This window comes from Rhipicephalus microplus, chromosome 3 (assembly GCF_043290135.1).
Source record: "Rhipicephalus microplus isolate Deutch F79 chromosome 3, USDA_Rmic, whole genome shotgun sequence".
Classification (NCBI taxonomy): Eukaryota; Metazoa; Arthropoda; class Arachnida; order Ixodida; family Ixodidae; genus Rhipicephalus; species Rhipicephalus microplus.
The window spans coordinates 165,885,324-165,957,412 of record NC_134702.1 but is presented as its reverse complement, the minus strand read 5'-3'; positions in this window follow the sequence as shown (position 1 = coordinate 165,957,412).

Genomic DNA, 72,089 nt, shown 5'->3' with positions numbered 1-72,089 from the left:
CAGAGATTCACAGCAAAAAAATCGCACGTTTTAAGTACAGACTCCCTATTCTCGGACCACGTTCTTGCTGCGTCTTCCAGATAAAAGTAGACGCAATGGAGCTTCTCTTCCGCATCTCACTGGCTGAGGGCGTCCACTCTGTCGTAGGTCTCTAGCAGGTCTCCAGGATTTTAAACGGGGACCTATGAAAAATCTGTGGTTCCCATAGCTGCTGCATTACGATCATGGGCTGTAGCGCAACAGTAGTCACTGTTGCCGCAGTCGAGGTCATGGCCTTGGTCTTCCGAGCATTGTATTGTAGGCACCCGTACTCCGGAGTTAAACCCTGCTGCCTGTGGCTCGTTCGGTGCCCATGGCTGGCATTGGTGTCTCCTTTGAAACGTGGGCTGGGTTCATGGCTTGATGGCAGTGTCCGGTACATGAACGAAGCAGCACCTTCACCAGAAGTCACGAGGCCTTGATGTGAACGAAGGTAGGTGACTCTGTGTCGAAGAAGAAACTATTTATTTGAGTCGAACTTGTGGCCACACAAGAAAGTAAGACACTGGTACTGATAGCGGTGAACAGGGCGTCACCTATCGATCGAGTGACAAGCAGAGAAGCGTGTGGTATATATACACTTGTCATCAAGCATTCAAGCATTATCGCTAGCGGTGACGTAGGTTCAAGAATAATCTGAAAGGTTCACGAAGTGGGGGCAACCGTAACAAAACGGTCTACTACAGCCTCGAAGCTTCTCTAACACCTTAGGCGCTGGTTACCGTGAACTTAGTGTAACAGGGCGATACCAAAACTTGAGAAAAGGAACGTGATCACATCATGACTGTCATGTTTAAACGTGTCAATTACTGTCCTCACCAGTTCACGTCACGTAATTTAAAAATTTGTTTCATGTGAAAAAATAGCGAAACGGCCACGAGTTTATCATGAGCGTGGCACGTAGTCATGTTGTTACGTGGCACGGAACTGACGATTATCATGTTTGCACCAGTCGTGCACCTTCGTCATTTAATAACATCCCATAATGCCAAATTGAGTATACGTGAAGCTTCACAAATGACCGTGAGCACACTGTGAGCCTGCTGTGTAGTCACAACTAGTCACAACATGAAAATCATGGCATGCATGTCAAGATTTTTCAGTTAGGGGTTGTCACTTATGTTCACTACGCAGTCGTGTCATACAATACAAGTTTTGAAAACTGTAATGCAAATGAAACCACCACAACAACAGCAAGACCATAAAATGTAAATCATGACATTCGAGACATGTATGTAATAGTTTTGATGTAATTATACTAGCCAATTATGTAGTCATACAGTCATGTTATGACCTTGGTATCGATAACATTATTGAGACGTCCAGGAAAGCTAAATGTCATAGGCAGATAGATAGATAGATAGATAGATAGATAGATAGATAGATAGATAGATAGATTCGCTTAAAGTGACCTATGCTCGCTAAGAAATGCTTCGCATTTGAAACCAGCTAAGCAACTTTGCCAAGATCGACTTAACGAAGAAGCGTTGCAGAATGGTCGAGTGCCAGCAAATAGCGAGCGCGTGCACGAGAAGCACGTGGCTTGAGGTAGCTAGTACAAGAGGACGAAGACGTTGACACAGAAACTCATGCGCTCTTCCGCTTGTGTGGCGTTTGTAGCCAGTGTGGCTTGTGCGTTTCTTGAGAGTAAAGTACCCCACTTTCACAAGGTTCTGTGTACTTTAAGAACGCCTACTAAGACAACAAGACATAGTTTAAAGGTCTGATTATAGCCTAAGTTCTAGTGATGCCAGTGACTAGAAAAAGAGGTACGTAGCTGCACATAGTGAACCTTTGTCAGAATCTATGTATATATTGTATGCTTAAATTGTACAAGGTTATGTGAAGCTCTTGTATTCAACACTAGGTCAATATATATTCTCGCACAGAGTTCGCCGATGTTAAGAACTGTTTTACTTTTTCTGCAGGACATGACGTAAAGTAAATAAAATTTTTTTGGGAACTAGTGAAGCTCCCCAGTACACTTCCCTTCATTCTTCACACGAAGATATAAAAATCGGTGGAACTGAACGTGGTTATCCAGTTCTTTACGCTAATGGACACTCACAATGATACAGAAACGTTGACTGCGGCATTTCTTCGCAGCGCTCGCAGGTATCTTGTTTTAGGGGCGAAGCTCCTTATAGCGGCACCCGTTCGTTCCTCGTAGTCATTGCAGTATGTAAAAATGATATACTTTTTACCTCCAAGGTTGTGACAGTGAGAGATTTCTTCTGTGCGTTGTTGAACAACAAGAAATAGTGCTCAATGTACATGCCAGTGGCTGCTAAAGGGGAATGAGAGACAGGAGTATTCGGCTTTTAGTTAACACGCAGCCAATGGCTGCGTGTTTTAGTTAACACGCAGCTATTGGCATGTACATTGAGCACTATCTGACAGGAAAAGGTTGCTACGTTATACTCGCTGGGCGTAAGCTCCTTGGTTTTAGAAAAGTTTAGCGAGCGTTGAGCCGCAGTGTGATGAATACAACGAACTAGTATATACCATGAACTCGAGGTGGTTAAAGGTGGGAAGTAAACGCGAAACGCAAGCCATAAGAAAGTGTTCGTGTGCCACCTCTCGTTTAGTCTTTGGAATGCCCGCTGGATGGCGGTGCTTCTATATGGGAAATATATGATGAAAAAATGCGAGATGGTGGTACATGGAAAGTTGAATAGATGGACGAACGGACACACGGACAGGTGCATGGATGGACGCATGAACGGACGCAGGGGCGGATGCATGGACGAACGTAGGGACGGACGCACGAACAGACGCACGCACGGACAGGCGGATGGACGCATGAATGGACGGGAGCAAGAACGAATGCATGGACGAATGCTTCGCCCCACTCTCCATCATTCACTCCGTGGATATGCTGCCAATTTTTTACGCTGTTGTTGTTGTCACTATTCTCCCAGGCAGTGATTTAAGCAGCACCTCATAGCCGTTCGACGGGATGCCCGACTGGTGAATAATTTAACAGCTCTTTTTTGACTGTTCAACTGGCGATATACAACTGACAGGTGGCTAAATGATTCCTTCGCTGTCGCTAGTCACCTGGTTACTGAGCAAATTTTGCAAACCAGTCGCACTTATCACTTCTCAACTCCCTTCCTCTCGATTTCACAGGTTGTGCTACAAGTGTTGCCGAATTGCAGAGACGAAAGTAGATAAGGAAAGCTGAATGCTGATAGTTGAAATGGACACTGCAAGTGAATACACGCAGAAAGATCGACGGCAAACTACCAACTAGTTTGTTGAATCACTGCGCGTCACTTGCGCACGAGCTCTAAGAGTGTTTTCTTTCGTGGTGCCAATTTAAAGTTTTACACATTTAGTTTCCTTTCTTTCCTTTTCACACGTTACGCCGGGCACAGCGTAATGCAAATTAGTGAGTATAAATACAGCCGGGCCCAAGTGCGGAATTGAGACCGTCCTGACTCTATGCGAGCTGCGCAACCTTTTGGTGGTGATAAGCTCGCATCTTATTAAGATAATTATAGATATAATGTATTGTAATCATCATCACATCAACAACAATAATCATATTCATCATCAGCCTCACTGCGACCAATGCAGCACAAACGCTTCTTCAATGTTCAACCAGTTCACTGACATAACTCCGTCCGCAGACATAACTTTATTTCTGTCTCTCACTGGCTTGCCTTCTCTGGGAATCCAGTCAGTTACCCTCAAAGACCAGCGGTTATCCCTCCTACGTGGCAAGCGCCCTCTCCATTACTTCTTTAACATTTCTTGTTCATAATTGCAACTAAAATATCCTTCACCCTGATTTTCTCCCTGACCCACTCTGCTATCTTCTTGTCTCTTAAGATTAGCCTTATTAGTTTTCTTACCTCAACTCGCAGCATCTTCTAGGTATTAAGCAGAAGCCTCTTTGTGCTCCACCCAATTTTTATTGTTCTTGTTATTTCAATGTCGTAGATTTGTTCCACGTTTACTACGTGTCCTATATAGACACTTTTAAAACTTCAAGTGCACTACTACCTATCTCTAAGATCCGCTCTCTTCTGAGGTTGTTGTAAGTTATTTTCATTTTTTGTAGATTACTTGTATGGCCTACCTTTCCGCTCTCCTTGTCTAGTTTCAAAATCATGAGTTGCAATTCGTCCCCTGAGTTACTAGGTTTCTCGATGTCATCGTAACCTGTGCTTCTCGATGCCATCGAGAGAGAAAACCTTATTAACCTGTGCTTCTCGATGTCATCGAGAAGCAGAGGTTACTAAGGTACTCTCCGCGAACTGTTATCGCTAACTCTTCCCGTTCTAGGCCCATAAAGCCTCCTATAAGCACGCGGTAATTACCATTAGAGAGATTGTATACCTTTATCTTACAAACTTTATTGTTATAATCTGTTGCTTTCTTTAAGAATTACTATGGTAGCAGTTGATCCACTGAAGATTTTTTCCAGGATATTCGTGTATGCTTTGTCAACGCCTCAAGAGCCACTCTTTGCATGACTGATGACATTTCTTCGAAATGAAATACCTTCTCGTATTCAATTGTGGTTGGGTGTACTCTGAGGATTCATTGCCTGATGAATAGTATCAATTTGATGAATTGTTGAGAAGCCTGTTCAAAATTCTGCCTAATGCTTTGGCTAATTGAATCCTTTTGTTGTATCAATTCAGTTAGCAATTACCTTCGTATATAGTTTGTGCATTACAGAGAGCCTGCTGATGGGCCTCTATTTCTTAAAACCTTGTCATCCATATTTCAGAGATTTGAGGTGATTTTTGCAAGGTAGTGGTATCATGCCCGTCCAAACAAGCTTTGCCAACAAGGAGGCTACTTTTTAAATGCGAAGCATTTCTTGAGAAATTTTGGTGACTTTGAGCGTATCTATCTATCTATCTATCTATCTATCTATCTATCTATCTATCTATCTATCTATCTATCTATCTATCTATCTATCTATCTATCTATCTATCTATCTATCTATCTATCTATCTATCTATCTATCTATCTATCTTTCTAGTCGCCTACGATATTTACATCTCTCAATAGTGGTATCGATACCAAACTCGGTATGACATAACATGATAGCAGGAAGGACATATTTGACTAGTCGAAACATGAAAATCAAGACATGTATATTATGAATGTCATAATTTACAATTTAGGGTCCTACACCTCTTGCGGTAGTTTCGTCCTCATGGCATGTTGCAAAACTGGTATGGTATGGCAAGATTGCATGGCAAACAAAGCGACAGACCCTAACATAAATATCATCACATGCGTGTAATGTAACAACATGACTACATGCCACGCTCATGATGTGCTCTCGCCCGTTTCGCTAGCTTCGCACAAAGCCACGTTGGTACTACAGTTAATGAATGGATGACAAAAGTATGTGACTGGTTCAAACATGCTAATCATGAAATACGTGTCATACAACAACATGATATGCCACACTGATGATGCGCTCGCGGCTGTTTCGCTAGATTCACATATGCCAAATGTGGTGTTACGTGACGCCAATGAATTACGAAGCTGTATGACTGGTGCAACCATGATAACCATGAGATGCGTGTCATGTGAGAAGATCACAACTTGCCATAGTCAGGGCGCCAATACATTTCGACGTGACGCGTTGCGCGTGCTCGCTGGTGTTCATTTCGTCGCGTCATGCCAGCGTTCCCGCGCTGGGCGCTGGTCCTGTCATATACTCGCAGGCGCGCACCCCACTGCTTTGCTTTGAGGCATGCGCGTTTCAGCGTGTCCGGCTTTCCTCATTCATGAAAAGAGGAAGACGCAGTGATGTCTAAGTAACGCATCTTGCGAAATGCAGCATGTCGCATTTCGCGCTGGTTGCCGTCAGGCCGCGCCGACGAACGCTGGTCACATCTGGAGTCAAGCTATTGAGCGCTCGCGTTTTGCTAACGTAACGTCGCTATGCTCAGTGTGCGCGCGCGTCAACGCTACGTTGGAGTATATTAGGCCCTTCTTGATGCGCTCGCGGCAGTTTTGCTAGCTCCATATAATACAAATTTGGTGTTGCGTGATCTCAATGAACGACGAATTATATGACTGGTGCAAACATGATAATCCTGGAACGCGTGTCACGTAAGAGCATGACAACATACCACGCTCATAGCGTGTTCGCGGCCGTTTCACTAGCTCCACATATAATAAATTTGGTATCACCTGACGTGAATAGATGACGAAAGTAGACTACACATCGAAAGATGATAATCATAAAACGGAAGTATGTGTGGCATCGTTTACTTCCACCTCGTAACATTGTGCTGTTTTAAAGTGACATATGAACAATTCTCATTCGTGCTTCGCATATAATCAATTCCCACTCCACGTGGGATCTGCCAATTTTTCTAACACAATCTGTTTTCTGTCTTTCAGCAGATTTGATGTTACCTAATCCCTACCAGCAGTTTTGCATCTTTGCAAATCCTCTAATACTTTGGTGGCTTCTTTTGTCATGACTGGTGGAATGTGATATGGGTTACAGCCAGTGATTACAATATGTTCGTGGTTGTCCCGCATATGGTATAGATCTCTGTAAAAATCCGCCGCTATTCTAAATCCCTCAGCCGCATAGGTAATTACTGCGCTTTCTGTAAGTGGTTAAAAAAAGGAAAACAGAAATTAAGGACTCTTAATCTTGGCGTGTAAAAGTTGAACACGCAAGCGAAATCTGGCTCCTGGTGCACTCTTCAAACGCTAAGTGCATACTTTTTATTATGTTTTGTTACATACAAACACATGCACACAAACACGCACACAGTAAATTGGACCAGCGCGCCATACTATCACCGAATGGGCCAGTTTTCGTCGTGACATTTGTCCAATCGAATGCGTTAAAGGGGCCCTGAAAAAAGTTTTCAACTTACAATGGAAAGAATGCACCAGCAAAGTTTATTGCGTCACGACTTCAACGCCGCGCAAATTTTAAGAATCCGTCCAGTGCGAGTGGAGTTACATAGGCTTGTCGCATGCTGTAATATCATTATCTCTTCTCTCGTCCCGAAAAAAAGCGCTGGAAGCTAAGCAGGGAGGGGTGGCAGGGCAAACAAACTACCACACCTCGTGACCTTGTGTGCTTTTTTTTTCTTAGAATGCGCCGCTTTTTCTGTGTGATCACGCACGCACGCATGGACAAGTAGTGGTCTTCCGCGGCTTTTTCAGTAACTAGATTTTTCTGTCACAGGCGCACAGACGATTTTTCGCTCACAGCCAACGGAGTCGACGCCGGTGGTGGGTTTTCTGGGACACGAGCTCTCTAACGCGATCGGTTTAAAGTGCCGTAACTAACTGTCTATCTTGAGGATGACACCTCAACAGCTCGGCACCGGGAGGGGCTAATGGGAATTAAAGAGATAGTGAAGAGAAAATTGATGACAGGATTGTAAACAAATATTGGCGGACCCTTAAGCTTCACATTTAACAGTTAAATGTGGTAGCGAAATTCGGCCGCAGTGCTCCCTTCAACCACGAAATTCATGCTGAATAATATGTTTTGTAACACACACACACACACATACGCACACACACACACACACACACGCACGCACGCACACACACACACGCAAGCACACACACACAGAGAGAGAGAGAGAGAGAGGGAACAGCTTTAATCTTTTAGGAAAGGTCGAAGTCAGAGAACGTTCGCTTTCACTTCCGCTCATCGTCTAAAACCCGGAAGTGAGCGAACGTGAGTGCATGTGCGCGCAAAGCACTCCCTAAGATTTATCCCATTTTACAAATTCGAAAAGTGTGGTTGCAGCTTAGTGGACACTTAATTTGTTTTCTTTCTCACAAAACCAAAAGTGCTTCAAGTTCTGGCAATCTAGAAAACAAGCGTTATTTTTTTCTAGCCAAATTAAAGGGGGTTGACAAATAGGCACCATCGTTTTTATCTGAACACAGCTTCTTCAGAACATATGATAATGACAGTGATAATGATTATGACGGAAGTCTTTACTTCATCGACAAATGGTTGAAATATGGTGGATCACTGATTGCTTTTGGTGGCTTTGGCTTTCGGACACCTCTGTGACGCATGCTGCATCCCGCAGCCGTACTTTCCCATCAATATTATGAAAGTCAGTCTTAGAAACGTTTCAGATCAATTTCGAGTCTCCTCTAAAAAATGCGTAAACCCAAAATAAGCACCAGATTAATATTCAGGTTTCGCATTTATGAGGAGCTGGTAGTTCTTTCATTGCAATACATACTTACGTTGAAAGCTTCAAAAAACTGATTTTTTATTACCCAAACACGTTTTCAGAAAACAATAGGAACAAGAAAATAGATAGAATAGGTGCATACACTCATACCTCATTGCACTAACTATGTTTACGTTGCTCTACCGCTTGTAACTTGGAAATGAAGGATTGAAGGATAATAAACGCTTATTCAGCCATAAGTTGCGGAATACTGTGTGGATAATGAATGCGTGTAATGCTGCACTGTTTATAGAGATGGCTGACTCTTGGCTTCTGATAGCCTGTTCGATGGGTTGCGCAAACCACATTCGGTTTGACAGTGTGTCCTGCTAACACTCAATTCGCCCAAACAGTATGCGTGGGGCTGTGGCACGCATATGCGTGTCGGTTTTGGTTTCCTTGTGCAGAAGTAGCATTAGAATACATTTTTCATGGCATCTGTCCTGGTGACCTCAAGCTTGGGCATGTGTTTCCCAGTGGTTAGAGCCAGCTCTTACATGACTGCCTTTGGTAAAATCAGGATTGTGGTGACTGTTCGGTAGGAAGGGCTACGCAACATGTTTGCCATCATAAAACGAAATATTGAGAAGCTGAAAGGCAGTAGGCGCAAAAGCATCTGTTTCGTAAATTCCGTCATTAACGACATTGACGCCCTTAGGAATGTGGAACATAGCTACTTCTCAGCTGCGGTGCCTTCTACAAGTTGTAGACAGGCCACCTTGTTACTGAAACCCTTACTCAACAGGGGACGACGACAACGTGTGTATTTCATAGAACGCTTGTACCCTTGTCTCAAATTTTCTATTTGTTTTACTGCAAATTCTAGGAGCTGCCTCTCCTTCCTTGCGAGAATGTATGAAGAAGCCTCCCAAGATTTTTGAGGTGGACAACCGCTACGTCTGGCAGCGGCTAGGAAACGTGGGACCACCTCAAGTGGCACAGACAGCGAGGCAACGGAGCTCTATTTCGACGGTTTCGAGTCATCGAATGACGACTACACAGTCGCACATGAGCCGCAATGCAAAAAGAAGACTGCTACAAACATCGTCGACGGCGAGTATATCCACCGTGCAGGCTACCGCGCAGCGTTGGCCACACAGCATACTCTTCATGGCTGTGGACCCTTCACCCAACCTACGGTGGCTTAACAGGCAAGTCCTCCCTGCATACCTCGAAGGACTCGTTCCAAATGAGAATAAAGACGTCAGGATCAACTCACGGAAGAATGTTCTGGCAGTTGATGTTCTACACCGTAGTGCGCTGCAAAGCCTTCAGAACATCTCGGAAATCGAGAGAGTCACAGTTAAATCAGTTATACCCACTGACTGTAAGGACAGAGTGGGCGTCATTTATGACGTGGACATTTCCATTCCCGCTGACAATTTCCCAATCTTGATAAATCCAACTACAGACGACATCCTCATCAAGCACATCGCCAGGCTTGGTCAGTCACGATGCCTGAAGATTGTTTTTGAGGGAGACAATCTTCCCCCACACGTCAAAGTTGGCCACGTTTGCCACTGCAGGTCCGTCCATACATACCGAAGCCCCAGCAATGCTTCAGATGTTTCAAGATGGGACATATAAAAGGAGTATGTACCAGCAATGTCGTGTGCCTGCGGTGTGCCGAACCTCATTCAGAAGACACCTGCCACGCAACTGCGTTCGAATGCTCCAATTGCCACGGCACTCATAAAGCGTCGTCTAAAGATTGTCCACAACGCGCAATGCTGAAACGTATGGTGCGCGACACTTCAACGCACAAGGAAGCCGCTGCTACTGTCAGGCGACGTCGGCTCCACCGCAGAAGATCATCGCGCAACGTGACATCTGCCGATAGAGACACGTCATCTCAAGCAAGAAGAACTGGTCCCCCATCGTCAAGCTCTGCGAAGACGGATACACCGAAAACAGAATCAGGGTCAAGACTCCCACCTCATGAAGAGCGGCCGTCACTTCCACGAACACAGCCTGTTTCAGAGGTGCATCGAATCCCGCCAACTTCAATGCCATCACGAACCACTGATGAAAAGACAACTTAGGATCGCCAGGTCATCAACATGTTGCACACCCTTATGAGCGCAATGCGCATGCTCCTAAGCAACACGAACACCCCATCAGCGCAGAGTTCACTCCAAGTGCTGGACACTTTGAGTCCGGTGCTTGCAGCTCTAAGGTAAAACGATGGCCCGCAACATGTTATCCTTCGAGAGGAGGTCAAGAACGCATCTGTTCTTCAGTGGAATGCCAGAGGACTTAGGGCGCGTATGTCCGAGTTCCGGCAATATGTATTCACGAACCAATTCTCCATAATTGTGAATTGTGAACCGAACCTGTCAGCTCAGGTGAGACTGTCTGGATATGAGTACTTTATGTCTTCTACCCACGGAGAGTGCAGCAAGGTCGTTGTGTTCATATGGCGCATCTTAACTTATGTTCATCACCCTGTACTCCCTGGTGAAGAAAATCAGTACGCTTGCCTAACAGTAAAAAAAACAAAAACACCACATTCACAATCATCGGAGCCTACTTTCCTTCCTCAAGTCCTCTAGACCGTGAGCGCTTGTGCGGAATTTTGAATTCAACTCTCCAGCCATGGGTGATGACTGGCGACTTCAATGCCCACCACTACTTATGAGGAAGCTCCAGGGTCAGTACTAGAGGTAGACAGTTAGTGTCTTTCGCTTCTGAATGTGAACTTATCCTCGTGAATGACGGCAGCAATACTTATCTGCGCGGATCGGCCTATAGCAGTTGCCTGGACCTCACTTCCGTCTCACCTCGTTCGCCAGCAGAGTGCACTGGTTTTTGGATTTGGAAACAAGGGGTAGTGACCACATCCCAACATACCTGAAGATTGACGGCTTTCCAAGTCTGAAATCCTCCAGAACCGTCCAGTGCCCCGATTGGCAAAAATACGAGATAACCATGGAAGACTAAGTTGGCGCCTCACCTTTCAACCTAGTGGACGTGCATCACAAAAAGAATGCCAAAGAAAAATCCCTGGATCACTCGGGACACATTACGTTTTAAAAGGCAATTAAAAAGGCTAAAAAAGCAACAGTCACGCAAATGCACTTCTTGTAGAAAAACAAAAATATCTGAAATTTGCTGCAAGCTCCAAATTCAGCTGACTGAAGATAAAAACCGCTGTTATAGTGAGCCTCTCCCAAGGTTTATAGCCACAACCCCTGACAAATTTTGGCAGACAATCAGTCGAACATCTTCAGTCTGTGACGTGTTCGATATTAACGGTGTGCGAGTAAACGATGAATCTATTATTTCTAATGCATTTAACAAGCACTTAAATCTGTCTTTGTGCAAGACAATGGTTCACTTCCGATATTTGAAGCAAATTTCCCCCCCATGTCAGACGTAGTAATAAGTGAAAAAGGTATTCTTAATATGCTTTTAAAGCTTGATGTAAAGAAGTCGCCAGGACCAAACAATATCCCGAACATGTTCTTACAGCGTTACGCAGAATGGACTTCAAAATATTTACATGTTTTCTTTTCGAGATCTTTACATGAGGGCAAATTGCCGAGTGACTGGAGAACCGCCAGAGTGAAGCCATTGCATAAGACAGGACCCAAGCATATGATTAGTAACTACCGTCCAATTTCTTTAACATCAACTTGCTGCAAATTACTAGAACACATTATGCACAATCACATATCTGAATGTCTGGAAACACATAGTGTACCAACCAACTGTCAACATGGGTTCCGGAAGAGATACTCTACCTACACCCAGCTGGTACAGACAGTGCATGACTTTTCTATCTCTAATAATAACGGCAATGAAACCGACGCCATTTTCATGGATTTCTCCAAAGACTTTGATAAAGTTTCACACCAAAAATTACTTTTCAAACTAGACAAAATTTTCAGGAACAACCAATTACTTAAATCAATCTTGGCATACCTATCAAACCGGGAACAGTTTGTTAATTTTAAAAACAGCAGCTGCTGTAGGCTAACGGTTAGCTCTGGCGTCCCCAGGGTTCGGTGCTTGGTCCCATCCTCTTTCTGGTATATATTAATGATATAATTGTCAATATTCCTGTGAAAATGAAACTTTTTGCAGATGATTGCGTAATTTACTCTGAAATAAACAGCATGTCAGATCAATTTCTTCTAAACGATGCCCTTCAAAAAGTTATCTCGTGGTGTGACCAATGGCAGATGGCTGTAAACTTCGATAAAACTGTAGTCATGAGAATTACCCAGAAAAAGAATCCTTTTGTCTTTAATTACTCTGTGAACGCAATCACTCTGAGAGAAGTAACTCAATATAAGTACCTCGGTTTATGGATAACTAATAATCTTAATTGGAATAAGCACATTGATTTTGTGATTGTTGCCGCGAATAGAAAGCTTTTCTTTCTTAGACGAGCGCTGAAACTTTCCACTCCTAATGTTCGTTTACTTGCGTACAAATCAGTAGTTCGACCAGCATTCGAATATTGCGTCGTTATCTGGGATCTATGCACAAAGACAAATATCAGCAGGCTGGAAAACGTACAAAAGAAGGCTGCGCGCTACATATTTAACAAATTTGGGCGCACTTCAGTTACCGAACTTCTACGGCGAGCCGACTTACCGTCGTTAGCACACAGGAATCTTTTATCGCGACTGAAGTGTTTCTATCAAATAATCAAGGGGCATTATAAAATAGATTTTCAGATGTGATTTCATTTTCAGCTGGGTACGCGACCAGACAAAGACACCAACTAACAGTCACTCCCCATCGCAAACGTACTAACTGTTATAAGTATTCCTTCTTTCCCCGAACTATTTCCGATTGGAATGAACTTCAGAATTCACAAGTTCTACAGCCTTCTCTAAGTTTGTTTGAGTGCCACCTTAATTAGCATTGTATACCAATCCTCTGTTTTTGTAAGAACTTTTTGTACCTGAGAACAAGAGCCATCTGTGTTGAATTGTCCAGTTGTTGTAAACCATGTATCCTTTTTATGCACTGTAACCCACCTACTAAAATCCCTATCAGGGATCGCAGTATTTATAAATAAATAAATAAATAAACAAATAAATAAATAAATAAATGAAGAGTGCCCTACAGTCAACGACGCGTTCGCTTCCGGTGAGCTCATCTCGCACTGATATGGACATTGATCTCGAGAATTTCCGAGCGATTCGTCGTCGTGCAGAATGATGTTATACACGCACGAGGTCGTTTGATAATTTGAGAGTGGCCAGACACACACAAAAGAAAATACAGCGTCACATGGACAAGTTGGACAAGTTACGATGGGTATCTTTTTGCGAGTTTTTGGATCCCAGAAAGCCTCTGTCACCAATCCGGAAAACTGTCCAGGGTCTTCGTACAACCATTACTCAGCGCTACCCATTAAAATCCCTGGCACTTCACTTACGCTGCGAAGAGATTGATGTCGCAGGCTCTTTCTGTCGAAGGATTGCCTGCGGGTCTAATTCAACTTGGACAAAGACTCCCGACTTTTCTGTACCCTCACGTGATCCCCAAATGGAGATTTCGTTTTCAATGGACGAACTAAAGGCTGCGCTTGCTTTGTGTAGGCGTTCTTCAGTGCCAGGACCTGACGGCATCACTTACCGCGCTCTGCGTCACCTAGGAGATCAAGCTTGGAAGGCACTCTTGCTGCTGTACAACGACTCCTGGCAAGCTGGCATGGTTCCACAGGAATGAAAGTCAAGTCGCCTGATTCCACTTCTCAAAGCCAGCAAGTCACCTCAAGATATTTCCTCTTACCGCTCGATTGCCCTCGCGAGCTGTGTGGAAAAAGTTATGGAAAGGATGATTTTAACGCGTCTGGAATGGTACTTAGAGTTCTACGAAATATATCCAGATGCCATGTCAGGGTTCAGACGAGGCCGCTCATCAATTGACAATGTAGTTGACTTGGTGACATATGTAGAACACCAGAAGACCTGCAAACGGTTATCTGCTGCTCTGTTTCTTGACGTTAAAGGGGCATACGACAATGTCACCCACGAAGCTATTCTCAGCGCACTAGAAGGAGTGGGACTCGGTGGCAGAATATATACGTGGGTTCAGAGCTACCTACAGAATAGATCATTTCACGTGCAGACAGAGAATGGCCCGACACCCGAGTATTACTGCAGCCGAGGAGTCCCACAAGGCGGAGTGCTAAGCCCGACGCTGTTCAACCTAACACTCATTGGACTATTTGGCAAGCAACCAAGCTGTGTACGACTTTCCATTTATGCTGTATACATCTGTGTGTGGACATCAGGTGTGACTCGACTTCAACTTCGCGCTCGACCTCAGAAGGCAGCATCAGTGACATCACACCACCTACGCGAACAAGGGCTCGAAATCGCAAGTGCAAAGTGTGCAGTCGTGGCTTTCAACAGAAAACCAATGTCCGCTTACGGCATATCAATTAACGGGCAGTTGATGTCATGCAGCCGGAGTCACAGGTTCTTAGCAGTCGTAACCGAACGAAACCTGTTTCGGACACCCCACGTAAACTACGTGAAAAAGCGGCTGATGGCCATTTGTCACTTATTCAGGTTTCTTGCCGGGGAAAGTTGGAGAATGTCGGTCGAGTCTATGTTACAGCTGTACAAGGTATTATTTATTGGATTTCTGCGGTATAGCCTACCTGTTATATCTAACACGTACAAAACGAACCTGCGCACAATACAAAATATTCAAGTCCAGGTGCTTACGATATGCCTTGGTTTTTCCCGCTGCGCATAGACAGCTGAAATAATTGCCATTGCTCAGTACTACTCGATCATGACGCACATCACCATTGAAAAGATGCGTACGTATCTCAGGCAACATGCTAAAAATCCTTCCTCCCACTTGGGAACCTTTGCTACTGAGAGGCCTCGCACGAAATTTAGTGCAATTGTCTGTGCACATCGTGCGTCGTTTACGTCAGGTTTTACGCCTGCTGAGAAATTGGTGTATCCTCCGTGGTGCCTGAACACTTCCGCAATTACGCGTTTCAATTCCAGGAATACAGAAAAAAATTAAATTTGACTTCATCAGCCCTGAACCAATTGAGCTCAAACCTTCTGTACAAAATGTACAATAACCACGTGCACATATACACCGATGGCTCAACCACAGCGTCTGGTTCTGGCGATGCCGTGGTGATTCCAGCTAGAGAAATCACTCTGCGAATCAAACTGTCACACGCCACTACGTCTACGGCGGCAGAACTTGCGGCTTTGCGTGGCGCCCAAGAGTACATCAAATCTTAGAGACCGAGTAAATGGGCTGTGTTTTCCGACTCGAAACCGGCCCTACAGAGCATTCAGTCAGTACTTCGACAAGGTTGCCATGAACAGTTAACTTATGAAGTTGTCAAGCTTTTTCACCACGTCACAGAAACAGGCCACGAGGTCAAGTTTTAGTGGCTTCCTGGCCATTGTGGGATCAGTGGCAATTATTCTGCAGACAACGCGGCTTGCACATCGAACCAAGAAGAGCACATCCTTCCGATCCTTTTGTCAAGGACTGACGCTGCAAAGCAACTTCGTCACCTGGCACGTAGTCTGTGTCTGCAGAAGGGGAACACCCCAAGCATAAGACATACGAGAATCTACCAAATAAACCCTCGACTGGAACTTCGACCTCCATCCGGACGTCGTCGAAGTGAAGCTTCGCTTCTTTGTGGCCTTTGGTTGGGGGTTGCCTTCACAAAAGCATATAGAACCCTCATCGGATTGACCGACAATGCGGAATGTGACGTCTGCTGCGCAAAAGAAGACATGAACCATCTGATATCCTAATGCCCCCGATTTGCCTCCGAAAGACAGAAGCTTTCGGACGCATTGCGACAATTGGACGATCGGCCACTCTGTATGCAGATGCTACTGGAACACCGTCCTCGCCTTTCGTCGGCTCATAAAGTAGTCAAAGCTGTCTTGGGCTTTTTGAGGACTACAAGCCTATGTGAACCCTTTAACTTTTGTGTAGTGCCACCGCTGCAGACGCGCCAGCCGATTGACTGACAATCGTCTTTTTTTCTCTTTCTTTCTTCTCTTTCCCCTCTCTTTCATCTTTATGCCCTCTTCCCATTCCCCCAGCGTAGGGTAGCCAACCGGACATGTGCCTGGTTAACCTCCCTGCCTTCTCTCTTGTTGTTCATCCCCCCCACTTACTCAGCATAAGAGTCTTGTCTCTGATGGGGGCCTGGGGTCACAGTATTGAACTCCAGCCATGGTCACCGCGTTTCATAGGAAAGGAAGTGCTGGAGCCTCATGTACTTGTATAGAAATAGGTTCAGGTAGATCAACACCACATGGTTCGAACTGCCGGAGCCGTTGATCACGGTGCCCCGCGTTCTAGTGGGCTGAATTTGAAATGCTCAATGCGAATAGTTTTATAATAATAGTATTATTATCCTTATTGTCGATAAATAAAATTATTAAATAGTATATTATTATAATAATAATATTATTTATATTATTATTATTAATATTATTAAACCAAAACTATTTTAAATCGCCATTTTATAAATCCAGAAAAGGAAGAAAGGCATACTTGAGTGAGCTTTCGGTGAATATGTAATAGAAAAAATATATAATTGCAAATCGGTTCAGCAGAATATAGCAAGGTGGCAGAAAGGTTAGAAGAATGGAAATGTAATCATTGGGAATCTCAACAGAATTCTTTGCGGCTTCGTGCTACAAAATTGAAGTTGTAAATTTATATTTTTAAAGAAAGAAAATTCCAAAACATGGCAATATCTTTGGCGGGTGACATTGCTTTTCCTTAGCGTTCACATAGAAATCTTCAATGTTGCGTTTTCCGACGCAGCAAAAATTGCCGTGGTGATCTCGTTTAACTGACATTGTGAGCACCCGTGTTTTTCCGTTATTTTTTTGTTTTGTCTTTATGCCTCAGTTTGTTCATAATACTATGGCTGGTTGTCGGCATTTGTCCACATTCTCAATAAGAGAGGAAAGTATCAATACTAATTAGACAAAAACAACAGCATATGATACTATAATCGACATCTGCAGGAATGATCAGAGTAAAATTTATTGGGTAAAGCTTAGGAAAGATAGCCACTGGCCAGAGTTTATAACTTTCAAACGTCAGTTAATAACTTTTGATTTGGCCGCTGAACTTGGATACGCGGACGTAAGCAAGTTTTTGAAAATAAATATAAAAACACAAAAATTTGAATAATTGAAAAACATAAAATGAATATATCAGTCGCATGGGTGGCGACCGAACCTGCACTCTAAAAAAATATCGAGTAAAAAGGGTGTCTTTTTCTCCCACAACAATATTCGTCATCAGGCTTCCGTGCGCTTCCTTTCTTGAAAATTCGGCGCTGGCCACTTTTTTAACGAGAATGCAATGTAACCCTGATAATGGGCCTGTCGATCGTGACCGGAATGTACCGGGCGCGATCCGATAGCGCAAGGATGGAACGCAATATAGACGACGATTACTGTTGTGGGACGAAAAGACACCCTTTTTACTCTCTCTTTCTTTAGAGTGTAAACCATAGGGAAAGCCAGGTATAGGGTTCACAGACTAAATAATTTCAGTCACAGAGAGACTAAGCAAGGCAAAGGTATTTATATGAGAAGTACTTCGTCTGCACATATATGGAGAGATTTAACAGATGGCAAGGATTTGTTCCCCTGAGATAAGCCACTGAACAGTTTCTAAAAATTATAGCGGTAGATGGCATGCATTTATACCTGTTACAAGTTGGTTACATTGGTAAACATCTACTCGCGCTGTTCAGCATATTGAGCACTCTCAGAATGGGACTGTCAACCAGGTTTTTCACTTCTATTTCAATAAAGTTATTCTGCTTAGCAACCTCAATATCAGCTTTTACTCCTCGTTTAGACGAGAAAAATCAACAGAAGCAGCACCCGATTGGAATCACGAGTGACGAAAGCAAGCACAAACCGACCAAGTGGATACCCGCTGTTGGCGCCGAATAATACGGATAAGTGGGAGAAACTGCAACTCAAATCTGTATTCATAAGGGTAAGTGCTCTATTGTATTCGATTTTATTGCACATAGTATAATTTCACGTGTGAACGACGCTATCCTAAATTTAGAGTAACGTCTCACTAGCCTAGACAACAATAGACAAAGTTGGATAATAAAATTTTCATAATCTTCTGCCGAAGAACAGGCAATTCACAAAATCCTGGCGGTTGAATTTTTCAAAAGAAATACTTTTATTTTTCTCGGTTTAGCATATATTTTACCACCTGACTGTACGTATGGAAAACTTTACTCTACTGAAAAAACCTACATAATTCTATACAGGATCCGTATGCTTCAATACAGGAGTTACAGGAGATAATACAGGAACTGTAGGGAACCAAATGGGGGCAAATAGGTGTTATACAGGACCTATATGGTGGTTTGTAGAAGCTGAATGGGACCTGGGAAGGACATATAGGTGTATGTAGGAGCTATTTAGGGATTATGGGTTTGGTATGCAGGTCCCATCTAGCACTATATAGGAGCTAATGGGGCTGAATGGGGGCCATACATAGGGCTTGATAGGACTCAATGTACCCTTGATAGTCAATGTAGGACATGAATAAACTTATTAGACCAAATACCTAAGTACGCATCACATTTTTGTTTTTTTTTGCGTTGAAGGGTCTAAAATACTCAGTTTTTCAGCTCCAATAGTTGGCTGTACACAACCTCAAGAAATAACCAATTTTAACTAGTACATAACATGACATAACACAGCAAATATGTGCTAAAGTATAACAGTTAAGTATATCAGATAATTACCAAAGTACTTTAATTTCATTTGACCACCTTAGTTGTAAACGTATTATATTTGCACAAGTAATGCTGTTCAGTTTATGAAAAAACAATAATGTAAATGTTGTATTTTTGCAATGAATAATCTTTCCATGAGAAATCTCTAACAGTAAATAGTGATTGGGTAATTTCCTATTATATGAACATACACAAGAAGATAAAAGACAATTCATTCTTATATTCAGGAGAGATAGACAAAGTCTTGCTCACATGCTCTGTCATTGTACCAAGGCACAAATCACAAGGGGCCATGCAGGACTACCAAGGAAGAGTGCGAATGGGCTCTACGAAGCTTGGACCTCGAGGCATAAGTGCACACGACACAGTCCAGGGGCAAGGCGTCTCTGTTCTGACATAGCAAATGTGCTCTCTGTGCAAATACACACACTGAAAGATATCAATAAAGTCATCAATCGATACAAGTAGAAAATAATTACACACAACACATTAAAAAAGGCATTGCAATACTGGTGTTGTTGAAACAAAACTACATCAAATATTCAGATCAATTTTCCATGCACTGCTCGAAATAGTCGATCTGAGAGTTTGGTTGGCTTTGGACAAGCTTGTTCACTTGTGAACGGTATTTGGCAGAGTTTATTCCTCAGAATGAGAATAAGAGCAAATAATTATCAAAATTTACCTTCGTGTGCTTCCTTCCAAGCCTTTGAAAACAGCTTGTTGTACATATGCGTGAAATTATCTTTACCACTGGCCCACTAACTATTTCTCATGATACTCATGTCTTACAACAAAACTGGTTCAACTATTCAGTTTAATTTTCAACACATTACTTTAAATAGTTGAATGAGTGTTTGGGTGGCACAAGCTTGGTTGCTCGAGAAATGTATTTCGTTGTGTACTCAAAAGCTAAATAGGAGCAAATAGTTCTCAAGATTTTGTTTCGTGTGCTTTCATCTGAACCTTTAGAAACAGCTTGTTGTACGCATTCATGTACCGCATCATTTCAACTGAACAGCTAATGGTCAAGGTACTCATGTCTTGCAAACAAGAGTGACTTAAGTTGTTGTTTCGAGCTTCCACGCATTGCTTTAAATGGTTTATCAGTGTGCTTGGTGGCACAAGCTTTCTTCTTCCTGATACTTGGCTGGGCTATCACAAAGAAGGTGCACAATAGCAAATAATTCTCCACGCTTTGTTTAGTGCACTTCTGTCTGAACCTTTGAAAACGGCTTGTTGCACGCTTGCGTGTACAGCATCATCCTCATTGGACGGCTATTTGTAACGGTATTCACGTCTTGCAAACAAAAGGGGCGCAAGTTTTCATTTTGAGTTACCAGGTATTGCTTGAAATTGTTGATGAGTGTTTTTGTGGCACAAGAATTCTTTTCTGTGATACTTGGCTGCGTTTATCACTCAGAAGGTGGACAAGAGCAGATAACTCTCCACGCTTTCTTTTGTGTGCTTCCATGTGAAGCCTTGCATGAAAACATGAACAGAAAATTGAATGTTTTCATCTTGCTTCAAGAACACAAGTACTGCAACACACATATAGTTCTCTGCTTGGCAGAAAGGTTTCATGCATACGTGAAATAAGGTGTAACAAGCTGTTTTGTAAAGCTCAGATGAACGCACACGGAATGAAACATTAAGAAATATTTGCTCTTGCATACCTTCTCTGTGGTAACCAAGGTGAAATACTGATCACAAAGAAGAAAGCTTTTGCCACTAAAACAGTCTGAATAACTTCAAGCAATGTAAGAGCTGAAATAAAAATTCCGGCAATTTATGTTTGCAAGACACAAGTGCAGTGACATGCTGTAAAGTAAGACGATGCTTCCATGCAAGCGTACAACAAGCTCTTGTCAAAGGATCACATGCACGCACACAAAACAGAGCGTAGAGAATTAGTTCCTCTTTCTAACATCTCAGTGATAAACAGAAGCAATTATTCTAGAGAAGAGTTTTTGAGCCACAACAACACTCTCATCAACCATTTAAAGCGATACGTGGAAGCTAGAAAAGCCCCTCTTGTTTGCAAGACATCAGTATCGTTACAAATAGCTGTCCAACGGGGATGATGCTGTACACGCAAGCGTGCAACAAGCCGTTTTTAATGGTTCAGATGCAAGTGCTCAAAACAAAGCGTGGAGAAATATTTGCTATTGTGCACCTTCTCTGTGACAGCCCAGCCAAGTATCAGGAAGAAGAAGGGTTGTGCCCCTAAACACACTGATAAACCATTTAAAGCAATGCGTGGAAGCTCAAAACAACAACTTGGGTCACTCTTGTTTGCAAGACATGAGTACCGTGACCTTTACCTGTTCAGTTCAAATGATGTGGTACATAAATGTGCATTGTTTGAAATGTGCTATCTGAGTAATTGTGTGACACAATTTTGCGCATTTTCTGTTTGCCTGTTTTGTGTTTTCTTCAAAGGCCTAGAAAACGACATTCGAAGACATCTCTCATTTTATTCAGGGACGTAATCTTGCAATGCGATGCAAGCATGGTTTAAAAAAAAACTTTGGTGTAGTGTAACTTCAGATAGAATTCAGTCTCCAAAGAACTGAAGAGAATTGTCTAGTGCTTGCCTTCTTTATTTATTTTAAGGAAGTCTTACACTTATAAAACAAAACTAAGAAATACTTTAGGTCAAGCTTGAATTTCCGTAATATTATGGCAATAGAGCCTTCTAACTAGTGAATTCTTGTGTGTGGCTTCGACATCAGAGTATGTTAATAATAATTAGCACTCATGAGAAACACTGGATCCCTCGCCAGTAGGAGTCACATAGGGAAGCATATTGGGTTGTTTCTTGTTTAACTTAATATTTACAAGATTGTCAGTATCTATTACTCATTTTATTTTGCACACTTATGCATGGGCGTCAGTATGGGGAACGAATGGGGAAGTTGTCCCCCTCAAGCCTCACTAGCACTTGCAACCACCCAAGCTACGGCAGTGCTTTCGCCCTACACCAGCCATATGCACCCCCCAAGAGAGAATCCTGCCGATGACCATGCACTTATGGCACTGATAATACAGTTGTGTGTGAGAGCTGATCTCAAGGCGTGTGCTCCTGGGCCATGCGGCTGCGCTCTCTGCGTTGGAGTCGTAACCGATAGATCGAAGGCAAGAGAGTAAATGCGGAGTCTGTAGATATCAAGAGCGACTGCAGCCTCGTTTTCTTCCTCAGTCACGAAGGCTGTCTCCCCACCCCTCGTTTTCGTTTTTTATGGTCGAAGTTTGTGCGCATGCAGTGCGGCTGGCTTCACTTGTCGTAAAGTGGCTGTAGGTGGTCCGCTTATTTCGCGGCACCTTGAACGCATTTAGTGGTGTGCGTGAAGCTTCAGCACTGGCAGTTTTAGTGGCAACATGTAGCGAAATAATGTTACGTTTCTGCAACTGCGGACTGCACGTGGCTGCAGTTAGCATTGCTTCAACAAGAAGCTGCGCGTAGAATTCGCGTTATCGAATATCGTAATCTTCGTAGAATTTTTGGTTAGTAAAAATGGAGCGTGACTGGGGAGAGTGCACCCGAAATTATTGTGGCTGATACGAGAAGGATCACTTTTTGACCACGGGATAAAGCATGTGCTATGAGAGGAATCACTGACTTGCAGCTCTAGAAACATTAAAATTGTGCCAGCCATGTAAAACTCCAGGTGTTTGGTTAACAGAAAGTTGCTGGGGGATGAGCAGGCCAGTCTAGTGCGTTAAGCTGTCTCACGTTTTGATTATTATTCTTACTAGCAGCACTTTAAGGAAGCTCCACGTTATTCGAAACAAAGCTTTACGCATCATTTACAACTTAGCCATAATTAATTCTTCTCCACAGCTCAGCTGTTTTTACACTATTACTTACGCTGAGTTCTGGCATATGCATATACAAGGTAAAGAATATAGTAATGCTGACAGGTACAGTGAGGTCAGCTGAATACTCATCCATGTAACACTTCCGGCACGTGAAAAAATTCTAAACAACACCCCACACTTATTACGGGGCTCAGACGAGAATATCTCTACGTTTACCCGGTGTATAGAGCAAAAAATAGTCAACGTCTCGCAGATCTTCGCTTCATGCTTTCGTCGTTAATTTAGAATAACATAGATGAATTTTATCTTTGATGTGTTTTTTTCTGTTGGTCGCCTCGAATTTTTCCCCGCAGGAGCGTCTGCGTAAGTAGACGTTTGGTGCGTAGCGACACCACGGACCCGAGCTAACGGAGGAGTTTCGACTCCCTTCCACGCCTAGCCGTGCGTGACTTAGCCCTGTCCGGGGAAAAAAAATCCTGGGGTTAAGCCGACGCCGGATTATTGGACCTTTAGGCCCCCCGGCAGAGGCAACACACCCTTTTGGCCCCGGCTTCACGTAGACGGTACCATCGGACTGACCCACCAAGGGGAAATCGGCAGTCGCCTTTTCCTATCTCTCTCCCCTACAACTTCGTCTTTATCTCTCTCTTTTAGTCTGTCCTGTCTGCTTATCTCTTCTGTTTACTTTCAATTTTCCTGGCGGCAAGGGTTAACCCTGTGCAAATAGCCTACCTTGGTCTAGGCGCATTGGGTTATGGCAGTGTTGTACGGCTGAAGTCCACAAGCTTTCAGCACCTGCAAACTTGCAGCATCCCCGTGTTGGGCTCCGTGGTGTATGGCGGCCATCGCTGCTGAACAAAAATAAGACCGGCATGCATGGAGCATTCTCCCTACTGTCTAATAGTACTAGCCTAAAGCGGTTTCGCACCGAAGACATAAATTTCTTCAACCAGCCAATAGAAACGTTTCCCCACTTCCACGTCATTCACTGTGAAATAACCGGAAAGCAAGCCAGGACTGTATCTCCTTTCGTAGTTGCCAGGTGTCTTACTGAAACTCTCGGGGCTGGATACAAAGTAACCAAAAGGGCTAGTGGAGACCTTCTCCTCGAAATTCGGGACAAAGCACAATTTGTAATTCTAGACAGCCTCTCAACGTTGGTGACGTACCGATCACCGTAACACCACACAGATCTATGAACAACACTCGTGGAGTGGTATCTGATGCAGACTTACTTGACCTGACCGAAACTGAACTTTTGGAGGGGTGGAAGAGCCAAAATGTCACTATTGTACAGAGAATTATCATCAAAAGAGATAATAACAAAACACCGACGAAACACCTAATACTCACGTTTGCATCTAGTTAGCTACCAGAATCTATTCAAACAAGGTACACGAAGACATCTATCAGGCCGTACATTCCAAACCCTCATCGTTGCTTCCAATTCCAGGGGTATGGCCATGGCTCTAAAACCCGTCGTGGTCGCCAGACTTGTGCACAATGTGGAGTGCTAGGCCGCGTGTCTGAGAACTACAACAACCGCCACACTGTGTGAACTGCGAAGGAAACCATGCCGCATATTCACGCTCCTGCACATATTGAAAAAAAGAAAAAAATTTTTACATTGAAGGTGAAGGAGAACATTTCTTTAAAGAAGCATGGCGAAGAGTCGCACCATTCTATGGAGCTACATACGCTGATGCGGCGCGTCAGGGGGCACCGCCGCACCAGCCCTCGCCACTCCTTCGGCCTGCGCATACCGAGCCGGTTGCTGTGGCACCTGCCCCCAAGGCGACTGTAGTCCAGGCTACACCGCATACGCCCAAACAAAGACTGGAGACTCCAGAGTCCTCAGGTCTCAAGGCCTCACCTCACCAGACGAGGCCCTAAATTCGAACTAACAGCCCGCACATGCGGGTATCCAGTGCCTCCGAGGAGGCAATGAGTACGTCGGTACACTTGGTGCCGAAAAAGCGGCATGGCTTCTTGGAGCGCGCCAAGAAAACAAAAAAGCAGACAAGAAGGCCTGGTGACGGCCCTGTCACGTGAACTCAAACTCCCTGTCTAAACAGCTACTCGCTTTTTGTACACACAGCACTATTTTACATTCACCATGAACACTCAAATTATACAATGGAACGTCAGGAGCCTTCTCAGACGGCATTCAAGAACTTTTACACGAACACTCATCAAAAGTGCTGTGTGTACAAGAAACACGCCTTAAACCAAAACACACAAATTTTCTTCGTAAATATGTTATTTTCCTAAAAGACCGTGATGTTGCCATGACATCATCCGCAGGTGTTGCCATCATAGTGAATCAAGGAATAGCATGCATACACTTAAACTCAAAACATCCCTAGAGGAAGTGTCTGTTCGAGCTGTTGTTTTCGATAAACTGATCACAATCTGCACTATTTACATTCCTCTTAGCTATCAGCTGCAAAAACGTGATTTACACTCTTTAATTGATGAACTTCCGGAGCCTTATGTTCTCTTTGGAGACTTTAATGCGCATAGCAGGCTATGGGGTGACTCTCGGTGTGACGCGCAAGGTCGACTGGTTGAACAGTTCCTTCTCTCGTCAAGCGCGTGTCTCGTAAATCAAAAAGAACCAACCTATTACAATCTCGCTATTAACACCTACTCCTCCATAGACCTAAGCATAGTATCTCCATCTCTTGTGCCTCTGCTCCAGTGGAAAGCTATCAGTGATTTGTACGGAAGTGACCACTTCCCTGTAGTTTTGAGCACAAGTACACCAACTTTGTGCCCACCACGTGTTCCCAAATGGCTCATAAACAGAGCCGACTAGGAACAGTTTTATAACATAGCTCGTCTAGGTTGGAGTGACATATGTACTTCGAACAGGGATGTTGCTGTCAACTGCTTCACAGCGTTTTTGATTGATGCTGTAACAAAATGCATCCCACGAACAAATGGACACCCTGGAAAACGGCGTGTGCCATGGTGGAACTCTGAATGCCGAAACGCGCGCAAACAGCAAAACGGAGCATGAAGGTTGCTTCGGAACTCACCAACAGCCGAAAATCTTGAAACCTTCAAGAAAATAAAATCTCAGGGCAAGAGAACGCGTCGGCAGGCCAGTATAGAAAGCTAGCAGAAGTTTTTTGTCAGGGGCTAACTCATACACACAGGAAGTTAAAGCCTGGAACATGGTCGGTAGGATAGCAGGAAAACAAGTACACACACTTCCACTCGTAAACACTCAGGGTGATACCTTGGAAGATCAGGCAAACTCAGGCACTTAGAACGGGCACTTAGAACGGGTGATCAGGCACTTAGAACGGGTGTCCAGCTCGTCCCACTATACTGACACTTTCCAAAAATACAGAAGAAGAATAGAAAACCAGAAGCTCGAACACAAATGCACTAGATACGAAGCATTTAAGCAACCTTTCAGTCTAGCTGAGCTCCGAACATCTCTAAACTCTTGCAGTACTTCTGCCCCAAGTTCTGACCGTGTGGTGTAAGAAATGTTAAAAAAATCTACCAATCAAAATACAAAAAACCTCACTTTGTACAATGCTATTTGGTTTTCTGGCACTATCTCTACCTCCTGGAAAGAGGCTATTACTATTTTCATTTTGAAAGAGGGCAAGGACACTTCTTAAGCTTTGAGTATAGGCCTATTGCACTTACAAGCGGCTTGTGCAAAGTCTTCGAAAAAATTATAAACCGCCGACTTGTAGATTTCCTTGAAACAAACAATTTTCTCGACCCATTAAGGTTCGAGTTTCGAGAGAGTACATCCACCACAGACCACCTTGTTCGTATCGAGGCACAGATCAGAGAAGCTTTCGTTCATAAACAATATTTTCTCTCTGTGTTCCTCGACATCGAAAAGGCTTATGATACAAAATGGCGTTTTGGAATTCTAAGAGATCTGTACCTCCTTGGCGTGTGCGAAAGAATATTTCACATATTCGAAAGTTATCTGTCAAACTGGACATTCCCTGTCCGAGTGGGCAGCGTTCTTTCCCAAGCATTTGTCCAGGAAACAGGTGTGCCACAAGGTGGTGTACTTAGCTGCACACTTTTTCTCATCAAAATTAATTCCTTGCGCTTGTCCATTCCTCAATATGTTTTAGTGTACATATGTCGATGGCGTCCAGCTTGGCTTTAGATCTTACAATTTTACTTAGCAGCATTCAGTTAGGTGTAAACAAAGTCTCCAAATGGGCAGAGAAAAACGGATTCCGACTGAATCCACAAAAAAGCACGTGTGTCTTGTTCTCCCGAAAGAGAGGCATGCACACAGAACCCGACATTGTACTGAACGATCAACATCAGTCTGTTAATCCGGACCATAAATTCTTAGGCTTAATCTTGGACAACAAGTTGACCTTCGTATCGCACATGAAGTATTAAAAAACAAGATGTTTAAAAGTCATGAATGTTTTAAAAGTGTTGTCACGTACTACGTGGGGTAGTGACAGGCAATGTCTCATAAATCTGTATTGAAGCCCAATTCACACCCGCTTAGATTTTGGGGCCGTTGTTTATCAGTCTGCAACTCAAAGTGCTTTGAAGATGCTGGACCCCGTGCACCATTTGGGCAATCGCCTTTCTACGGGTGCTTTTCGCACCAGCCCCTTAGAAAGCGTTAACGTTGAGTCAAATGAGTGGTCACTTCATCTGCAGAGAACTTACATGTCCTTTGTTTATTTCCTAAAGCAGACAAGAAGCACCCTTCATACTCGACTAATAATGATTTGTCGAGCTCTATTCTGTTTCAAAACAGGCATTCGATGAGGCAGCCCTTCTCAGTTCGCCTGAAGGGTCTAGCTGGGGAAACTGGAGTGTCACTTGAACACAGTTTAATGGCTCCTGTAGCATAGCTGCCACCATGGCAGTGGCAGATTGCGGACTGCGATGTGTCTTTTCTAGAAGTTGCAAAACATGCGCCTATTGCCCTTATCCGAACATACTTCTTGGAACTTCAACACAAATACACACGTCCTGAGTTCTTTACAGATGCCTCCAAGTCTAACTCCTCTGTGTCCTACGCTGCTGTCGGCCCATTCTTTTCGGATGCTGGCCCTCTACATTCAGGCACAAGTATCTTCACAGCGGAAGCTTATGCGATACTTGTGGCGGCTAAACACATCAAGCAATTAAAATACAAAAAGCAGTAATTTATACGGACTCCCTCAGTGTGGCAACGGCTCTGCACTCTCTCAAAAACAAAAAAAACCTTACCTCGTCTCATTTTGCTCCATTTCATGCTCATTCTACACACTCAAACAACATGTTGTAGTGTGCTGGGTGCCAGGGCACCGTGAGATTCAAGGCAACGTGAGGGCGGATCAGCTTGCTGCATCCGTCCACAAAAGTACTGCCACTACACCCATTTCAATCCCGGTCCTTGATCTTAAGCCGTCTCTCAAACGAAACCTCAGGGACTACTGGCAGAGCAAGTGCGATAGACACACACAAAACAAACTACACATTAATAAGCGACACCTTTGCCTTCGGCTGCCAGTATCAAAATCGCGTCATACAAAGGTAATACTAACGAGGCTCAGGATAGGACACACATTCACGACACACACATACATTTTGTCCGGTGGCGATCCACCATTGTGTGACAGATGTGGTGATGCATTAACAGTTCTTCACACGTTAATCAGTGCAAAGAGTTAGAAACCCTAAGAAAACAACACTTTCCATTACCCTACCGACAACATATACCTTTACACCCTGCAATGTTCGTCGATAGGGAACTGCTTTTTAGTCATAATGATTGTCAGCGTTTTTAAAAGAAATTCATAGTTTTCATATCATATACCCGGAAATTCTGTAGCACGACCTCTCCAGAGAGGTTTTTGCTGCGGTGGCTACACATTAAAGCACTTGCCTCACGGCCCTTGGACGCAAGGGTATGAACGAGTGAGGCACTTGTGCTAATGCCACTCATGTCCACCATCGTTTTTTATTGTCACCAACTTTTGTTATCTATTCACACCACACACTCCTTTCATGGCATGGTCATGATTTTATTACTTGTATGTTTTTTCCCACCTTACCGCGAGGAATTTTATGGCCCATATACAGCCGCTTATCACAATCATTGTCCATACTTTAGTAAGATAAACTGGCGCTCTTTGGCCGTGAAATTGCCCTTGCGCCACAAAACATCAAACATCATCATCATCTTTGAAGTTTGGTGTGCTGGTCGCGTTCTTTTGGCGATTATGTATGCCTATGTACGCCAGTTAACGTATGGCGTCACGGCATGCTGCTGAACAATTATCAACTGGGAGGCTTAGTGAAGTTCAAAAAAGCTTTTTTTCACATGCTCTTCGCTGTAGGTAGGTCTAGTTTGTTACTGCGTCGATGCTAATGAACGGGATTATCACAGAATGCTTAGCTGTCATTTGCATTTTTGCGCGACCGGAGGTTTACAAGCCATAAGTCATCCCCACCTGACAGCCGCACTACGGAAGCGAAAGTAAAATTTTTGGTAGTGTGAAGAAAAAATAAACTATTGAGGCCAATCAAACTTACTGCATGCTTTTTTACGCTTGCGAAAAAACGTGAGTTTATGAATTGGAAATCGTGTCAATAAGTTTTCTCTTTTTCGCCAGCTTCGAGTTTTTTTTTTCATGTGAACTCTGGGAGAGTCGGTCAACTATGGCGGCCAAGACAAGTGCATTTCGGAGTCATTAGTTGTCAATATGGCGCTTGCGGGCTGTGCGATGAGTTTTCTTGCTTGTCTTGTGCTACCGGGTTTATACGTCTTTTGTGTGCAGCCTGTATGCCTTTTCGAACTGTGCGGCAGGTGTGAAACAGATGGGGTTTAGTAAAACCGTGAAGAGTCATTTCAAATGTGGGGTGCACCAAAAGTCACGTTCGTCTTTTGTGGAGACGGTTACCACGCCATTGTAGACAACCTCGAAAAAGGCTTCATTTCGCTGAGCGTTGCCGATATGGCAAAAAACAAAGCCTTTATCGGCAAAGTGAGCCGGGTAAGGACATCAAGAAGAGCTGCTTTCACAGGGATGTACACCTTCTTCGAGGTGAGTGTGATTTTATTTTCCATGACGTTTTCGCTGGCGTGCGCTTAGGCGAACAAAGTAAGGCAGAACGAAAACATGTTTGAGTGTGTGTGTGTTTTTATTTTTTATGTGCCACATTTTATACGTCTGTCGTGTATGTTGGCTTGATGCACCTGATACCGCGCGCTCGTGTTCAATGTGATGTTTCGATCGCAATCATGACCAATCTGGATTAAAATGTCTCTTTTATGTGCGGCTGCACAGTGACATATGTTGTAGCTGCCACTGTTGATCGCGATCGAAAAAGCACGTTCGGGTCGGCCCTGATGGCGCTGGAAATGTCTGGTGTGACACCTTTAGAGTTATTAATATATGAACAAGTCGACGTCGCTATTTCTGATGACGAACCTGCATTACATTGCATTTACCTATTGTTCGCGTGTAATAGTCACACATTCTACGTTTTCATTTCTGGGTGGTTATTTATAGTAGCCTGCTCTCCAACTTTATGTGTTCTGTGATTAAACCATTTTTACCGACCTCATGCAGATGAAGCAAAAAACGACTCGCCGTGCAACACAACTTTTTCTACCAGAGTGACTGTGAAAGGAACGTGAGAACTTGGAAGGTAAATGTGATTTAATAGTTAAACCAATTTTAACAACATATACAAAATGCTAACTTCCGATGTTCTAGTTGCTTTCACAAGCCGAACGTCTTTTCAATAGTCGCTTATTCAAGTACATTTGCGATAATTGGCTAGGCAAGGGTCACTCATTCTATGTTACATTTTTTTTCAAGTTCTGTTCGGTTGTGAAGTAGTAACCAGAGCGAAAATGAAGACTGCTTTACTGGAAACGTTTAGGTACATATACCAACTACATCTGTACACATTTGCCATTTTGATTCAGACATATGTCAGTGTGTAGCACCAACTCATTATTTATTTATTCATAATACTGCGGCCTAGTATAGCCCAAGCTGCAGTAGAATTACAAGAAAGAAGAATGGTACAGAAAAAATAACAATACTGGAACCACACAGAAATACGTCAGTTTTGCCAGAATGATTCTTAAAGAACCGCACTAATAGTTAGCAACCACACATTTGACTTAGTAATGTAAGAGTCTCAGTGATTTAGTATTCAGCACAACAAATTTCGATAAGGGCTTCATCAGAACTGTTTGCCTTGCAACTTACTTTACTCTCCGCTTAGAAGTTCAGTAAGCGAGTCTGCAGAAAGCAGCAGAGCGAAGAACAGGACTGGGTGAAAGCACAGGCCTTATAGCCAGCATTTTATGTTAGCAAAGATATGGCAATCAGAGATAGCTAAGTTGAGTCTGTATGGTGTTGGGTGACTGAACTTCCCGCTGCTTCCTCTGTATCCCCATGTTGTCGTGAAAAAAAAACAGTGACTAAGACATCTCTCTTTGCTTATTCCTATTTGTGCTCTGTAGGCATTTGAGAGTTAGACCCACAATACTGCAGTGGGGGTCACGCCATTTCCCATGAATAACTGAGGCATAAACTTGCAAAGGCTCATGGGATGCACGCAGTCTGCACCAGCTACCATTTCAATGGCTCTCCGTGTGCTGCATCACTCCCTGAGTATCGGCGTTTATCCGTGTCACTCTCTTTCTTCATGGTAACCCAACGCGTATGCTGCAAATTTCTAGCACACAATAGCACGGCGGCACCTACGACAGACCACAAAACAGAAGCATGTGCTATGATTGCCAAATAATATTTTCATTTGAAGGAGCAAACAACCGACTGTATGTGCTATCACAATTAAGTGTTTTCTTTTAAGTGGCGTGGCCTTAATTGTCACGTCTTTCTACTAATTTTACACTTGCATACTAACACACATCACCGACTAATGTGCTTGTTTTTACGTGTTTGCTTCAGTATGAACGCTCAGCTGTTTTTGCATTTGCAATTGAAACAATCTGTCGCTGTCTCAGATTGTTGGATATATAGTATCTTGTATCAATGTTCACCGTGTGCAATAAGTTTCATATGTTACTAAAACTACGTGTTCAGCATTGACGGCCTGGCAAAATGTTCAAATGTTCGTGAATGACATCGACTAGATTGCTGTGCTGAAAAAGTTCGAAAGCGAAATTTGTCCGCGGTAACTTTTATTTAGTAAAACCGAGCTTGTTAGGCGTTTCCGCAATGCATCGCGTTGGTGAACAAGCTGGTCTAGGCGACGCTCACTTACTGTCAGGCACCGTGTTTTTTAAGCCTAGTTACCTGTCCTGCTCGGGTGCGCACCAGATCAGGCATGAATAAATTGACGACTACGAAATAAATGCTTGGAGAAACAGTTGAAATCACTAACAACACATTGTATACCTGTTCTATAAATAGAATAGTGCAGCGCCTTTTTTTGTCTACATAGCATTACTCACACATCATTTTCTCCAACTGGTGCGAGGTCGTCGCCTTCTTAACCACTCCTAATTGTGTATACATCGCTGCAATTGGTGCCGTGGATTCCACGGTGTCACCCCTGGCATGATGTCGTGCGGCTGTTGGCTGTTCTGTCTTGCTATTTTCTGTATCAAGCTCAGAGCTGGCTACACGTTGCATGGAGGCCGTGTGTTTTAAAGCAAATGCCGTACGCTTGTCGAAGCTGTGTAGATAGTGATTGTGGTTGTGCTGATGAAAACTACACATCCAAACAACTTTTGTACTTCAGTCTTGGCGCCTCAGATTCTCTTTCGACGTGCCAATATGTTGATGGCACGTAGTCAGCCTGCCATGGGTGTTTGTTTGGAGCGTCTAAACGTAATTACCGAATGTGTCCAACGAAACCATCTATGCAGAATTTTCGATAAATATTACTCACCTAACGCTAGGCATCTAAAGGCTATACCACTCACTATGTCTCTCCACAAAATTTAATTCAATTTTCTAGCTTTGTTCTAAAGGAATTTGAATTTTTTTCCCGTTTGGTGCTGCTTTCGACAGCTGCACAGCCGATTATGATTGTGCAAGTGACTAGATTGCAACACAATTGAAAAAAAAAGTCCTGTCTACGGCTCCGAAAACGTGGCCAGCGAAACAGTGTGCCACGGATATCTTGAACTAAAAGCCGATGTAGATGGCGAATCTCAGGAGTCTTTGTGGGTTTATGCCTCACCTATTTTATCCAGGAAACACAACCATTTATCTCCCCGAACACAGTAGCCATGCACTTCTTCTTGGAGAAAGTTTACCTGAACTTCTTTGCACTCATCGAAATGCTTTCACCGTTTGTATTGCACCTCAATTTCTTCAGTTCTGGAGTATATCATGGTAGTGCTTGAAAAATGTCAAAATGGCACCTCTTTGTCGTTTTGTTTTCATGACCAGTCAGCATTTTAGGAACTGACTTTGCACACAGTTTGCAGCACTGAAGTTTCTCTCTGTGTCTAACCATGGTATACCATCTGTGCTGTATTGAGCTGACTGTAATATTTTGGGAAATGAACCACTCAGTCCAAAAACTCTGGCCCAATGATTTTCTCAAATTATCGGATTCGTTCACTCAACAAAATCATTATTTTACACTTGTTTCATTCTCAGCCAGTCTGCATTGTAAATATTGTGCATCATGCTTCTAATTTCCTACACTATTGAAGTGCCTTGCTGTCATGTATTGAAAATTGTGCTGTACACATTGCTCAATATTCGATGAACTTCAGCTGCACTTCACTGCTCAGCACCCCAATACTGAATTATAGCACACACTTCACACTTATCCGAGACATGCTTACATGGATGCTTTGCGTCAATAATTGAGAGCTGTGGTCTCATAAGATAGACAGGCACACTAAAGAAATCGTACAAAACATATGCGTTGCATCATGAAATTTTAATTGCTTTTTTATTCGGGGGCCATTTTGACTTTGAAAGTATAGGCATCGTATCTTATGAGCTAAAATGTATCTCTGGAGTGTCAACATGAGAAAGCAAGCTTTTCAAGTTACACTCATTTTGACTGTATGTTTGTTACGTTCATGCAGCAGTTAATTTTGTAATGATTTGCATAAAATCATGTGGCTAAACTACTGCAAAAACATCAGCCTGTAAATATGATGTGCAACAATTGCATAGTTATAATTTAAAGAGCACATGCAGCTGTTGCGGTCAGCAACACAGCAGGCAGTATGATATTCGACAAGTGAATATTCATGGCTACTTATGAAGTAATAGATGACTTAGGTAGTTAGAGCAACTCTAGTTTTGAGGTACGTGTTACTGGAAAGTACTGACTTCGTAGTATGTTGTGTTTACCAAAAGATTCTCAGCAAGTGCTCCTGGAGAGTGAATGATAATTCCACAAGGTTTGAAGAATACGTCCTTGTTCAGTCATTGGTCATTAACAACGTAGAAATGAAAGAATCACTGAGATTAAAAATGCACATCTGTGCATCTACATAAGCACTTTGTTGAATGCCCATGCATACGCGGCTTTATTTCGCATTCACTCGGCAAATAGAAACAGCGGAAATGGTGGTAGAGGAGAATAGGCTACTTATTTAACACCTCTTAAAGAAAGAAGGAAGGTGCTTGCTCTGTTAGGAGTGCTTACTCTGCGTTTTATGGCATTTAGAGCATCTATACTGAGTGGTAATATTTTGGGTTTATATATACACTCCCAAGACCCCCCCTCTTCAAAAAAAGGAAGGTATCAGGCTAGTGTGTACTGTTAAGAAATATAGCTTTCAATGGCATTCATATTTTCAATGGGCAGATTAATTGACAAGTCTGCCAACTTCATGCTTCTTGAACAGGGTTGAAACTACGTGTGTCGGTCAGTGCAGGAAACCAAGTTTATGTGAAGTTCAAAGCAGCTGATTTTTATTTTATTTTACAATACTGCATGCCTCTTCTCGGGCCCATGCAGGAAAGGGTTGAACTTGAATACACAAAAATGTGAGGAAAATAAATAGAACTTGGGTACAAAGCAAGTAAGAGCAAGAATTATGCACATTGTACAGTAAATGAGGTGTTCATATAGGTTCTGAGTTCTGTTCATGAATTTGACTGAAGAGCAGTTCACAATATCAGCGGGCAGCATATTCCATTGCGAAATGGTGTGCAGAATTAAATAATATTTGTAAGGGTTAAGTTATTATTTTGTGTATGAAGGAAGCAGGGCAAGCAAAACTTAGAAGAATGTCCTTTTTCATTGTTTACTAGATATGAAAGCAGATTCCTTTTTCATAATTTTCATGTACCCTGCAATCCTGAGCAAGTGTTCCCGCTATGGTAAAGGTGACGAGATTTGGAAGGGGGGGAGTTCTTGCTCGGTCTTGCTTAAAAAAATCAAGATTGTGGTGAGAAAATGTGCTTCCAACGAAAAGGGTACACTTTAATAAATATGCATGAATTCACTCTAATTCTGCAACCTCGTTGCGCTTCTAAATAATGAAAGAGAAGAAGACTGCAAAAATGGCAGGAAGGCGGGGGAGGAGGGGGGAGGGAGGTGCTTGCTCAGTTGTTCGTGGATGTTTTAAGTATCTTGAAAGAGAGAGGATGGCACTTGCTTAGGTGGGGGTGCTTGCTTGAGATACTACAGTATTGTCCTCATCTTGAGTATCTTTTTTTAATCAACTGAAAAAAGGGACCTGAAAGCAAATGGCCCTTTTACAGATGGTATATTTGTAGCTTCTTTTCTTGGTAATTGACAAAAAACATGATGTTGACAGTTTTTAGGGAAAAGAAAAAGCTGTTCAACTAGTAGTGTTTAAGCATTTACCGAAGTCAGACACAGTGAAATATATAAGGTGGCACAGTAAAAAAAAAATAGGTCAGCACAGAAAAAAGTGTGCAATTTCCATTGCATAAGTTGAACTCCATCTTCCCTAAAGGCATTTTTATATCAGTATGATAACTTCGAAATGGCAAAAGATGTCATGTTGATTGTTTGTGCACATGCTCAAGCAACACATGGGGGTGTACTGAACTGAACTTGATCCTTTAGAATAACTTTCATTTGATCTTATGAAAAGCGTGCATAACTTGTCAAAATCATGTACAGGAGCAAAAATGAATTTTTTGCAAAATAAACCATACTTTGATTTGGTCAATAGAACACAAGGCTCTGAGCAAACTAGTATAAACATCTGGTCGCTATCATAATTACATGCACAAAAATGATTACAATAGGGTAAAAAATAACGTGGAAGTCTGGGACTTGCCCAATCTACTCTAAACGACACAATGCTATGAAATAAAGCAGAGTTCACATACACCCGCAAACCTGTCTTATTCAATTATAGCAAAGTAGATACATAGTGTAGAAAAGTTATTGTCACTACTCCTGAATAGAAGGCAGTAACCGGGCAGACTCAAATGGCTGACTTAACAGCCCCCAAAATGCACTGCTAAAGCTTGAACAGTTTAACACCAGGTCCTTTTAGCGGGGGTGGAACAGCTACGCCAATTGCACCAATTTGATACAATTCCCGATTGGTGCACCGAGCTGCGCCAAACCCGTGAAACTTAAAATTGCACCACGCTGAGCCAAAATGCCCAGCCAGCCTCAATTTTTTCACGTGTACTAATTTCAGTCAGCAATGCAGGCCTTGTCGGCCACCTGGAGCTTTGCACCATCAGTCAAAGCGCGCAGACCCAAACTACAGTGCCTAGAATATACTTATAATTATCTAGCCACCCACCCTATGCTCGTGAGACGTGATCGACTAGATGAAATAACAACACTGCATGCCCATCGGTCCGCTGACTGCAACAGATACGTATCGACGAGACGACGGAACTTCACAACAAAATGTGTTGACGTAGCCACCAACGATTCGCGGAAAATGTAAGTTTTGTTGCCAGAAAACGCGGCTATGGCTTATTAAGGCTCGAACAAGCTCGACGTGCTGCAAATGCCAGCGTTGTATACCTTAGCAGTGGCATATGACACATTTTTGTTTGAAAGCTGCGTCATCCTTGCTACGGTCTTGGCGATAGATATCTGGGACCGTCACCGGGGCTGCGGGCGCGCGCAGTTGTTTTTTATCTTGTCAAACTTGCCTTGCAAGGCAGCCGAATAGCCCCACACTGAAAAGGGTGGGTGGCAGTGGAGTGGTGTGTGGTTAGAAAATTTTTTGAGTTTGGTTCTAAAGCTGCTTGAGTGATCTTTGCCGCACTAGACCGGTTCCCCGCGAAAAAGCGCGTTGAGATTTACAAGGGGCTGTTCGCGATACTGGGACACTTAACATTTTGCTCAGTTACTCATACGTTTGTACAACGTTCAATTCTGAGTACCAATATAATCACTGACATATAAATAAGCTACTGCCAATCATTTGAAGCAGTGTGTGACATTTATGCTTCTCTACAGAAACAAACTAAATTGTGCGCCAATTTTATTTTTTCACCAACTCTACTTCTCGTCTTTACGGATCTTCCAAACATCAGGCTGACAATATTGCCAGATTGATATTAAAATTCTCAGAGTTTGTCAATTGATTTAACTGGCGCAGTAAACGCTAATATGAACTTTATCATTGGTTTCTTTGCGAGGTGGTTCAAAAGAATACCTTCATTGAAATAGTAGTAAATAGTATGTTCAGATATATAATTTAGGTTATGTTTAATTGTTTCTACATGCTTTATTTTCTAAATGTAAGCCTTCTTTTTCATACTGCTCCAAATTCTCTATGTCATGATAAAAAGGCATGTTTTTTGTTCCATAACCAGCTCCCAACTTGGAATTTAGTGCTCCAAAAGTAACATTTTGCTGCTCCGAAAATTGCTCCAAATGGTATTTCGGCTGTTGCACCCCCGTTTTAGCACGCCAGCAAATGCCGGTTGGGGTCCAGAGATAAAGTCTGAGCTCAGAGTTTTATTACAAGCACCAAGCAATAAATAAAATAGGAGCAAATGGGAATGCTATACTTAGATTAGCACCTAACTCTTCAGATTCAATCTCACAAAACGAAACACTGGTTAAAGTCAATGCCAGTGCTGCTGAGAGTGAGTGGGTTCTCGTGCTGTCAGTAGTCTAAACGAATAGGAAGCGCTGAGAGCACACCCCGTAAACAAGCCGTGTAGTGATATTTATCCAAATAGCACACACCAGCAGTCGTAACTGCGCCATTATGTTCAATGGTAGCAGCTGTTGAAAGTGTCCGTATAATTGCCATTGCAATAATTTATTTTAAATGAACGGCTAGTTAAATCACTGATCAACTGAAATGGGTTTAACAATAATGTTGAAACAATCAAGTATTGCTCATCACAAGCATGAAACTCACGCACACCAGAATAATCAATTCTTAAAGCAATGATTTCATCTCCAGCCCGACTAGTCCTTCCATGTAGACTGCAGTGTTGACCAGGGGCTCCCCTGCTGCAGTCAGTGAATACTTGTTACTCCTCAGTGTCACTGTGTGAGAGACTTACAAAACACCTCCTCAGTGACTGCACAGCATCATCTATAAAGTCTTCATAATAGACTGGCTGACTGATGCCCTAATAAGGTGCTATTAGGAGCTGTTTGGTATGCAAAAATCACACTGCATTGTTTCAAATTTTTTCTGGTCAATGTTTTTCTTGGCAGCGATGTAAGATGATCGATAGTACTACTTATTAATGTAACACTTTACTGGACAACCGAACTACGCTTCCATATCATAACACATTGCCTCACCAACTGAGCCACTTCTGCATTTACCCTCTCTCTGCGTGCTTATATTGAGCAGCACCCTGTATAAGTCAAAAAGAAATCAGGGGGTAATGCACACTCATTAATTATAATTTTTCATTAGGCCTTACTAGTGGACTCAGACTCGCAGCTCAATGCAAGTCTGACAAATCTGGTGAGTCGGCTTCCGAGTCTGTTAAAGTATGATTTTTTTCACACATGGTTTGAATGCTCCTCAACAACAATATGTTGAATACTTGGAGCTCCAGTTGATGATCTTTTCCACACATGTTTTCAATGCTCCTTAACCCCAATGCGTTGCATAAGTGGTGCTCCAGTTACAACCTTTCAATCTCAGACCTTTATATAGTGACTCCAACCCAGTAACGTCATCTCTATTCAAAGAGATGGCACCTCAGATATTTTATGAGAACTTCCCGAAAAAAAATTCACAGGAGGGCATGTTAAGGAACCTCGACTCTCCCCCCCACTCCTTGTAGTTCTGGCCTCTCAGCTATAAATATTCAGTAGGTGCACAAATGCTTGTGCATTGAGATATGTGTGCTGTGAAAATTGGGAGCTCAAGGCGCAATGCCTTGTGGAGGGAGGCCGCTACACTGCCACAAGACACCTCAGGGTGCCAACTGGAGCACCTATTATGCGATATATTGCTTTTATGGAGCATTGAACTTATAGGTGAAAAAGATAATAATATTTTAACGGACTCGGAAGTCGACTCACCAGACTTGGTCATTGCATTGAGCCGCAAGCCTGAGGGAGGCCAAAAGACAAAATATATTTCATGAGTGAGTGTGAATTATTTCCAGATTTCTTTTGCAAACCTATGCAGGACACAGCTCAACATGAGTGAACAGAGACAGAAAAAATACAGAAGTGGCGTGGTCGGCCAGAGAAGTGTTGCATTTCAAGTAGTGCCATCAGTCGTTGTGCTTGTGATGCGCTGCAGACTAATACATGCACCAGAAAAAAACACAGGGTGATGTTTCATGTACAAGCTAGCCCCTATTACTGCTTTATTTAAGCATGAGGCACTCAGTCTATGAACAAGTGAGAAGACATGAAGCTGCGCAGTCACAGAGAAAGTGTTTTGAAAAAGAGTCTTAGGCAGGGACACTGAGGACAAACAAGTATTCGCCAACTTCCAAAAGGGAACCACTGCCCTGCATTGCAGTCTAACTGGTCGTGCTGGCCAATAATTAAATATTGCTTGAAGGTTTGTTCAATATTCTTGAATGCCTGAGTCTATCTGAACACAATTTGATTGTTCCCTCAATATTATAAAGACATCTGACTTGTATAGTAATTTAACTAGGTGTGTGCATGTATGTAAGACGGATGGGTGGATGTATAGATGGCAGAACTTTATAGTCCTGAAAGACGCGGCCAGCACACGGTGAGCTGTTAGTAATTCATTCATTTAGATTACATTATTGCAATGACAATTATATGGACATAAAGGCGCAGTTTCAAGTGCTGACACGTGCTATTTTGAGAACTATTACTAGAAGGCTTGTTTGAATGGTGTGTTCTTAGTGCTTAGTTTTTGTACAGCCTACTAACAGCACAAAAACCCTTCACTCTTGGGAGCACTCACATTTTTAACCACCGTTTAGTTTTGTGGAGTTAGGTGAGATTGAATCCAAAAGAGGTAACTTCTATTCTCGATTCTCAATTGCTATAAGTCCTGAACAAGGGTGCCAATAGTTGCCATTTGCACCCTAGTTTGAGGAATATTGACACGACTCATTTATGCATAGCAAAACAAAGGCAAAGCCTTGAAATGAACAAGTTTCTTGCATGGTTTTCTCATAGCACTGTAGCGGCTTCCACATGACATTGTGACCTGAGTTCTCAATATTTGGGGGGCTTTTGCACCAGTATTTGGAGTGAAGCATGCTGGCTATTGGTGCGGTGCCTTCTTTCAAAGGAGGGTGCAGGAGCATGCCTGCTTCAGAGAAGGAGCTGTTGGTAGCTCGTGTAGCTGCAAAGGGCTCATTAGGGGCTCAGTGCTTGGGGGCTTCTTTTTTATTGTTGTTTACGTGCTCATTCGTGTCAGCTATGGTTGCATGCTTGTGTGGAATCACCTTGTTTTATGGCTGACTTAACTATCCAATTTTTTGCTTTTCGTGGGGCAGCACCCAGCGAGGGGACTGCCGCTCACAGCTTTGGCCCTCATAAATAAGAAAGCAGGCCGCTGTGCTTTTTTTGAAAATTTTTGTTTGCTGTTGATGCATTAGTACTAATCTCTACCAGTTCTACGATATTCCTCATACAGCCTGAATATGCCATTTACAATCCTGCTGCTTGCACTTATTTTTTTGTATTCATCTGCTGTATTTTGTCTGAAAATAATTGCATTTTCTTCATTTTTGGATAATTTAGTGATTTAAAGGTTTGGTTTGTACAGTGGGTAAAGTTTTGGAGCAGGCCGACTAAATCTAAAACTGGAAGCTGGAATTGTGATGACAACGTTGTTCCGTAACAAAACCATAACAGGAGGAAGAGTCCCTACCTTCATGTTATAGGCACATGTTCGCATTGCCTTTTAATGAAGAAGCCCTGAAAAGCATTTCCAAAAAATCATGAAATGTCTTCATTAGAGAAACTTAAATCATCCCAAATTGACTGTTGGAAAGCATTTTGCAATCTGCGAAGTACTAGTGGAGCTACAAGAATTTGTCACATGTTTTACATGCTTTCTTTCACCTTTCGTTCAAGTGAGCTCACTCAAAGCCACGCAGGAGGGGAGGACTAGGGGGCCAAAAGCTATGCCTATTTTTCAACGTGCGTCCTGACCTTGAGCTCTTTTATTTCCCTCCCTTGTTTTTCTTCAAACATGGGGCTTCTTCTCAGTGTAATCGCGAACAGGTGCTCGGGCATGTGGCAGCCTCCGGTTCCGGTTGTACACATTGCACTTGAAGCGCAGTCAGTTGGATTTGGAGCCTTTTTCGTTGAGGGGAAACAGCGTTTTTCAGGTGACTGATAATAAATTCTGAATAACAGGCTGCGTGCTGCCCTATAATGTCTGTCTCACATGCTCTCAGGTGCCTCGACCACCCTCGGCAGCATTTTCTGACCATGCTCGAAAAGGGTTGCTGGGCCACTTAAATTGCTTCATAGAGAGTGTTGTGTATACTTTACTCAAATTGTGAAAAAAGTGCCCTTTCAGCGTGCCTAATTCCTGTATATCTGCCATCTGCTACACTTCATAAGAACAATTTGAAAACAATTTAAGTGAAGAGAGTAGATGATCCAGGCCCTTAAATTGCTGGATAATAAAGGTTACCGTCGAGGTACTCGAAGAAAAAGAAGAAAATGTCTCTTTGGCGCAAGCGTACCCTTACTTGGCTATGCTTCATATGGTTTTGCCTGCTTCACATTCATCAAAGTGCTTAAAGAACAAGAAGAATAATTCTCTGTGGCACGAGTGTGCGATCAATTGCTCAGCTATTTGTGGTTTTCCCACTTGTCTTGAAACTCATTGTTATAGTATGGGTGCAAAAGTGAATTTGCATATCGAAGTATGAGTGCAAATTTTTTTTTTTATTTGAATATACTGCAGGCCCTTCACGGCCCAAGCAGGAGTGGGTACACAGATACATCGAAATACATACATTGCCAAAAAAAAAAAATCATGGTGCAAATTCAATACACTGTATGCGGTTGATGAAAGAGTCAATCGTACTACAACAAACAATGTCGTTGGGTAGGCTGTTCCAGAGGGAGATAGCTGACGGAAAAAGTGAATGTTTGTGAGCGTTTACACGACTTAAAGGTTGGCGTATTGTTTTAGAATGATTTAGTCGGAATGATTGTTTAAGTGGATCTTGCAGATAATGAGAGCGTGATATGTGGAAATGACCATGATATAATTGGTAAAGGAATTTTAATCGTGACATTATTCTGCGTTGAAAAAGTTGTTTTAAGTTTGCCCTTGCGAGTAAATCTGCGGTACTGGACTGCCTCGCGAATTCTGAATATACGAACCTTACTGCCAATTTTTGTATTCGTTCTATTTTACTAATCAGGTACTTTTGATGTGGACTCCAGATGAGATCGGCGTACTCTAAACATGGTCTAATTAGTGTTTTGTAGGCATTTATTTTAATATGTGGTGGTGCATTGCGCAGTTTTCTTCTCAAGAAAGATAATTTCTTTTCCGCTTTCTGACACATGGCCAAGATGTGTGGTTCCCAGTTAAGATTCGGCGTGAGTGTAATGTAAATTGAATATTTTTCTAAAATTTCTCGAATACTTCTAAAATTCTTTTCAAATAATTCATGTGAAACTCTAGAAAAAAGTTGGAGAGGCTTCCAAAGTTTATTTTTATGAGATGGAAGTCTTCCTTTTGGCAAAAATGATGAAATGTAGGTAGGGTAGCGTTGAGAGTTGCCTTATACAGAGTAAGGCGATGCGCAATCGAACTTATATATGCACGAATGTGTTTATGTACACGATTTCATGCAGCCAAAGAGTTGATCAAACTGCAGGTCAAAAACCACAATAAATAAGCCCTTGCCTCTGCCACATTTATATTCTCCTTGTTAGAATCAGCCTTTTCTAAAGTCAGTACATTCGCGACCGTAGCAGAGCCAGAAAGGCAGGTTTTACGCAATACGAGTATGGTGAGGTGAAACATATCAAAAATGTGAAGGGTCCCTTTCTGTCAGACATTGACCGTATTTTTTTGTATTTGATATGTTAGAGTAGTTCAAATAGCAAAATTTGCAATACGAATTGAATCGAATAGCAAACATTATTCAAAAGATATTCAAAAATATGAATACTTGTGTACCCCACCTATTGTTTACTTCACATTTTTACCCCATTTTTTCTTCTCAGTAGAAAAGACATGTGCTGTTCTAAATGCTGTGCTAAGCACACAGATCTAAACTTATGCATGTGTCTAAAGCTCCACGCATATTCTTCTGTGAGACCTTCTATTTACCTGTTTGAATTCAAAATTGTTAAACCTCTTGGATGAATTTTCACAATAGAAACTTTATTCTTTGAAGTAGTTATGCCAGTAAGCTTTAAGTGTTATAGCAACAATTTGAGAGTGAGTGTAACAATATGTTAACTCCCGACACAAAAAAAAGAATCACAGAGACATTTTTCTAATGCAGGATCATCTAAGAGGCAGAAGAAGGAGCAGTGGGCTTGGCTGCGGTTGTGATTCAAGGAGGCCACAAAGCTCCTGTAGAGAGTCCTTCAGCTTCAGAACAAGACCCTTATAGTAGCCCCGCGTTGGAGGATTTGCGCATCAAGATGACAAACAGGTGCCCCTGAACAGGGCCCTGACAGTGAGAAATTCGAAGGTTGTGGCTAGTGATCATTGCTTAAAGAGGTACTGACGCAAATTTTTGTCTTGCAATATTAACATTGTTGACAGCCTATTAGTCACAATGTGGCGGATTGCTTGCTGCAGCATGGGACAGATAGACAATTGCTGTCTGTTTATTACAGACTAGTTTTTTCTTGGCACAGCTCTGAGAACACAAGTCACCGAATGCAACGATTGCCAGCTAGCGTGCAAAATGGTACACATAAAACGGAGCTTCCTGGCGTAAGTAGCACTTGCACAGCATGCCTATCAATAGTGAAAGCGGGTGGTTACAACCGACACAGTAATCAAGGCACTGAGGCGAACAGCTCGCGCTCGGCGCTTCTGGCTTAAGAGATGGCCCACCATGACGTATTGTTCTTCTTCCTCCTTACACACAGAACACTGACGCACTTCCGTGCTGCCTGCATCATATGCTCACATTATTTTGCTGCTGCATATGCAGCACAATGTCGTTGTCGTCAACTTGATTGTTGTCGTTCGGCTGCAAAGATTTTCTTGAGGCATCCGCATGTTCCACATGTTTACACCAGTCATGGACACAGCAGTCACTGAATAGTAACCTGCTAGCACAAGTGTGGCTAAAAGGCAACAACGACTCTGATGTCAATAATGTAGCTGTGCCAACTCTGAGCTCGGCAACAATGGCGGCACCTCGAAGTTGGGACTTAGCTTCAGGTCACTTTCAGTGATTCAATAATGCGAGGTGCGGCATATAGCACTGAATCAGGCACGCAAACTTCAATATTCATATATTTGGCCATCTGAGCTCTAATTGTTCATCCAATTTGTAGATATCCGCATGTTAAAGGGAATCAATGTCGCAGGCGAAATGAGCCAAAAATATTTGTGTCAGTACTCTTTATGGTATTTTGCTTTATGTTTTAACTTACAGGTAAACAAATAAGTAAAGTATTTAGTAAGTGCTGCATGTATTTGCCCATTACTGTGCAGATGGTTTTGCGAAATTTGTGAATCAGCCAGCAGATATTCATGCACCGAGCAGACTGAGAAAGATAAAAACACCTCCTTACAAAATGTTTAATCATACAAATAAATTCGAGGATGCAAAAATATTTGTCTTCTTGTTTTTCTCAAATGTCCCGACACTATACTACATACAGCACTTTGTTCCACCCGTTTAGTCTACTGCAGTTTCGAAGCACCATTAAATTGCCCATTGTGGCATATTCGTATTTTTACACTTTATAAACTGGCATTGCCTTATTACCATGCTTAGGCAAACAATATTGTTACGGGTAACTTATTTAATACTTTAAATACGATGCACCGTGCTCGGCGAACAAGATGGCGACAGTTCATCAACAACGAGCCACCAACATCGTCTTTCTTTTTCTTGCAGACAGGCTGTGCCGGCTGTTGCGTATCATAACCCCCCGGCGGTAGAAGCACCGTCTCGGTGCTCGAGCAACTCGGAAGCGGTAGAAGGAGGGTGATAAGGCTTGAGTCAAGCTATGTGCACGATGTCACTCGAAGGTGACGATGATGACGTTGAATCGGCTGGAACGATCTCGTATGTAACGTCAGTCACCTGGTGAACGACGCGGCATGGTCCACTGTAGCGTGACAGCAGTTTTTCAGAAAGCCCTACACGCCGAGTGGGGGACCAGGGGAGGACAAGGGAACCCGGTGAAAAGTGCACGTTTCGATGATGGGAATCGTAGAGCTGTCTTTGGTGCTCCTGTGAAGCCCGCAGGCGGCTACGGGCGAGTTGGCGTGCGTGGTCGGCTCGCGCGATGGCTTCGCCGGCACACTCAGTGACCGAGGGCAGCAAGGTGTCAAATGGTAGGGCGGGTTCTCGGCCGTATAGAAGATAGAATGGTGAATAGCCGGCAGTGTCGTGACGTGACGAATTATATGCGAGCGTCACAAATGGCAAATGAACGTCCTGCTACTTCTTATAGTACTGCTACTTCTTATCGTATTAAAGTCGTGGTTGTCCCAGCTACTGTACAGATCTCTGTAAAACTCCTCCGCTATTTTAACTATCGTATCCATATTAGTAGTTACTTTGCCTTCCTTGTCCCTTAGTACATACATCTGGTTTTTGCCTATCCCCCGTTATCTCTTCACTGCTTTGGTGCTTCCTCGGTTTTTCAGAGCGTGTTAAGCTATCTCCATGTTATATCTTTTTACATTCGATACCTTACGCCTATTAATCAACTTCAAAAGCTCTACGAACTCCATTTTGTCTGTTGTACTTAAGGCTTTCATTCTTTGACGCTTCTTAATGAGATTATTCGTTTCCTGAGACAGCTTGCCAGTGTCCTGTTTAACTACAGTACCTCCGACTTCCACTGCACACTACATCTTGATACTCATCAGATAATCATTCATTGAGTCAAAGCTAAGGCTGTTTTTCTCAATAAGAGCCGAGTATCTGTTTTGAAGGGAGGCTCTGAATTCCTGCACTCCCCTCTGAGTGCTAGCTCATTGATTGGCTTCTTGCGTATCAGTTTCCGTCGTTCCTTTCTTAAGTCTAGGTGAATTCGGGACGGTACCATTTTATGGTCACTGCATCGTACCTTGCCAAGCACTTCTACATCTTGCACGATGCCGGGCTGTGCACTCAGTATAAAGTCTACTTAGTTCTTATTTTCGCCATTAGGGATCCTCTATGTTCACTTACGGTTCCCGCGCTTTCGTTAGAAGGTAATAAAAATCGGAAATTATTGCGTTCTGCGAATCCTACTAGTACCTCCACTCTGACAATTCTAATACTGATGCCATAATCTCCTACTGCCTGGTCTCCAGCCTGTTTCTTCCAGCTTTTGCATTGAAGTCTCTCATTAGTATAGTATACGGTGTTTTTACCTTACTCATTGCCGATGCCGCGTCTTCATAGAAGTTTTCAACTGACGCGTTATCATGGCTGGACGTAGACGCATAAGCATGTACCACCTTCATCTTGTATTTGTTATTGAGTTTAATCACGATACCTACCACCCTCTGAATAATGCTATAGTATTCCTCTATGTTGCCAGCTATGTTTCTGTGGCTAAGGAACAACAGTCCCAGTTCTCTTCTGTCAGCGAAGCTTTGATAGCAAAGGACGTGCCCGCTTTGTAGCATTGCGTAGGCCTCATCTGTCTTCCTAACATCTCCAAGCCCTGTTACAACCCATTTATTGTCATCTAGCTTCTCGAATACTACAGCTAGATTTGTCTCACTAGATAACGTTCTAGCATTAAACGTTGCGAGTTCAGGTTCTATTTGCGGCCTGTCCGGATCCAGAGATTCTTAGAGCCCTTCGCTGCGTTGCAGATCTGACCTCAACCAAGGTCTGTTGTTTCGCAGCCACTGGTGACTGAGGGCCGTGAGTCATTTGACGTAAGCCGCCATAGTCATTCTCAAATAGTACAGTTCTTGTCACCGAAAAGATACCGTTTACTACTGGAAGAGAAATGGTATCACCGAATAACTTAACGGTACGCCTGGTCACATTCTTTTAATGTAAATCACTGTCAACTGCACAAATTTCTACAACATTCTGTCTTGCGTCCCCTATGCCTTTCATACCACCCTAAAAACCAATACTGTTGTTTTCACAGTTCTTCTTACAACATGGCAGGTTCCTGTCACACAATCGACCAAATCTTTATGCATACGAGTTAGGTCAACCGTGGTCAGGCACTACTTCTGCCACAGCCAGACTTCCTGATTAGAATGGCGAGATTGGTAAGATTGTTACTGCGCATGACCATGAGCGGCTGAAAAGGATTTTGCGTCACCCCACCACTACTTCACCAACTTAGCTTTTTGGAGTGCTCGTATGACTCGCTTTTCTCAAACAAACCTGTTATTTTTATGTAAAAAAGAAAAACAATAAACCCGTATGCAAGATATTCTTATACACTTTTAGTTTGTCTGCAGAAATGAAGTATCTTCGCCGTAGCTTTGCTTGTCACTGCCTTGGGCCCTGCCTTTGGAACTGCGTAGACTGAAATATTTCATTTGTTCTATTGCACTGGTACCTTCCTCATTCAATAGTTCGAAGAAATTTCATTGCAGTTAGTGATACACAACGTTCACGTTTTTGACAACTCACTTTGAAATGTTCTTTTTCTTTGCAGTGTACTAACGACTCGCAATGTCCCATCAACTGCACCTGCATGCATTATACACAAAATTCCAGTGTCTGTGCCATGATTAAAGACCTAGAATATGATCTCGATACTGATTATTTATTCTGACTTGGCAGGCCTCACACCTGAATCCGCAAAATAATAAATGCAATTCCTGGCTTCCAGATATTTACAGAGCAGAGGCGTCTAATTTATTTGCCCAGTAAGCATGGGACTGGCCTATTTTGCCAAACGAGATGTCCGCATGAAGCATGAATAAAATTTTTGTCACTGCTTCCACATTCATATGACTTTCTTTGTTTGTGTGCGAGTTTTTTGTCATTGAGAAACTTTGAAACTGAAAGCACTGTCTAGTGCTCAGCATGCCTACACAGCTGAGCCTTTCGTAAGCATCATTCTTTATGGAGCCAATATGCCTACAGCATTACATAACGTGGAAAGTAAAGCTTGTTGGTATCGAGAATAATATAACATGGTTTAATGGTAAAACTTTATTTTGTCTGAAAGCAACTGCGGAAGATTCCGTGTTAGATGGCCATCAACCCAAGGTTGGCGGCGACCTATGTGGCCCACTCCACGACCCACAATGGACGACTGGGTCTGAGCTGGTCAACACGGCCTCCCAGTGCTCAAGAGAGTGATCACGCATAATATCCACAGGCGGCGGCACAATGCTACATTCCCAAAGTATGTGATCATATGTTGCCACAGCCTGACACCGTTTGCATCGCGGCTTAATATCTTCCGGGTGCATTTTGTTGAACACGTAAGGGTTGGGAAAAGATCGCGTATGCAGTTTTCTCCAGGCGCATTCCTGCGCCTTAGTCAACCGCTTGTGCGGGGGCGGATAAAACCTCCGCTCTAGTTTATGATGATTCGTTATATCATGAAAGGACACCAGCGCATCTCTCGCAGACCTCCCCGGAACTGGCGGCTCAACTACCCGAAGGACGAAACCTCGAGCATTCAGGTGAGCCGCCTCGTTCCGAGAGTTCCCAGAGTGTGCTGGTACCCAGACAATTTCTATTTCTCTAATTTCTTGTCCCGTGGCTCCATGCAGAAATCGTGCGGCAGTCGCCGATATTTTTCACCTTGCCAGATTTCGGATGGCTGTCTTTGAATCACTAATAATCAAATCCAACTGCGGATTATTTATAGCTAGCGCTATTGCCGCTTCCTCTGCAGTTTCTGAGGAGCTGGTTTTGACTAATCCAGAAGCGACCAAGCGTCCCCGCCTGTCCACCACCACAATCACAAAAGCGTCTTTGTCCTTATATTCCGCAACATCTGTATAGACTGCCGCTTTGTACTCACCGTACTCAACGTGTAAAGCTCTGGCTCTTGCCTGCCTGCACTGCGTATGGTGAATCGGATGCATATTTTTGGGCCAAGGTTTCATATACAGGGTAACTCTCGCCGCACCTGAATTTTAGTGTCGCCAGTGGGAGCCTCTGCTGCAATGCCAATCCTTTCCAATATGATCTTGCCCGCTTCGGTTGTCGAAAGCCTAGCGTACTGCATCACCAGATGCGCCTCGCATAATTCATCCAGGGTGTTCTGTACCCCTAATTTTAATAGCCTTTCTGTAGGCGCGTCGTTAGGCAATCCAAGCGCTGCCTTGTAAGCTTGCCGGATCATAGCCTCGACCTTACCTTTTTCTGCAGCGTCCAACTTCATATAAGGTGTCGCGTAAGTAATCCTGCTGAGCACAAACGCCTGTACCAGCTTACAGAGTTCCTTTTCTTTTACCCCGCTCTTACGGTTAGCGATACTTTTGAATAGCCTGACAGTAGAATTGACCATGGTCTTAAGTTTTTCAAGGGTCACCCTATTCTTCCGGTTAGTTTGCAGATATAGGCCAAGAATTCTAATCGTTTGAGGTTCAGCTACCGGCCTAACCCCTGCCTTTACCTCTTACGGCGGTGGCGGAATATAGTGTCTTGCATGTAGCCCTCTGGGTTTGTCCCGAACCACAAAGAGCTCAGACTTTGGCTGAGAGCATGAAAGTCCCGCCTCCCCTGCCAACTCTTCGACAATATTAACTGCCTGTTGTAGTGTTTCCTCCAGATGCGCCTCACTACCCCTGGTTACCCATAGAGTAATATCATCTGCATAAAATGTGTGCTTGAGTCCCGGTATCTCCTCCAGCCTCGGAGTTATTTTAATTAAGGCGATGTTAAACAGGAACAGCGACAAAACTGAACCCTGCGGCGTCCCTTCGCCTCCCAACGCGAATGAGTCCGATTTGATATCTCCTATTGAAATTTTTGCGGTTCGGCCCTCCAAGAATGATCTGATGTAGCGGAATGTCCTGACCTCTGGGCCGATTTCCGATAGATTATTCAATAATGCCTCATGCGAAACATTGTCGAAAGCTTTATTCAGGTCAAGCCCCAATACAGCTTTGGTGCCCGTGCCATGCCCGAGATCTACTACATCATGTTTCAGCTGTATCATGACATTTTGTGTGGACAAATTGGCCTTGAAACCTATCATAGTTGGGGGAAAGATGGCCTTGTCCTCTGCATAATTCTGAAGCCTGTTGAGAACCACGTGCTCCATCAATTTGCCCACACATGACGTCAGCGATATGGGGGCGCAGGTTTTCCAAGCAGAGTTTCTTGCCTGGCTTCGAAATAAATATAATTCTAGCATGCTTCCATTGTGCTGGGATCTTCCCGGCCACCCAATATTCGTTTATCAAGTCAGTGATCACCCCGACCGATTTGAAATCTAGGTTTCTCAGCATTTTATTAGTAACCCCACCCGGACCTGCGGCAGACGTAGTACGCAGCTGCCCCATGGCAAACTCCACCTCCGCAATTGTGAACTCTTCATATAGTTCTGAGTTTTGCATCCCCGAGTAGTGTGGTAAGCAAACGTCTACTCCATCAGTTATGTACCGATTCCGGAGTTCCTGTATAAACTCTCCAATTGTGCCTTCATATTGATTCATTAACCGAGTCGCTTGTCACCGTAGCGCCGATTTTGTTGCTGCCGGATCGAAAAGATACCTTAACAGCTGCCATGTCTTTTTGCATCCAAACTGTCCATTCGTGCGATCACAAATCTGGCCCCACTGCTTGGCTTGCAACTGAATTCTATAATTTTCGATTTTACATTCTAACTTGGCAGTCCTTCTGCAAAGGACGCCAATATGTTTTTGCTTCTTCCACCTTCTCAAGAGACTCGCGTGTGCTTCCCACATGTGTAATAGTCTCGAGTCAGCGGTGAACTCCTCCTGCTCGACTGGCACTTCTACCGTGGTATTATTTACATCCTCCTTGAGCGCTTCTACCCATGCATCCAGGTCATTAATTTTCCCGTTCACAGTGTCTGCTCTGTTTTTCCTAAATCTGTCCCAATCTGTAATTTTATGCCCCCTCACTTTGTCTTTATGCTTCGCAGCGCTAAACGTCGTGGAAAGGATACAGTGATCACTTCCGAGGGCTTGTCCCGTGTTAATCCACTTTGCATTACTGATGCCTCTAAAAACGTAAGGTCTGGAGAGATATCTATGCTTATGCTGTTGCCTATCCTCGTATGATTTGTGGATTGTTTAACAGCGTCCATCGCGGATCCCGGGCAACTTGCCAAAGCCAATTGCCCTTTGCGCTGGCTCGAATATAACCCCCCTCCGGGTGAGGTGCATTAAAATCTCCTACCAATATAAGTGGAGCGCAAGCTGCTAATCGTTGAGTTTGAATCAGGAGTTGTGGCAAGCCCAATCCTTTATCTTTTGGAGAACTATACACATTAAGTAAAAACAGACTCTTCTCATACTTTCGTTTAGGCAAAAGCTCTAGCAGGACATAGTCTTCCATGCTGCTATCTACGGAATGCTGAATGACAGTGATGTTGCGATAGACTAGCACGGCTGTGAAGACGCGTAATACGCCCCTTATGTCAATTCCTGGTGCTGTAATTGCCTTAAATCTAGGTAATTTTACGGAACCACTAGCCTCCTGTAAGGCTATTATGTCTGATTTAATGTCCAGATTTTGTACGTGCAACTGCAGGTCACCTAGCATTTGACGAAAGCCCCTGTAGTTCCACTGCCAAACCTCAATTTGCTGGCGAGGTGCCACGATGAGGCACCAGGTTGACTAATGGCACTTGGCCACCCACGGGAGGCAGTCTTGCCTCCAATAGAGTATGAAGCTGCTGAAACATGCCGATGACCTGGGTTTGGGAATCCCTAAATTCGGTGGAGAGCATGCCGAGACGCTCCTCTATTGTGTCTAATCTGGTTTCGATCTTTTCGACTCGAGCCTCCAACCTATCCTGTCTTTTCCCTTCTTTGCCTACTTTATCTGCAAGTGTTGATACATCCGACTTAAGACAAATGACCTTAAAAACAGGCTGTGGCACGTCTGCTGGTGACGATTCGGCAAATCATTTTGCGTTAGCTACCTCATCCCCCGGCAGTGGTCTCTTCACTGTCCCCCAATTCTCCACTTCCATAGTTGCACTCTCCTGTACGCGAGCAGACGCCTCTTTCGTCACTTTCTGTAGGCCTTGCACTGCTGGTGCCTGTGTCCCCTGCCGTTGGTCGTTTCTAAGTGCGCATTCCATCACTGCAATTCTGTTTTTCATTCTTTTAATCAAATCTCCCTGTCACTGAACCAGCGCTGCTAACTCCCTCTCTCGCGCGGTTTCTTTCGGGGAGGCCGTGCCTGACAAGCTCACCTTTTTGTTGGTGTCGCGTGCGTAGCTGTTGGGACTGGATACTCATCCACCATCTCGGCCGCCCCCGCGCCCTGGAAATGGCGGGAAGGAACTCGACCGGCCCATGCTTTTGCTTGTGCCTTCTTTACTTCTCGGTGACCGCTCCGTGGCCCTCGAGGACCGCTCATTGTTGCCAGCGTCGCTCTCTCTTTCGATGCTCTGCTGCTGGCCTGTCGGTGGCTTGCGAGTCAGGCGAAACTTGCAGTTCCGGCTCCCTGTGTGATGCGCGCCATGGCACACGATGCTGTCTGGCGTGCACGTAGGTGGCTCTCCTTCTGGCGGGGCAGGATGGTTCTTCCCGCAACGGTGACATAGGTTATTCTTCGAACGATAGCATACGTCCGCTTGATGTTCAACTCGTCTGCAGTTGTATGAGGTCTCGACTAAATTTTTATACGGGATCACGGCGTACAGATAGTTCCAGTAAGTTATCTGCCGGGGTATGCATTTTCCCCCGAACGTAAACTGAATCGCCTTTGACTTTCGCAGAGGTCTCGCATCAAGAATGTCTATGCCTTCATTCTTCTTCAGGAATCCCGCCCAAAGTTCTTCCAATGGGAATCCATCATAAGCATTGTAAATCACTCCCCCGCATGGAGTTCTCCAACGGCGCCACAAACGCCGAAACCGGCAGGTCACGATCACCCAGCTTGAGCGTCTTCACAGTCGCATATGCCCCACTGCGATTTATGCATGGTGTGCTCACAGTCAACGTGTCGTTTGTGCCATTAATCCGCATAATGTCTTCTTCCGCGGCAATCGCACTCGTTAGACGCGCTGCTGCTCTCAGTGCACATCTGAGTTCTCTCGCTGTCACAACACTCGAAGTCCAAGTTCTGGGGCCTGTACACAACCTTGAAATCCGTGGCTGGCAACTTGAGAAACGGTCCGCGTTTCTTTCACACCGGTGCTTTCCCCCGCTTGACTTGCTGCGCTCCGTGCGTCTTGCGCCCGTTGCTGCCGGCCTGCGTCTCGCAAGGCTTACTCTTGGCGTTGTCGCCATGCTGAGTCTTCCTAAATCGGTACTGTGTTTTCAATACTGGAGCCCACTCTCCCGCTTCAAAATCTTCGGGCGTTATAGTCTCCCTTTGACGTAGTATTCCATCTTCCGCCCCAGCAAGGCCCACGGTCACCAGGCGCAAGCCAGACGCCCGTCGACGCGGCCCAGGGTAGGCTTAGGAGATAGGCCTAGCCTTGCCACCGTGCGGTTGATAGGAAAATCTCGGAAACTCCGAAAACGGGGACAAAGTTGCCTAAACGAGTGGTGTCCGTAGGTACAGGGCAACCTCCTGCAGACGAGTCCACTGACAGCAAGTCCAGAACAAAGCGCGTCCGCCGATAGTCAGTCACCGGGCCGGAGTTCATGAGAAACACGTCCGCACAGCGTCTCACTCCAGCTGCGTCCCATAATATAACATGCTACTAGCAAAATAAGTTGCAGGAACGAGAAGAAGAAACACAAGACTACGCTATACTTCAATTAAACATTATTACATGCAACATTCAAGTATATATCGGTGAGATTTGGTGACTGTCACGATGTGCATAGCGCCAAGCGTGGTTTGTCTGAGTCAGCGGAATTGACTAATGAAGGTGAGATGGTGTGGCACAAAAACAACCTTTATTTTATTAAACCTAACAATGTGGATAACGCACACAAGAGACTTAAAATATCTAAAATCTAGGTCCCCAGAGGGCTAGCTCCCCCAAACAAAATGATTAACAAGCGCTAGAATGGCCAAGTCCTACGTGTATCTTTAATTTCCTCTCGCGTCTGCTCGTAAACTACTGGCTCAATCACCCTCCAGTTGTTGAATTGGTGGTGGCATGTACTCTAGGCATGCCCTGTGCCCCTTTGGCCCGTTCATCGTTGGTGTGGCAGGCGTGTGTTGGCAAGCCAGGGCTTGTTCAAGTTTGGTGGCGTGACGATGACCTGTCCCATTGCTCGCTGCAGCGCAAGCCAGGCGGACGACCGGAGCACGAAGACACCAGCTCGCCGTGGTAGCAACTCGGACGGCTCCGCAAGCATTGCAGTCCTCGGGCAGGACCCAGGCTGCCTCCATTATCTACCATCTTCTTCGTAAGCCTGACGAAAGTTTTTTGTACGCGTTTTAAACATAGCACTCCTGGAGCTCCCCAGCAAGTTCAATACCATACCGTTTATTCGACATTCTCTATATGCCGATGAAATTAGAATATGGACTACTCATGGAAATCTAGGGCAAATCAAGAAAGCTCTCCAAATGGCAGCCTATAAGGTACAACAACAGGCACACGCATGCGGTCTTCGATGCGCACCAAAAAGTTTTAACCTTCATTGTTCCAGAGAAGGAGAGACAAGGCGATGGTTCGCGTTCGAGTTCATAACACACCCATTCTATTGCGAGACAACGTTCGGGTTCTTAGAGTCACATTTATTACCTTTGGCGCCAACGGGGTCATGTTGCGAGCCAACCACGGGCATGCTCTCTTAAATTGCCAGTAGGAACCGAGAGTTGAAAGAACATGACATCCTACGGGTAATACAGGCTTTCATAATATCCAGAATAAGTTACGGCACTGCATACCTTCACTTATGCAAATTTGGCGTATAAATGAGATGTCCTTATTTGTAACGTCTACAGGAAGGCACTGAATTTGCCACAGAATACATCCATCTCACGGATTCTGAAATTAGGCGTCCACAACACAGCCAAGGTGCTAATCGAGGCTCTGCTTACGAGCCAAATTAGGCGCCTGGTTACTACGAAAACGGGCAGAAAAATCATGGACAATCTCCCCATTTACGTTCCCCCTACAGAGTCTGACTGGAACGACATACCCTGTGAATGGTGGGACTGTTTTAAGACTCAGCTTTTGACCCGCAATATGCACTCAGATTACTACCACGGAACAAGAGCAGCTTGACCTAAAGCATTGAGTGAATGCTATGGTAATACAGAAGGTGCCTACTTCATAGACGCTGCAGGACCCGTGAGAGGAACTTCTACACTGGCAGTCATTCACCAAAGTAAGGTAGTTGACAGCCTATCACTATTTTGCTCTGATTCATCTATCGTACAGGAAACTGCAATAGCCCTAGAAGCATTCAGCTCCACTGCGGAATACACACTTACAGACTCGAAGGTAGCCTACCAGAACCAACGTAGATAGCTTCAGTTGTAAAACTCTCCCCATGCGCCGTGCGCCGCCGGCGTCTCCGTTTCTCGGCGTGCCGCGAGAGGGCGGGACCGCCGCATTTTGCTCTACCCGGCCGCTGCTCATCGCGTGCAACGGCGCTTCTCCCAACGCCGCTTCGGCCTTCTCATGACGTTAGCGCACGATAACATCAAAGATTACCCGCTACCCGTCAAGTTGTCCGCGTCCAGACTACATCTAGGCCAGAGTACTTTCCAGTAGCTGCTCAAGATCGCTTAATGTGGGGCAGAAAAGCCGTCCTTACGGCTTATTGCATTGCTTTCTACAACAGGTCAGCCGAAGCGCATCGTAGTTTGCGCGCGCTTGCGTCGGCTGCTCGCCGGCAGTCAACCACGAGCGTGAACGGTCTGCCGCAAGCTGGTAGCATGGAATAAGCCTCCGTTAAAACTTATTTTGATTGTCTCTTCCAAATTTTATAAAAAATCACGAAACCGCTCATTTTGTTTCCAGCCAAAGAAGCAAGGTCACCATTGGAGCTACGCCATTTAGTGGCTCTAGTAATTATGGCCACTCGAAGACGAAACTTCCCAATTGTCTCGACGTCCTTTTTGGAATAGTATCTTTTCCATGTCTTGCCCTGACAACAGTTAGCTTTACCAAACGCCACCAAGAAGCGACATTTTTGCAAAAGGCGGATAGCTTTAATTGAAAGAATTATTGAGTCAATTAACTGATGAAGTTTAACCAGCTTACATTTCAATAAGCATAATGTTCTTTTCAGCAATTTATTGGTTTTCACAGTGCACAATTTACGGCAGACACAAAGTAGAAAAATATATGCAACGTTTTTTTTTTAAATTTACAATCAACTCCACACCTTTTTTGCTTGAGGTGAATATTGCTACAATACACCAAAGCATGTTAAGAGAAACAAAGTAAGTAATGAATAGATACATGCAAGCATTTTTATTTACAAATCAACTCCACATCTTTTTTGCTTACGGTGAATATGGCTACAAAATACGAAATCATGTTGACAGAAAAAAAGTAATGAATAGATACATGTATGCAAGGTTTTTTTTTTCATTTACAACAAACTCTACAACTTTGCTACAACAAGGAATCTGGAATAGAAATGCATGCGCGTCACCAAAAAAAAAAGCTCCTTATCCGGTGAAAGCTCCTTATCCGCACGCGGGATGGCCTTATTCCAAAGCGAGCGAAGCGTCGCATCTTTGGGAGCCGAGAAGAAGTGCCTGTCCGTGTTGTTCTTGTTGCTGCTGTAGCCACTGGTACACCCGGGAACGAAGCAGGTCGGCATTGTCGGCTCAGCCTCACATGCAGAGGCCCATAGCAATGAAATACAGTCACTGGAAAATCACTAAATGTGCCACTCGAACGGCATCGCTCATTCAGCACTTCTGAAAACGACCGCGCGAACAAGAAACGCCGGAGACCGGGGCACCGAATGCGCCGGCTACTGCGGCGCATAAACGAAACCGCCTGCGAGCGCCCCGCAAACCGAGCCGGTTGCGACTGCAGCGCCACAGAGAGAAAGATCGGTGGCGGTTCCGGGCAGCGCCGGCCAGTTTTACAACTGAAAATAATCTAGTAACGTTGACCAGAACTACATGAGAGGCCGCATTTCACCTCAAGTTCACGCCATTCAATGACAGGCATGAACGCGAGCCATGAAAAAGAGCAGCTCATCAGGGTGCCAGGTGAACAGGAGGTATCAGGAAATGAACTAGCACACAACTCGGCCCGAGCAATCCTTTCCCTGACGCTATGTACCAACCCCTCAGACTACGGCATTCATCCACCAATAGCACCTATAACATGCACAGATATACTGCAGCTACATCGCCTACGAAGACAAACTTCGCCTCATCACGGCAAAGAACTTACCAAAAATGAGGAAACCTGTATGCGCAGGCTCCAGATTATGTCATACAGCAGCCCGGTCATTATAGCGAAAATAGACCCAGAGTAAATTAGCAAGTTGTGTTAATTTAGAGGCAGCCTCACTGTCCTGTTCACATGACCTCTTCCACTTGCCAGTCTAATAGAAGCATCCCGGAAATTACGCAGCTAACGCGGGAAGGGTGGGACGAGGCTTTGTCGGGCCCAGCTCTCGACAGCCAGCGGATGCTAGTAGAGCGGGCGCGCATTGCAGCGCAATATATGTGACTCCCGGACTCAGTACCCGATCAGTCCTCTCTTGATCTAAACTTTCATGATTAAATGATTTATTGATTCGTTCATTATTTTGCACGTGGCCATCTTCCCATTCCTCACGCCCCGGCACGAACTTTCTTTGCATCTTCAAGTTTGTTTTCGTACACCCATTCCACGCATGTCTTTTCCTCTTGGTCTCTGTTTGCTATTTTACTTTTTATCCCTGTCAGTGACCGTCAGATACCATCAAACTCAGAAACTAATTGAAATGGTTGTAATATCACTTTCTTTTTAGATAATCAAGCTCTTTGTTAAAGAGTACCAGCGAGAGAATGCCAACACACGTCACCGTCTATCGTAATGAAGAGACCTTCGTAAACGTCCCTCTCCCCGTGCGTCGCGAAGCTGTGCAGCAGAAGTTTTTTTTTGTGCGTTTGAGATACCCGAGCTTTGTTATACTAAACCACGTGTTATGTTTTACCTTTCTGCTCACAATGCTACTTGTTGGCCGGAGAGGGGCGTTGTTGTGTGGGAGCGGCAAAGTGGAGGAATGCATCACGAATGAGTCCTCCGCGATCAGCTTTCGCAACGTGTGCGTCAAATTTGCAGCGTTTTAGATGCGAAGCAACTGTTTCACTAGCCTGTGTAAGGCTGTCCCACCACACAGTGCGGTGTCAGAAGGCCGCGCCCACAGTGTAAGATGCAAACACTTTAGGTGGGGACACATCTCTACTTTCTTATGAAACACAATCGCCCAGATAAAGTAACAGAGACGTGTGTACGTTGAACCGCTGCCTGGCAGCGCACCTATCAAAAGCCAACGCGAACATAGAATGGAAAAAAAATTGGAAGATCCCACGTACAGTGGGAATTGATGATATTCCAAGCTCGAATAAGGAAGGTTGATATGCCACTCTACAATCAGCACAATGTTACGAGGTGGAAGTAAATGATGCCGTACATGACTTACGTGTCACGGTAATCATGTCTTGATGCGTCGCTCTCCTTCGCCATCTATTCACGTCAAGTGGTGCCAAATTTAGTATATGTGGACCTTGCTAAACGGCCGCGAGCAGGCTATGAGCGTGGTATGTTGTCATTTTCTGAAATGACACGATTGTAAGAATTATCATGTTTGCAGCAGTCATATGCATTCATCATCCATTGACGTCACGTGATACCGCACTTGGTGTATGAGGAGTTAGCGAAATGGCCACGAGCGCATAATGAAGGGCGCAATGTACTCTAAGGTAGCGTTGACGTTCGCGCACGCTAAGCACATGTGTGTCGCTACGTAAGCAAAACGAGAACACTTTATTGTATGACGTCAGGTGCGACCGGCGCAACCAGCGCCTGTTGGTGCGGCCCGATGGCAACGGCTGTGTTCCAATACTCCCCGTAGACGGCTAAATAGACAGCTAAATGGACGGCGGCCATCTGAAGTCCCATTCCAATTCTCACGTAACTAGCAAAGCAGACAGCTTCGAGAAGACCGCATCCTAGACAAATGCGATGCAGGCTACTTTGATTGATTGATTTTTGGGGTTTAACGTCCCAAAACCACCATATGATTATGAGAGACGCCGCAGTGGAGGGCTCCGGAAATTTTGACCACCTGGGGTTCTTTAACGTGCACCCAAATCTGAGCACACGGGCCTACAACATTTCCGCCTCCATCGGAAATGCAGCCGCTGCAGCCGGGATTTCAACCCGCAACCTGCGGGGCAGCAGCCGAGTACCTTAACCACTAGACCACCGCGGCGGGGCATGCAGGCTACTTTGCTGTCTAAACAAGATGGCGGCTCAGCCAATCGCTCAGATGGATCGAATCTCGCCAGGATGGCCGAAAGCACACAAGCAGACGCTTTCCCAGACGCTCAATGTGAGTAACGTTTATTTGTTTTTGATTTTAACACGAAATAAGCCAGAAATTACAACTAATACATTTGTTTCTTTTAGCAATTTAGCAAGTTGTGGTAATTTAGAGGCAGCCTCGCTGTCCTGTTCACATGACCTTTTTCACTTTCCAGTCTAATAGAAGCATCCCGGAAATTACGCAGCTAACGCGGGAGGGGTGGGACGAGGCTTTGTCGGGCCCAGCTCTCGACAGCCAGCGGATATTAGTGGAGCGGGCGCGAATCGCAGCGCAATCTATGTCTCCCGGACTAAGTACCCGATCAGTCCTCTCTTGATCTTTATTTTCATGATTAAATGATTTATTCATTCATTCATTCATTCCTTTGCACGCGGGCATCTTCGCATTCCTCACGCCCCGGCACGCACTTCCTTTGCATCTTCAAATTTGTTTTCGTACACCCATTCCACGCATGTCTTTTCCTCTTGGTCTCTGTGTGCTATTTTACTTTTTTATCCCTGTCAGCGACCGTCAGATACCATCAAACTCAGAAACGGATTGAAATGGTTGTAATATCACTTGCTTTTAGATAGTCAAGCTCTTTGTTAAAGAGTACCAGCGAGAGAATGCCAACACACACGTCACCGTCTATCGCAATGAAGAGACCTTCGTAAACGTCCCTCCCCCCGTGCGTCGCGAAGCTGTGCAGTAGAAGTTTTTTTTGTGCGTTTGAGATACGCGAGCTTTGTTGTACTAAACCACGTGTTATGTTTGACCTTTCCGCTCACAATGATACTTGTTGGCCGGAGAGGGGCGTTGTTGTGTGGGAGCGGCAAAGTGGAGGAATGCATCACGAATGAGTCCTCCGCGATTTGCTTTCGCAACGTGTGCGTCAAATTTGCAGCGTTTTCGATGCGAAGCAACTGTTTCACTAGCCTGTGTAAGGCTGTCCCACCACACAGTGCGGTGTCAGAAGGCCGCTCCCACAGTGTAAGATACAAACATTTTAGGTGGGGACACTTCTCTGCTTTCTTATGAGACACAATCGCCCAGATAAAGTAACAGAGACGCGTGTACGTTGGACCGCTGCCTGGCAGCGCACCCATTAAAAGCCAACACAAACACAAAAGACAAAAAAAATTGCCAGATGCCACGTACAGTGGAAATTGATGATATTCCGAGCTCGAATAAGGAAGGTTGATATGCCACTCTACATTCAGCCCAATGATACGAGGTGGAAGTAAATGATTGCGTACATGACTTACGTGTCTTGATTATCATGTGTTGATGCGTCGTTCTCTTTCGTCACCTATTAACGTCACGTGATGCAAAATTTAGTACATGCGGACCTAGCTAAACGACCGCGAGCAGGCTATGAGCGTGGTATGTTGTCATTTTCCGAATTGACACAATTGTAAGAATTATCATGTTTGCAGCAGTCATATGCATTCGTCATCCATTGACGTCACGTGACACCGCACTTGGTATATGAGGAGTTAGCGAAATGGCCACGAGCGCATCATGAAGAGCCCAATGTACTCTAAGGTAGCGTTGAACCGCGCGCACGCTAAGCACATGTGTGCCGCTACGTTAGCAAAACGAGAGCACTTTATTGTATGTCGTTAGGTGCGACCGGCGCAACCAGCGCCTGTCAGTGCAGCCCGATGGCAACGGCTGTGTTCCAGTACTCCCCGTAGACGGCTAAATAGACAGCTAAATGGAAGGTGGCCATCTCAAGTCCCATTCCAATTCTCGCGTAAGCAGCAAAGCAGACAGCTTCGAGAAGACCGCATCGTAGACAAATACGATGCAGGCTACTTTGCTGTCTAAACAAGATTGCGGCTCAGCGAATCGCTCAGATAGATCAAATCTCGCCAGAATGACCGACAGCACACAAGCAGACGCTTTACCAGACGCTCAATATGAGTAACGTTTATTTGTTTTTTATTTTAACACGGAATACGCCAGACATTACAACTAATACGTTTGTTTCTTCTAGCAATTTAGCAAGTTGTGTTAACTTAGAGGCAGCCTCGCTGTCCTGTTAACATGACCTCTTTCCCTTGCAAGTCTAATAGAAGCATCCCGGAAATTACGCAGCTAACGCGGGAGGGGTGGACGAGGCTTTGTCGGGCCCAGCTCTCGACAGCCAGCGGATGCTAGTAGAGCGGGCGCAAATTGCAGCGCAATCTATGTCTCCCGGACTAACTACCTGATCAGTCCTCTCTTGATCTGAATTTTCATGATTAAATGATTTATTCATTCATTCATTCATTCATTCCTTTGCACGCGGCCATCTTCCCATTCCTCACGTCCGGCACGCACTTCCTTTGCATCTTCAAATTTGTTTTCGTACACCCATTCCACACATGTCTTTTCCTTTTGGTCTCTGTCTGCTATTTTAATTTTTATCCCTGTCAGCGACCGTCAGATACCATCAAACTCAGAAACGGATTGAAATGGTTGTAATATCACTTTCTTTTTAGATAACCAAGCTCTTTTTTAAAGAGTACCAGCGAGAGAAGGCCAACAGAGACGTCACCGTCTATCGTAATGATGAGACCTTCGTAAATTTCCCTCTCCCCGTGCGTCGTGAAGCTGTGCAGCAGAAGTTTTTTTTTTGTGCGTTTGAGATACGCGATTGATTGATTGATATGTGGGGTTTAACGTCCCAAAACCACTATATGATTATGAGAGACGCCGTAGTGGAGGGCTCCGGAAGTTTAGACCACCTGGGGTTCTTTAACGTGCACCCAAATCTGAGCACACGGGCCTACAACATTTCCGCCTCCATCGGAAATGCAGCCGCCGCAGCCGGGATTCGAACCCGCGCCCTGCGGGTCAGCAGCCGAGTACCTTAGCCACTAGACCACCGCGGCGGGGCTTGAGATACGCCAGCTTTGTTATACTAAACCACGTGTTATGTTTTCCCTTTCCGCTCACAATTCTTCTTGTTGGCCGGAGAGGGGCGTTGTTGTGTGGGAGCGGCAAAGTGGAGGAATGCATCACGAATGAGTCCTCCGCGATTAGCTTTCGCAACATGCGCATCAAATTTGCAGCGTTTTAGATGCGAAGCAACTGTTTCACTAGCCTGTGTAAGGCTGTCCCACCACAGAGCGCGGTGTCAGAAGGCCGCGCCCACAGTGTAAGATACAAACACTTTAGGTGGGGACACTTCTCTGCTTACTTATGAGACACAATCGCCCAGATAAAGTAACAGAGACGCGTGCACGTTGGACCGCTGCCTGGCAGCGCCCCTATCAAAAGTCAACACGAACATAAAATGGAAAAAAAAATTGGCAGATCGCACGTACAGTGAAAATTGATGATTTGCGAAGCACGAAAGAGAAAGGTTGATATGCCACTTACAAATCAACAAATTGTCAAGAGGTGGAAGTTGATTATGCCGTACAAGACTTTCGTAACAAGATTGTCATGTTTGTGTCATTTACCTTCGTCATCTATTCACGTCACTTGATGCCAAATTTAGTGTATATAGAGCTAGCGAAACGACCGCGAGCACGCTATGAGCGTGGTATGTTGTCATGTTCTTACATAACACGTGTCTCATGATTATCATGTTCGCACCTGTCATATACCTTCGTCATCCATTGACATCACGTAACACCGGATTTGATATATGTGGGGTAGCCAAACGATCTCGACTGCATCATGAAGGGCCAATATACTCCAACGTAACGTTGACGCGCGCGAACGCTAGGTACAGCGACGCAACGTTAGAAAAGCGCAGCGCTCTACAGTCTGACGCCAAGTGTGACAGGCGTGACCAGCGTCCATCGTCGTGGCCCGACGGCAACCGGCGCCAAATGCGACATGCTGCATTTGGCACCAAAGCGTTGCCCAGACAGCACTGCGTTTGCCTCTTTTCGAGACGGAGGGATGCCGGACGTGCTGAAACGCGCATGCGTCAAAGCAACGCAGCGCGTGCCTGCGAGTATGTGGCAGGATCGACGTCTGATGTGGCAACACTAGCGTGGCACGACGAAACGAACGCCGACGCGCACGCGCACCGGGTCTCGTTAAAGTGTATTTGCGTCTTGACTGTGGAATATAGTCATGTTCTCACATGACACGCAACTCATGATTATCATTTTTGCATTGGTCACATACCTTCGTCATCCTTTCACGTACTGTAATACAGCATTTAGGGTATGAGAAGCTAGCAAAACTGCCGCGAGCACATCACCAGTGTGGTATGCAGTCATGTTGTTAAATGACATGCATATCCTGATTATCATGTTTGAACGTGTCATTTACCTATGTCGTCCATGCGCGCGAGGTAATACCGAATTTGGTATATGTGACTCTAGTCAAACAGCCGCGACCCCAACATGAGCGTGGGGTGTAGTCATGTTGTTACATGACACGCATATCTTGATTTTCATGTTAGGGTCTGTCGCTTGTGTTCGGCATGCAATCATGCCATACCATACCAGTGTTTCAAAAGGCCATGTTAACGAAACTACCGCAATAAGTGCAGGACCATAAAAAGTCCACGCTACAATTTTCTTGTTATGACTAGTCAAATATGCTCGTCATATAGTCATGTTATGGCATACCAAGTTTAGTATTGATACCATTATCCAAACGACCAGGAGAGCTAAAAGTGAAAGGTGGCGAGATAGAGAGAGAGATAGATAGATAGATGGCTAGAGAGATAGATAGATAAAAAGATAGATAGATAGATAGATAGATAGATAGATAGATAGATATATAGATAGATAGATAGATACGCTCAAAGTCACCGAAGTTCGCTAAGAAATGCTTCGCATTTGAAATATTGTAATTCTATTTCCGTGCACGGTAAGAAGGAATGGTGAAATCAGCGAGAAGATATACGCAGGTTTTCCCATAAACTATAGTGTCCCGGCGGGTAATCACATCGTCGTGAATTTTTCACTGCATTTTTATCATAAGAGCCGCGGAAATAAAATTTGGCGTAACAACAGACGGTATCTGTGTAATGCACGCAAACAAATTGGTCAAGGTATCTAAGTGGTTGCTTCTTTTCTATAGCAGTGAGTTGGTCTTTTTCAAGTTCTGTTTTTCTGGTCATCAAAAACCTGTGCGTCTCCCCACGCTGTTCGCAGGCTTTGCCGATTCCACTTGTTGATGGGAATGCCAGACCTAGCACCAGCGAGTGCACGAAACCTAGAGAATTTAAGTGAATAACCGCTTGATAGAAAATTTTGGAAAGCATGACAGTTAGGTGCGTACCTGTTAAGTCCCAAGCAGTATTAAGTTGAGAAGACGTGCTAGAGCCATTTCAAATATCAGCTTGCATTCCAAAGAGAGGCAAGTAGATGGTGCTTTCCAATTGACTCAAGCCCCGCCATGCTTGCTAACAACAGTAATCAATTTTAACTCTTTTGCACGAACAAATCTCCTGGGTGATTTGATTCAAATATCCCGTGAAGTATCCCTTGGTGAAGCAACCCCTTTTTTGTCTTCAAGTTGCCCCTAAACTTGCCGATAGGCACGCTGCCGGCAGTGCTCCGACGGACGCGCGTCGCTGGTACTTTATCTGATCGATCGCGCCTCGCGAGTGCCTCCACCTAAAGTGTTTGTATCCTAAATCATGGCCACGCCTTCCCTCGCAGGGAACGCGCGTTACTTCACTATCTCCCTAGCCTCTCGTCGCTCACCGTGTGTCATCTCTTCGCTTCACCCTCTCCACCGCTCGCAACACTCGAGCGCACTCCTCACGTCAGCATCATTTCCTCACTTGCGCCACCTCTGTCAGTCTGTCGGCGAGTTGAAGCAAAGCCACCTATAAAAATGATCAAGGCCGCCGAACGCCGATATGACGTCACGCTAGCGAGGTCGGCCGGACCATTGCCTTCGACCCGTCTAGGTTCGCCGAGCTTGCAGGTAGTCACTTTGCGAGTCGCTGTTTATGGCTCCGAAAAATTAGCGTGGTCCTCGAAGTTTATGCAGCACTGTATATGCTTTGGCCCCAACGCAAGACACGGATTTCGAACGCAAAAAATACCTCGCACCAGTTCACCGCAATCTACACCATCATAACAAGTTTCATTACACTAGTTACAATATCATAACATCACTATTTACACCATCAAAACAAGTGTCTCTTACACTAAGAATGATGTGCTAGAGACATTGTTTTTGTGTGGGTCGTAACTATACATCTCTTATTGTGCTTCTGGCCTTGAATTCTTGACAAAGGCTATAGAAGCATACTGGGTCACTTTAGTCGTACACTGAAGTGACTACGAAAGAGCAGACCAGCACAGTGACAAGTTCTCAGCAAGTTCTTGTACTTTCTACCCCACGTTCAATTCACCCAAACACAACTCAACACACTCGAAAGAGCTCTATTAGACCTCTACAAGGCAGCTCTAAACCTCTCTGTCACTACCTCTACCACTCAGCTCCTTGCCACAGGCCTCTTCCATCCATTAAGTTTTTTTCATTTCTCTACACTACGACTCACAGACTGCCCGTCTTTCTCTCACTCGTCAAGGCCAATGGCTATTGGCCAAAGTGGGTTTCCCTGACATTGCCGTTTCCGTTTCCTGACATTGCCTGGCAGCGCACCTATCAAAAGCCAACACGAACAAAAAATAAAAAAAAAATTGGCAGATCCCACGTACAGTGGGAATTGATGATATTCCGAGCTCGAATAAGGAAGGTTTATATGCCACTCTACAATCAGCACAATGATACGAGGTGGAAGTAAATGATGCCGTACATGACTTACGTGTCATGATTATCATGTCTGGATGCGTCGTTCTCTTTCGTCATCTATTAACGTCACGTGATGCAAAATATAGTATATGTGGACCTAGCTAAACGACCGCAAGCAGGCTATGAGCGGGGTATGTTGTCGTTTTCCGAATTGACACGGTTGTAAGAATTATCATGTTTGCAGCAGACATATGCATTCGTCATTCATTGACGTCACGTGACACTGCACTTGGTATATGAGGAGTTAGCCAAATGGCCGCGAGCGCATCATGAAGAGCCCAATGTACTCTAAGGTAGCGTTGACGCGCGCACACGCTAAGCTCATGTGTGCCGCTACGTTAGCAAAACGAGAGCACTTTATTGTATGACGTCAGGTGCGACCGGCGCAACCAGCGCCTGTCAGTGCAGCCCGATGGCAACGGCTGCGTTCCAATACTCCCCGTAGACGGCTAAATAGACAGCTAAATGGACGGCGGCCATCTCAAGTCCCATTCTAATTCTCACGTCAGCAGCAAAGCATGCAGACAGCTTCGAGAAGACCGCATCGTAGACAAATACGATGCCGGCTACTTTGCTGTCTAAACAAGATGGCGGCTCAGCGAATCGCTCAGATAGATCAAATCTCGCCAGAATGGCCGACAGCACTCAAACAGACGCTTTACTAGACGCTCAATATGAGTAACGTTTATTTGTTTTTGATTTTAACACGGAATACGCCAGACATTACAACTAATACGTTTGTTTCTTTTAGCAATTTAGCAAGTTGTGTTAACTTAGAGGCAGCCTCGCTGTCCTGTTCACATGACCTCTTTCCCTTGCAAGTCTAATAGAAGCATCCAGGAAATTACGCAGCTAACGCGGGAGGGGTGGACGAGGCTTTGTCGGGCCCACCTCTCGACAGCCAGCGGATGCTAGTAGAGCGGGCGCAAATTGCAGCGCAATATATGTGACTCCCGGACTAAGTACCCGATCAGTCCTCTCTTGATCTTTATTTTCATGATTAAATGATTTATTCATTCGTTCATTCATTCCTTTGCACGCGGCCATCTTCCTATTCCTCACGCCCCGGCACGCACATCCTTTGCATCTTCAAATTTGTTTTCGTACACCCATTATCACACATGTCTTTCCCTCTTGGTCTCTGACTGCTGTCAGCGACCGTCAGATACCATCAAACTCAGAAACGGATTGAAATGGTTGTAATATCACTTTCTTTTTAGATAACCAAGCTCTTTGTTAAAGAGTACCAGCGAGAGAATGCCAACACGCACGTCACCGTCTATCGTAATGAAGAGACCTTCGTAAATGTCCCTCTCCCCGTGCGTCGAGAAGCTGTGCAGCAGAAGTTTTTTTGTGCGTTTGAGATACGCGAGCTTTGTTATACTGAACCACGTGTTATGTTTTACCTTTCCGCTCACAATTCTTCTTGTTGGCCGGAGAGGGGCGTTGTTGTGTGGGAGCGGGAAAGTGGAGGAATGCATCACGAATGAGTCCTCCGCGAATAGCTTTCGCAACATGCGCGTCGAATTAGCAGCGTTTTAGATGCGAAGCAACTGTTTCACTAGCCTGTGTAAGGCTGTCCCACCACACAGCGCGGTTTCAGAAGGCCGCGCCCACAGTGTAAGATACAAACATTTTAGGCGGGGACACTTGTCTGCTTTCTTATGAGACACAATCGCCCAGATAAAGTAACAGAGACGCGTGTACGTTGGACCACTGCCTGGCAGCGCACATATCAAAAGCCAACACGAACGTAAAATAGAAAAAAAATTGCCAGATCCCACGTACAGTGGAAATTGATGATATTCCGAGCTCGAATAAGGAAGGTTGATATGCCACTCTACAACCAGCACAATGTTACGAGGTGCAAGTAAATGATGCCGTACATGACTTACGTGTCATGATTATCATGTCTGGATGCGTCGATCTCCTTTGCCATCTATTAACGTCACGTGATGCCAAATTTAGTATATGTGGAACTAGCTAAACGGCCGCGAGCAGGCTATGAGCGTGGTATGTTGTCATTTTCCGTATTGACACGATTGTAAGAATTATCAAGTTTGCAGCAGTCATATGCATTCGTCATCCATTGACGTCACGTTTCACCGCACTTGGTGTATGAGGAGTTAGCGAAATGGCCGCGAGCGCATCATGAAGAGCTCAATGTACTCTAAGGTAGCGTTGACGCGTGCGCACGCTAAGCACATGTGTGCCGCTACGTTAGCAAAACGAGAGCACTTTATTGTATGACGTCAGGTTCGACCGGCGCAACCAGCGCCTGTCAGTGCAGCCCGATGGCAACGGCTGTGTTCCAATACTCCCCGTAGACGGGTAAATAGACAAATAATGGACGGCGGCCATCTCAAGTCCCATTCCAATTCTCACGTAAGCAGCAAAGCAGACAGCTTCGAGAAGACCGCATCGTAGACAAATACGATGCAGGCTACTTTGCTGTCTAAACAAGATGGCGGCTCAGCGAATCGCTCAGATAGATCAAATCTCGCCAGAATGGCCGACAGCACACAAGCAGACGCTTTACCAGACGCTCAAAATGAGTAACGTTTATTTGTTTTTGATTTTAACACGGAATACGCCAGACATTACAACTAGTACGTTTGTTTCTTTTAGCAATTTAGCAAGTTGTGGTAACTTAGAGGCAGCCTCGCTTTCCTGTTCACATGACCTCTTTCACTTGCCAGTCTAATAGAAGCATCCCGTAAATTACGCAGCTAACGCGAGAGGGGTGGGACGAAGCTTTGTCGGGCCCAGCTCTCGACAGCCAGCGGACACTAGTGGAGCGGGCGCGAATTGCAGCGCAATCTCTGTCTCCCGGACTAACTACCTGATCAGTCCTCTTTTGATCAGAATTTTCATGATTAAATGATTTATTCATTCATTCATTCATTCCTTTGCACGCGGCCATCTTCCCAATCCTCACGCCCCGGCACGCACTTCCTTTGTAACTTCAACTTTGTTTTCGTACACCCGTTCCACACATGTCTTTTCCTCTTGGTCTCTCTATGCTATTTTAATTTTTATCATGTCAGGGACCGTCAGATAACATCGAACTCAGAAACGAATTGAAATGGTTGTGATATCACTTCCTTTTTAGATAATCAAGCTCTTTGTTAAAGAGTACCAGCGAGAGAATGCCAACACAGACGTCACCGTCTATCGTATTGAAGAGACCTTCGTAAATGTCCCTCTCCCCGTGCGTCGTGAAGCTGTGCAGCAGAAGTTTTTTTTGTGCGTTTGAGATACGCGAGCTTTGTTATACTAAACCGCGTGTTATGTTATACCTTTCCGCTCACAATTCTTCTTGTTGGCCGGAGAGGGGCGTTGTTGTGTGGGAGCGGCAAAGTGGAGGAATGCATCACGAATGAGTCCTCCGCGATTAGGTTTCGCAACATGCGCGTCAAATTTGCAGCGTTTTAGATGCGAAGCAACTGTTTCACTAGCCTGTGTAAGGCTGTCCCACCACACAGCGCGGTGTCAGAAGGCCGCGCCCACAGTGTAAGATACAAACACTTTAGGTGGGGACACTTCTCTGCTTACTTATGAGACACAATCGCCCAGATAAAGTAACAGAGACGCGTGCACGTTGGACCGCTGCCTGGCAGGGCCCCTATCAAAAGCCAACACGAGCATAAAATGGAAAAAAAAATTGGCAGATCGCACGTACAGTGAAAATTGATGATATTCCAAGCTAGAATAAGGAAGGTTGATATGCCACTCTACAATCAGCACAATGTTACGAGGTGGAAGTAAATGATGCCGTACATGACTTACGTGTCATGATTATCATGTCTGGATGCGTCGATCTCCTTTGCCATCTATTAACGTCACGTGATGCCAAATTTAGTATATGTGGAACTAGCTAAACGGCCGCGAGCAGGCTACACTGTAAACCAAATTACACCCATATAGGAGTTTTATAGTGTCTATAACTCACACCCCTACACCCCACGAAATGGGTGTATCAAGCAGCACTACACCTATATCGTGGGGCGGATTTCCGAACTTACACCCTATGGCACAAACATTTTTGGGGGTGTAAAAGCAACTGTACACCCACGTGGCCTTAAGGGAGTGAGGGTGTAAAAGCGAATGTACACCCATGTAATCTTAAGAGCGTAAGGGTGTAATATTGCTATGACACCCTGACACCCTTAAAAAACAAAAGTAGTGTAAGGGTGTATTTCGCCCAAACAGCAAAAAGGGTGTGGGGGTGTTCATGCTGAATAATGCCCCAACACCCATGCGAAAAGTACCATAATTTGAGTGTTACCCCTTTCCAGTAGGCCCCTGTAGAAGCACGTTAAAGCTTACCCTTTAGCTAGACCTTTCATGTGCAGATGTCCTATTGTAGTGGCTCCTGCCACAGTGTGGTAATCCTGGCTCTAGCAAAGCTTTTATGGTGCATATATGAAGCACGGCATATACGGCTCTCACATATAACATGTAATCCTAGCTGAGTGCGAAGGCATCACTCAAAATGAGTTGTCATACATAACAAAATGTTCACAAAGACATGCCATAGTGCCAAATGAAATCAAGCTTTATTTTATTAGACACAGAGCACATACAGGCTTCAGAGACAAATTGTACCTTAATCAAAAGCCTTTTTCAATTGTGCAGAGCAGAATGCCATCTGCTACAAAAGACCGAAAATCAGACGTCAATGGTACGGCATGGAGCTCTAACGACCGATGCATGCATATCAAAGTACAAGAGAAGAGCCTTTATTTGCACTTAAAAATGAAGGATTACTTTTAACACGCTTCAATGCAGCACAAAAGCACAGTGCAGTGAAGCATACAAACCGTAGGAAGAGTAGTGCAATGCAGCATGCCTTATTTCTCCAATATACTGAAATAATATATGAATGCACACTATAATTGCCTCATTGATACGCCACAGTTTGCATGTGTTGTGGCACTCCTTATGCATATTATGCAATGCTAGTAGTATTCTAATGAATGTAATGACAAAACAGTCTTAAAATGGCATTTTCATTTCACAATAACCCTTGTGTGTTCAGACATTCAGAATACTGGAGAAACAATAATACACGAGTAAAAACAATAGGCAAAATTACAATAGCTTAACAGTGTCACTAGATACTAACCATGCAGAATAATTGATTTAAAGATGAAAAATATCAAGCGCATCACATAATATGTCCCCCTGAAACAATGCAACATCAAAGAACATAAAACGGACACACAAAAGCAGGGTGAAAGAGTAACCACTTACAGCTAGCAGAGGTGGAGCAGCCAAGCTATCATCTGGAGCAATATTTTGGAGCATCATATCTCGCTTTTCCAGGGAGAAAATTTAAATTTGGAGCAGGTTTCAGGAAAAACAAACGCAGCATTTTTCAGCCTGAAATTCCAATTTACAGCATTGATAGATATGTGCGGTTTAGCGTCCCAAAACCACCATATGGTTATGATACACGTCCTAGTGGAGGGATCCGGAAATT